The sequence below is a fragment of the Panicum virgatum genome, chromosome 9N, assembly GCF_016808335.1.
Source record: "Panicum virgatum strain AP13 chromosome 9N, P.virgatum_v5, whole genome shotgun sequence".
Taxonomy (NCBI): Eukaryota; Viridiplantae; Streptophyta; class Magnoliopsida; order Poales; family Poaceae; genus Panicum; species Panicum virgatum.
This window is the reverse complement of record NC_053153.1, coordinates 71,785,228-71,854,336: the sequence shown is the minus strand read 5'-3', so window position 1 is coordinate 71,854,336 and position 69,109 is coordinate 71,785,228. Positions and strand designations below refer to the sequence as shown.

The 69,109-nt window shown below is 51.7% G+C and overlaps 7 protein-coding genes and 1 long non-coding RNA gene across 8 annotated transcripts; 4 read left to right on the top strand and 4 right to left on the bottom strand.

The window, feature by feature from the left end:
* The first annotated feature begins 17,871 nt into the window (after window positions 1–17,871).
* Window positions 17,872–20,436, top strand: LOC120689329. The gene is made up of 4 exons (XM_039971623.1): window positions 17,872–18,177; window positions 18,338–19,650; window positions 19,740–20,055; window positions 20,140–20,436. Exons 1-4 carry the CDS (start codon window positions 17,872–17,874, stop codon window positions 20,434–20,436), a joined length of 2,232 nt encoding a protein of 743 aa, XP_039827557.1.
* Window positions 20,437–24,139: 3,703 nt separating this feature from the next.
* Window positions 24,140–24,904, top strand: LOC120687189. The gene has a single exon (XM_039969178.1). It carries the CDS (start codon window positions 24,170–24,172, stop codon window positions 24,578–24,580), a length of 411 nt encoding a protein of 136 aa, XP_039825112.1. The 5' UTR covers window positions 24,140–24,169; the 3' UTR covers window positions 24,581–24,904.
* Window positions 24,905–26,711: 1,807 nt separating this feature from the next.
* Window positions 26,712–28,168, top strand: LOC120687496. The gene is made up of 3 exons (XR_005680764.1): window positions 26,712–26,835; window positions 26,945–27,722; window positions 28,052–28,168. It is a non-coding gene; the product is annotated as an uncharacterized LOC120687496 (long non-coding RNA).
* On the bottom strand, window positions 28,017–29,578 carry LOC120687495 (proline-rich protein 4-like). Its single transcript, XM_039969511.1, has 2 exons — window positions 29,353–29,578; window positions 28,017–28,789 (listed from the first exon to the last, which is right to left on the bottom strand). The coding sequence occupies exons 1-2, from the start codon at window positions 29,522–29,524 to the stop codon at window positions 28,191–28,193; spliced, it is 771 nt and encodes a 256-aa protein (XP_039825445.1). The 5' UTR covers window positions 29,525–29,578; the 3' UTR covers window positions 28,017–28,190.
* Window positions 29,579–30,838: 1,260 nt separating this feature from the next.
* LOC120692364 lies at window positions 30,839–32,072 on the bottom strand. Its single transcript, XM_039975638.1, has one exon. It carries the CDS (start codon window positions 31,974–31,976, stop codon window positions 31,029–31,031), a length of 948 nt encoding a protein of 315 aa, XP_039831572.1. The 5' UTR covers window positions 31,977–32,072; the 3' UTR covers window positions 30,839–31,028.
* Window positions 32,073–35,037: 2,965 nt separating this feature from the next.
* Window positions 35,038–37,383, bottom strand: LOC120691235 (3-ketoacyl-CoA synthase 1-like). The gene has a single exon (XM_039974259.1). It carries the CDS (start codon window positions 37,130–37,132, stop codon window positions 35,519–35,521), a length of 1,614 nt encoding a protein of 537 aa, XP_039830193.1. The 5' UTR covers window positions 37,133–37,383; the 3' UTR covers window positions 35,038–35,518.
* Window positions 37,384–60,153: 22,770 nt separating this feature from the next.
* On the top strand, window positions 60,154–61,423 carry LOC120693544 (26.7 kDa heat shock protein, chloroplastic-like). The gene is made up of 2 exons (XM_039976996.1): window positions 60,154–60,677; window positions 60,794–61,423. Exons 1-2 carry the CDS (start codon window positions 60,413–60,415, stop codon window positions 61,243–61,245), a joined length of 717 nt encoding a protein of 238 aa, XP_039832930.1. The 5' UTR covers window positions 60,154–60,412; the 3' UTR covers window positions 61,246–61,423.
* A 4,406-nt stretch (window positions 61,424–65,829) lies between these two features.
* Window positions 65,830–68,590, bottom strand: LOC120693227 (glucan endo-1,3-beta-glucosidase 11-like). Its single transcript, XM_039976637.1, has 2 exons — window positions 67,119–68,590; window positions 65,830–66,180 (listed from the first exon to the last, which is right to left on the bottom strand). The coding sequence occupies exons 1-2, from the start codon at window positions 68,385–68,387 to the stop codon at window positions 66,109–66,111; spliced, it is 1,341 nt and encodes a 446-aa protein (XP_039832571.1). The 5' UTR covers window positions 68,388–68,590; the 3' UTR covers window positions 65,830–66,108.
* Between the last annotated feature and the right edge of the window lie 519 nt (window positions 68,591–69,109).

The window sequence follows — 69,109 nt, the reverse complement described above, 5'->3', positions numbered from 1 at the left end:
CAAGCACTGCAGCGGAGCCCCCCGACGGAGCCGCGCGCGACTTGGTCGCCCGTGGTGCCGGCGGGAGGGCCCGTGCAGCGCACAGACCGGCGGCGGACAATGACCGCACGGCACCTGCGCACGCAGTTGGTGTCCGGGGCGGGCGCTTAGCGCACACGGCTGCAACCGGGCCTGCGGAACGCTCCGACGCGTGGCACACCAGGGAGGGGCACTCTGATGCACGGCGAGCCACCCATGCGCATACGTCAGGAAATGCGCGGCGGTGCTTAGGACTCGGCGGCTGGCGCTGGCCGGCCGGCAAGCGGCCAAGAGCAGCGGCGCGAGCCTCATAACTGCGGCTGGCACCCACGAGCGGCACTCCGGACGCCATGAGGTGGCAGCGGCGCTTCACAGTGGTGCACGGCACGGCGGCGGGGCACGTGATGAGGCTGTGAAGGCTGGCTGCGGCTGCTCGGGTGGTATGAGAGAAGAGAAGGAGTGAGGCCCGAAGTTAGGGTTCCGACCAGCCTCATATACTTTATACGGCTTCGGATCGATTCGTTTCCATCAGATGGAAATGAACGATCGAGATCAATCCCGTGTTAGGGTTTAGGGGTGGCTGGGCCGATCTGGGCCGGTGGCGCCCTAACGGGCCACGTTGATGGGCTGCCGTGCGCGAGCCGAGTCCAGTGGTCGCGGCCAAGCGTGAGCTGCGCTGAGCGGACCAAACACGCAAGTTGGGCCTAGGTGAGCATGTATGAGTTTTTTGGGCCTGCTTATGAGTTTTAGCCTAGTTTTATGATTTAAAGCCTTTTCTTTTACTGATTTGATGAGTTAAGCTTTAATTAAATTACTGTTCACATTTAAAGGCTTTATTTAATTACTGCTGCACTTATTTTACCAGCCTTATGTTTATTTAATGCCCATGAGTATTTATTTCATTTTGAGATACCTATTGTTTATAATTTGGCAAATATGTTTATTGCTTAATTTATTTATGGTAGATATTTCTCAATTATGAATAGTGATATTTTTCATAATTCTGATGTTATAAGGATAATTTAAGAATAATTATAGAAAATCATCATTGATAATGAGTTTACTTTGGGCTATTAATGAGTCTTATTATTTCAAGCACAATTAATTTTATAAAGTTTGATGTACTTGTTAAATGAGAAAAGAATATAAAGATTAATGAGCCTTATCTTTCTTAGTGCAATAAAGTTTAAATTTCATTGCAATTAAGTTTAATATTATTTTATGCACTGATTATATATGGTAAAGTTTAAGATTTTATGAGGCTTTCATTTATAGTGAAATTTGATCTCTTCATGATTTATGTGTTATTTCACTATTTAAGTTTGAGTTTAAAATTCCAGAATAAATATATTTGCCTTAATGTTTCCATTATGCTTTATTGATGAACATTGCATTAGTTCGCATTGTTTAAGCTGAAAAATTATATGTTTTCCACCATGTAAAATTAAGATGCTCTCTAATCAAATGGAACCGTCGAGAAGTTTGATTAGAGTACACTTGTAATTAATTCTGACCATCGTTATTTTAATTATGAGTTAATGATAAGTTTCGTTTGTTTTCCCCATCGGTGATGCAAATTGAAACTTATGGCATGATTTTAATCAGACCATCGTAGGGTTAATCTTGTGCCTTTATGTGCATCTTATTATATAAGATTATTGAGACTTCAATTTTATGATTTTTAGTGAATTATAAGGATTTACTAAGTACCATTGAGCCCTTTAATGGCACCAACTTTCCTAAGTGGAATAAAGAGGTGCGTGCCGTTCTCAGAGTTCTGGACTTTGATTACGCACTTTATGAGGATAAATCTGTTAATCCTTCTATAAGTACTGAGGATCAAAATGAGCAATTAAGGGAGTACAACTCCAAGTTGGAGAACTGACAAAAATCCAACGAATTTGCAAAATTAGTTATAAAACATTCGATCTCAGATGCCATAAGGGGAGCATTTCCTTATATGAAGGATGATAGGAAACTAAGTGTGAAGGAGTTTATGAACTCCATTGAGGAAAGTTCTAAAGTTAATTATTCCAACTTCCTCATAAATAAGTTGTCTACCTCACGTTATGATGGGCACAATGGACTAATTATACCCATTAAAGAGCATGTACAATATGGCTACTGAGTTACGCACTTGGCAGGTTCATTTCTGATGATCTGCCAGTGCAATATCTTATGGCTACTCTACCAGAGAATTAATAAGCATGCTCAAAATGTGGATACTCCAGTAAGATATAAGTTCTGTGAGTCACTTCATCAAGTGCAAAAGAAGGGTAATAAAGTTGTCTCATAAACTCTTTTAAGTTAAAGTTTCCCCTAAATTTTGGTGGATTGATTGAGATTTCCCAGCAGATCATTAAGTCTGACCCATAAGATAAGGTGAGTTCAAGGGGAGCAAAGTCTATTGATGACAGGGGAGTAAACCCGGGATCCCTGACAGGCCCGACTCGTGTGAAGGGAGGCCCGGTAAACCTACTGGGCCGGGAACGGGACAGCCCGCTAACTGTCGCGGGGAGCAGCCTTCGCTGCTAAGCCAACGAGTCCGAGAGACCGACCTCCCGGGACACATGGCGCCCCCCCCCCCCCGACCTAGCGCCCCGGTTCAGAGCCATGCCGATGACCCGGGATGTGCGCTCCAAGAACGCCGCGCCTCCTGACAGACGTGCCGACCAAGATAGGCCTCGTGAAGGCTCCGGGACGCCAGCTCCCCTTATCTTGCGGCAAGGGCTTAGGCAGCTGGACTCCCTGACAAGGGGACAGCGCCGCTCGTGCGGGCCACGCGACACAACGGGAGAGGGAGTCCGCAGACGCTCCCTCCCCCCCCCCCCGCTGTAATGATGGTTGCCTCTGCGCACTGTCTCATTACGCTAGCGAGCGTGACCGGACGCCCCCGGCCAGACCTCGGCAAAACACCCCTCACCGGGGCGCACCGTCCGGTGACAGGAGCCACGTAAGACGGCCCCTCGGACAAGGGACGTAGGCTCCAGTGGACAAGACCGTAGGCGACCCCCGAACGACCACCCGAGTGATCGCGCCGCCCCGACCGAGCCCGGATGGGACAACACCAGGGGGGCGCGTTGCCCAAGAAGATCGCCAGGATCATCCCTTGCCCAGAATATCGCCAGCATCAAGCCTGCCCACTCCCGACCGACCGAGTGGGCCCCGACGACTGACAAGGACGAATCGCACCTCGACGGTGCCAAGACATAGCGCTAGATATCTATAATGGGGGCCCCACCTTGAACTATAAAAGGGAAAGCCCCCCACGTAGGAAAGGGTTGGACTCCCAGAGATCCAGCACTGCTTGACCAGCTTGTAAGGTCCCCTCTAAACTTTGAGCACCCGGGCTCAAGAGCAATAGAGCAAGAACACCACCCCCCCCCCCATACTGGACGTAGGGCATTTCAGGCCCGAACCAGTCTAAATCCTCGAGTCTTTGCATGCTAGACCATATCCGATTAAGCGCACAACAAACAAGCAACCGAGTAGTTTTGTAGTCGCCCATTTCCCGCATCGACAATTGATGATGATGAAGACGAAGATGTTAAATTCTTCACATTAGTTATATCTATTCAGCCATATTTGTTTCAGTGATAAATGATTCTCAACATTGTTGTTAAATGTTGAGATAATATATCATCATTGTTGATTTTGCTATCTTGTCAAGAAATTTTTTATATATTTCTTGCATATTGTGTAATGCTTCAATTAGTTGTTGATGAGACATTGTCGAAATTGTGATATTATTAGTTTAAGATAACATTTCGAATGGGAGAATTGGAATGTCTCATCAAGTATAAGAAATGCCCCAGTTGTAATGTCTCATAAGAATGAGAGATACTCCAGTCATTAGATATAAGACAATAATGAGCTATAACTTATCACCATGTTTTATTTGCCCATTAATAAAGGAAAGTCTGAATTAGTAAATCGGCGTATATATAAAGGGTGAATATGACAAACCATGCTCAATAACACCATTGTGATAGGAGAGATACTCCATAATTGCCAATCATCTCAAATAAAGTTAAGTGTGACTTTATTCGTTATTCTGGCCATCGCTGATTAATGGATACATATTCACAAAGTTTTGTTGCTCTAGTTCATTTTAGCCATCGCTATTTGACTAGATCAATGAAGCTCGAGACTTTTGAAGTATGGTTTATATTTATCATTTCTGGCCATCGTTGTTTGGTAAATATTTGACCATAAGCTTTGCTGCTCTTGTTCATTTCTAGCCATCGCTGGTATGGGCTTGATCAGTAAAGGAAGTTGATCAATGGTATAATAAAGATAAAGAACTTATGTTATGATGAGCCACCATTTATGGATATCCTAGTAAGTCTGAGGGGTACCATTCCTACCGCTATAGTTGTCTCAACTGTTGTGTTCTTAAAAGAATGCAGAGATTAGTGGGAGTCAGTGGGAGCTCACAAAGGAGGAAGAGATGACTTGAAGAGCTGCATGCATTAGTTTCCTGCGCCGATGATTCAAGTAAGAGATTCTCATAATGTTTAATTCATGCCATCAGTTAATTAAACCTCCATCTCAAACTACCATATATTTTGTTGAGGATTCTCATAAGTTGATTAACCACAACATCAGTAATTGTTGATGTTGGCACAAAAGAAAGAACCTCATTTGTTTTGAAGATCACTATAAGAGAGGTCATAAATTAAGTCTATGAGCTTAAGTCTATAAGTATGGATTTTAGTATAAATTTCTAATGGAGTCAAATCAATAGACTATAAAAGAGTCTATGTTATGAGTATGATTCCGGAAGAAAATTAAAATACTAAGCTTATAGCTTACCATGGTTCAGGATGTTCATGGATAAAGGTATATATACTAAAGGTGGAAAAGTTATTATCCTAATACTTTAAGTTGGTGATGCTCTTCTAAGTGAAGTGGGGATTAGAATGTGCTACCAAAGTTGAGAGCTTTTTTTTTCTATCATTCAGTTAGATTTTGAAGTAATCTTGGTGAAAGCCTCTTATGTTCTGGGCATTAATGTACACTAAGATTGGACCATAGAAGTATTAGGATGACCACTAGAGATGTAAATTGTCTAAAGTGGTAAATATGAATCATGTTTTAACTTATCAAGCTTAAGAATTATATTCGAGTATTTGTACTGCTATGATTGCGGTATTTATTCGAGTAACAATATAATTATTGATGATATCTAGACTACTGATGATTAAGTATTATATTGTGAAAGAGAGGTCCCAGGATCAAGTTATTAAGGTTAAAGAAATAAATTTGAGTTAATGCTAGCAAATCTTATTAAAGACTTGTCACTCATCCCATTTAAATTTTCGCAAAATTAAGTATGGGATTTGTGAACAGTCTTGGACCTGATTCTGGATACATTATCATTCCCAAATAAGTAATAAGTGTTCTATCAAGGTATTGCAGTGAACTGTGGGTAATGGGATCCCGGTAGTGAATTAAATACTACTGATGACGCATTGGTCCGGTCTTACTGTTGTACTAAGTGTGAATATAAGTGTAAAGTGAATATTAGTTATTAACCGTTCGATCAAGTGGGAGAATGTTGGAAATATTTGGAATGTGATCTTCACAGTTAAGGAATTAGAATAATTAAGGCCACATTTTACCACCTAAAACGTGATTAAGGAAAATTATTGGGCTGTAATCGGTGGGCCCAGATTAGTTTCCAACTAAGGGCCAAGGCCCTGCACCCACAGCACTATAAATCTAAGGGGGTGGCTGACTCATTTTCACGTCCTTAGCCCTAAGCGTGATTAGCCACCCTAAATCCGATTGTTGAGAGTGCTGGAGGGGAACAGAAGCTCTTGGCATGCTATTCATCTACTCTGTGGCAGGCTAGAAGGAGTCGCTGTTCAAGATCTTTATCAACAAGAGATCTGATTCTCTAATTGGTGGAGATTCAAGTCTGCTTCATCTACATCAACACATCTACAAAAACATAGGCATCTATGGCATTGCAAGGTTCTGGTTAATCCTAAGTTTTATGATTTCCGCATTAAGTTTAATTAGTGATCATGATTAGATTAAGCTAAGATCATGTTCATGATTAATTAATCCTAACAATTTGTGCTTCGTGTCATAGAAATTCGCTACTATATATAACTAGCCCTGGGCTGGCTGTGGCAACTTTAAGAGTGCCGCCGATACAGGCATACAGTCGTACAAGAAGAGAGGTGGCACTCGACAATTCGTACAAGAAGTCGTTTGGCCTCTACGCGATCCGACGATCTGCATCCGGTGCATAGTGCTCAACTAATCGCGCGCCGTCGATTTCAAGGAGAAGATAATGTCTGAAGGGTAATTTCAGAGTTTTTCAGTAGCGGGTACAGTTGTACCAAGTTGGAGGGTGAACAGAGGAGAGCGAAGGTGGTGGACCTTGATGACTTTTTCATAAGGAGGACTTCACTAAAAAGTGAAAACCCATTAAAAATGTATTGAAACTCTTTTTTTTTTGCGGGTAAAAGAGAGTTTTATTGCTTAGCTGAAGGGATTACAATCGTTTGTAACGAGGTCATGCACGCACGCAGGCGCTCGACCTAACCAAACCGCTGAATGAGAATTCCTTCAGGCTAACGCAGCTAACTCATGGGCAACAACATTACACTCTCTTTTTACCTTGGCAACACACCATTCTACCAATAGCCTTGCATGATCTTTCGCCTCCGACAGGACAAAGCTGAGCATGGAACGATCTATCTTGGCCTCCATTGCATGCACAATTCTTGCACAGTCCGTTTTTACGATGACTGGTCCTTGCGCCCATTCGGCAGCGAGTCGCAAGCCCTCCAAGCATGCTTGCGCTTCCACCTCTTCCGCATTCTGGCACCTAAAAAGGGCACGCCATGCTGTAAAGATGACTTGTCCTCGGCTGTCCCTAGCAACCACACCCGCACCTGCTTTCCCGTCCTGGGCAACGAATGATCCATCAAAATTCACTTTGATCCAGCCTGAAGGAGGAGGTTCCCAGGCCGTCTTTCCTAGCGGCTTAGAGCCGGACGTGCTGGGTTTTGTCTTGCCTAGGCCTGCAATGGGGAACTTCCCTTTGACCGAGCACTTGCTATTAGATGCCGAAATCTCAGAGAGGGTAGATTGCATGGAGATCAAGGAGAACACGGCTTCTGAGATGCTCGTTGGTCCTGCCTGATGGGTAATGTTATTATGTACAGACCATGTCTTCCAAAGTAGCAGTTTGACAAGATCCCGTGTTTCTTCTAGGCAGCCGTCAAGTAGCAGCAGTAGCCAATCTGGTCCAGTGTACCGGAACTGTTCCTCGTCCAGCAATGGCCAGTGCTCACGCATAGCTTGCCGAAGACCTGGTGCTCGGGGGCAGGTGACTGTGGCATGGTAACTTGCCCCTGGTTCACGATTACAGAGAGGATAAATGTCATTTGCCGCTAAGGTTCTTTGCCCGTTGTGTTGGGAGAATGTCCCTAGCAAGCTTCCATATGAAAACATTGACTTTTGGTGGCACCTTGCCACTCCAAATACGCGACCACAGCTTCCTTGATCCGTCTGGGGCAGAGCTTGAAGAAGTGGCGAACTGCCCTTGCTTAAATCCTCAGGGCCAGATTGTACGCGCTCCTTACAGTGAACAGGCCAGTTTTCTCCCAATGCCAAGCAATGAAATCCTCCATCCGCCTGGCCGGGATTTTAATTTTAGCAATTTCCTCTACATCAGCAGGGTTAAAAACATCAACGAGCTTGTCAAAATCCCAGTCGTTCCCCTCTAAATCCAACAGCTCAGACACCCAACGAAGTCTGCATCTGCCTGGCTAGTTGGGATTTTCAGCGAGATTTCCCAAGGAATCCACGGGTCTCTTCAAATCTTAATCTGACTACCATCTCCTACTCTCCAAATGATTCCTTGCTTCAGTAGCTCAAGGCCATGCACGATGGCCTGCCATGTCGGAGATGTCTTAGATGAGAATGCCGTATCCACTATGTTGCCCCTTGGGAAGTATTTTGCCTTGAGTAATCATGCACATAAACTTTCAGGGAACTGAATAATGTGCCATGCCTGTCAAGCTAGCAGAGCTTGATTAAAAAGCCGCAAGTCCTTGAAACCTATCTCACCGCAACATTTCTTCAGGACCAATTCCTCCCAAGCTATCCATGCAGTTTTCCGTTTTCTATTCTCAGCACCCCACCAAAAGTCATGAATAGTGCTGGTAAGGTCGTCACATAAGCCCAATGGTAGCTTAAAAACACTCATGCTATAAGTTGGTAAAGCTTGGGCTACTGCCTTGATTAAGATCTCCTTAGCAGCAACAGACATGTTTTTCAGTGTAATCCCGTAGACACTTGCTTAGGCGTTCCTTCAGATGTTGGAATCGCTCGGCCTTCAAATGTCCAAATGGGCTGGGTAATCCCAAATATTTCGCATCAAACACCAATTTCTCAACTTGGAGGGTGTTTCTGACCTGCTCTTGCATCTCCGGTGAGATCTTTCCACTGAACATGATGGAGCATTTTGATGGGTTTATCAGCTGGCCTGCACATTTTCCATATGACTGCAAAATCCCTTTTATTTCTATTGCTTGCTCCGGCACCGATATGAAGAAAAGGAGTGTATCATCGGCAAAGAGAAGGTGTGATATGCCTGGGGCATTCCTGCAAACTTTCAGCTCCTGGAGGGCACCTGTACTAACCCTGTTTTTGATCAAAGTAGACAATCCGTCAACCACAAACAGAAATAAGTAGGGCGAAAGAGGATCACCTTGGCGTAGACCACGAGTTGGTGCGAAGGGCGCCGACATGGCACCATTGAAACGAACTGTGTAGTGAACCGACGTGACACACGTCATGACTCGGTCCACCCAATCACTTTGAAAGCCCAGTTTCAGTAAAGCATTGCGAAGAAAGCACCATTCTACTCGGTCGTAGGCCTTGGATAAATCCAACTTGTACGCACAAAACTCACTACGTTCTCCGGCATTTGAATTAATAGCATGTAAACACTCAAAGGCAATGAGGGCATTATTTGTTGTCATTCTCCCAGGCACAAAAGCGATCTGGCTTGGGGATATCAAATCTTGCAGGAGTGGTCTAAGCCGATTAACTATACACTTTGATACTACCTTGTAAATGATATTGCAAAGGCTTATTGGTCTGAAATCCTTAAGATGTTCTGGGTGATTTACCTTAGGTATAAGCACAATGCATGTATCATTGACTCCCGGGGGCATCACTCCAGTGTTGAAAAACTCTTTTACTGCTCCAATGATATCCTCCTTTAGCAGACCCCAATTTCGTTGAAAAAAGCATGCTGGTAGACCGTCCGGGCCTGGCGCCTTTAGGGGTCCTATCTGAAATAAAGCGTCCCCAATTTCCTCATCACTATAAACTCTGCAAAGATCCTCATTCATCTGGGGGGGGGGGGGGGGGGGGGACTGTCGCCTGGATCAGGTCCACTAATTCTTGCGGATCAACTTGGGTGTCACTTGTAAATAAGTTCGGAAAATACTCAACAGCCATACCTTCCATGGTTTCCTGCTCCGAGCACCAGTCACCATTGTCTGTTTTCAATCTTTTGATGTGGTTTTTTTCTTGCTCTCCATCTAGCTTTCCGATGAAAATATTTTGTATTACGATCACCTTCATTTAGCCAAGAGATTCTAGACCGTTGTAGCCACATCATTTCCTCCCTGTACAACAATTCATCCAAAGCTTGCTTTGTTTTTTGAATAGCATCTCGATTAGTTAGAGGATCGTTTCTCTCCAAAGATTCTAGTTTCTAAGTTGTGCCAGCTGCGTAGTGACGTGACCAAACTTCTCCTTGCTCCAGGTTTTCAGATCTTGGGTGACGTAGCGCTGAAGCAAGATTACCAAGATCACTACCCGGGTTATGCTTCTTCCAAGCATTCTCCACAATCGTGCCTAGTTCCTCCTCGCGTTCCCACATGATCTCATACCTGAAAACGTGACAACTTGGCGGCCGGTCGCCGGGCCGTGGTTCAAGTAGAAGCACTTTGTGATCTGAGCGAGAGGAGGTGAGGTGCCGCACATTGGTCCCTGGAAACAAAGTTGACCACTCAGTATTAGCCACGCCTCGATCAAGACGTACACGCACATTGCGGTTTCCTCCTTGGTTGTTGTTAAACGTCCATGGGAGGCCTGAAAAACCAAGATCATACAAATCACAATGACTAAGAACTTCTCTGAAATCCATCATTTGTTTTCCGCGCGGAGTCTCGAAGAAGTGCTCAAATTGCCACATCGCTTCATTAAAGTCCCCAATTACCATCCATGGCCCATTCCAAACTCCACATAAAGATCGTAACCGATCCAACATTAGTCGTCTAGTTTCCACCCTTGGTTCCCCGTAAACAAAAGTTGCCCTCCACGGCACCCCATTGGGATCATCAGAGACCAACACATCGATATAGCGAGAACCCTGTGATAGCAGGGTCACATTAATATGTTCATCCCAAAAGAGTACAATTCACCACTCAGACCGTCACTATCTGATGCTAAACAATGCTTTAGACCTAACTTCCAACGTAAAGCCTTACTTCTATTGGCGCACATTCTTGTTTCTGAGAGGAAAACAAGCTTGGGGTGATGCAACTTAACAAAGTTGCAAAGTTCCTAAACTGTCCGGGGGTTCCCCAACCCTCGGCAGTTCCAGGCGAGCGTACTCATTTCTCATGACGGGGCTCAGCGTGAGCTCCTGTCAGGGGTGTCGCGTGCGTTGGACTTCTCTTGCTGCGCTTCACCGGGGATTCTTCCTCCTTCATCACCTTCTTGTCACCCGATGTAGCTGGTGCATTAGAATCTTCCTTCATCTGCTGACCTTCCCGGTTTAAACCATTCTGTTCTAACTCATTAATGGAAGCCGCAATGTTTGCATGCAGGATCTTCTTATTACATTTGGTTTTCCCAATATCTTTTGCAGCACCATGAAGTCCTGCTCCGGTCCTCTTATCTGCCGGTTCTCTTGTCTTCAGGCTTTTTGCTAGGTGTAGCCTTTCGAGCATGTGAAACGAACATGGCACCTTTTATGCCATTTTGAGTGATTTTGGTGATCGAATGACAACACAACACTTGAACTAATATGATTGTTAAGATGACCATTCTCAGGCTTTTAGGTTCAAGTGATGACAAAGAGAAAGAGAAGATAGACGTAGTAAGGCCCGAAGGGCTGCCCCTACGGCAGTAGCACCGGAAGAACCGACGCTTGAGCATCGGTGCATCCGATGGTTGTCGGAAGAACCGACGCCATGGTATTTTGGTGCAGAAGGGAATCGAAGTCAAGTTAGCTTATAGGCACCGGTTGAACCGATGGGTCAAAAAGGGGCATCGGTGTATTGGGCGTACTGTGTTCCAGAGACAATGCAAGTCGCGCAAGAGCCAAGTCTTCAGCACCGGTTGAACCGGTGATGCATCGGTGCATACCATCGGTGTAATGACGTCAGCGCCCAGGAGAAGATCCTTAAGCACCGGATGAACCGGTGATGCATCGGTACAAAGCATCGGTTCAACCGGTGGTCACTGTGTCAGCTGTCAGGAGTTCAACGGCTACTTCATCTTATGAGTGACCGGATGAACCGACGCTACCTCAGCCAGAGGCATCAGTTCTTCCGGTGATACGCAGATTTTCAGCTGACCGTTAGAGCAACGGCTACAAGACTTGATGGCCTATATATACGCCTCACCTCGGCCATTTGAAGATTGCTGGAGTTGCTGGACATCACACACACCCAAGAACATCTCCAAGCCATACAAAAGCATCAAGATCATATCCTTAGCCCTTAGCACACTTTGAGAGTGTTGTGTAAAGGTTAGCTCATAGTGAGTGTGATTGTAAGGCCTTGAGCCTTTGTGTTGTGGTTCTCTAGTGAACCAAAACAAGAGTGTGGTGCACCGGCACCTTGGAGCTTTGAAGCTCGCTGGCAACGTCATCGACCCTCCGACTTGGTGTGGAGCGGCGACGACATCTTTGTGCGGGGGACGTGGAGACCACCATCCTTTGTGGAGAAGCTCCTTAGTGGAACCCGGGGCCAAGGTGACCGTGATTGTGTTCACGGAAGAGACTTAGTGGCCGAGTAGCAATACTCTTAGTGAGTGCTACAACAACGTGCATGTAGGTGTGCCTTTGTGGCTAACCGAACCACGGGATAAACACCTGCGTCAAGAGTTTGCTATCTCCTATCCCGCTCTTTAAGCTTCCGCATTTCATACTATCAATTTGTGTGCCTTTACTTTCATAGAATAGTTTCTTGATAGGAAAGGCTATAGGTTGCTAAACTCTTTTAGAATAGGGGTTTCACACTAGAACTACCTAGTTGCACATCTAGATAGCATGTTTTAGTTTAAGTTTTGTGCAAACTAGTAGGAGCCATAGGTCTAAGTTTTTAGTAGTGCCTAATTCACCCCCTCCCCCTCTTAGGCTAGAGCACCCGATCACTTTCAGCATGCTTAGGTGCTCTTTTTCCAGCAGATCTGGCTTCACGCTCTCTGATGTTCCACTTGAGTCCTGAGGAATCGAAACCGGCGACCAGAGGGGGGGTGAATGGGAGCCGATCAAAATTTCTTCCGAAATCGATCAAAGGCCGATGAAGCCGGTGGCTTCCTTGTCCCGCTTCTTCTTCTTCTTCTTGTCATCGTCGTCGGAGGTTGGTGAAGAAGAGCGGTCGGTGTCGGAGCTCTTGTCGAGGTCGCTGAGCTACGCCAGGAAGGCCTTCTCCCGCTTCTTGGCCTTGTACTAGAAGCGCTTCTTGAGCGACTCCTTGTCGAAGCGTCCTCCCCGGTCACGACTGCGGTGCTTGTGGCGCCGACGCTCCTTGTTGGAGCCTCCCTCGTCGCAGTCGCGGTGGCGGTAGTAGTCGAAGGAGTTGTTCTGGCCACCGCCAGACTTCTTGGGGCAATCGGCGATGAAGTGGTTCAGATCGCCGCAGTTGTAGCACCCGGGGTTCTTCTTCCTCTGCCTATTGTGGTAGACGCGCTGGAACTTGCTGATGAGGAGGCACAAGTCGTCGTCGCCCAGCGTCTCCAGCTGCTCATCTGAAACAGAAGGCAAAGAGGCAAGAGAAAAGCCAAGAGTAGAGTTAGCGTTAGAGCTCGATCCACCTGGGCCAGTCACAAGAGCGACACTCTTGGAAGGAGGGGCACCATTGAGCTTGGCTTGTGTCTGGTTATCCACGCGACACTCTTGGAAGGAGGGGCACCATTGAGCTTGGCTTGTGTCTGGTTATCCACCTCCGTGGAATTGAGCTTGCTGAAAAGCTCGTTCACGGTCAGAGTCTCATAGCCTGCAGACTCAATGATCGTGTTCACCTTGAGATCCCATACAGAGCGGTCAAGTGCGTAGAGCAACTTGAGAGCCTTCTCGTACTCTGTGTACTCAAGGGCACCAGCAGATCTGTTCGTATTGACATTGTTCACAATCGACTGAAAACGACTGAACATCAAGTCAATGCTCTCACCCGGCTCCTGTGTGAAGTTCTCGTACTCACGCCGGTGAGTCTCGAACAGTCTGGCCTTCACCTGAGGTGTACCCTCGTGGTAGTTCTCAAGGCACGTCCAAATTTTGTGGGCTTCCTGAAAACCCTGGACGCGTGAGAACTCAGCACGAGAAATGCCAGCGAACAAGGCATTGACGGCCTTGGCGTTAGCCTCGTGCTAGGTCACCTGAAGAGGTGTGGTCCGAACAGCCAGCACCTCGTAAAGCTGGTTCGTGGTAATTTCCCAGACCTCGGCTCCCATACTCTGCAAGAAGGCTCTCATGCGAACCTTCCAGTAGGCATAGTCCTTGCCAGAAAATACCGGGATCTTACCAAGACTCGCCATGGTCGCCAAATGGTTTTCGAACCGGTTAAGGTACTGAAAACCTCAACCGAGCTCTGATACCAATTGAGGGATCGAAACCGGCGACCAGAGGGGGGGGTGAATGGGAGCCGATCAAAATTTCTTCCGAAATCTATCCGTCGGCCTATATCCCAAAATCACCGCAAACCCTTAAACCTAAGATATGAGAGAGTAGCTATGGACTAGCTATCTCCTAGTGAAAAGCCCTGGGTAGCTGCGCGGAAGCAAAAAGCCAACACGATGCAAATCACAGAACTGGACTGCAGAGACTGGTCAGACCAGTTGCACAGACCAGTTAGACCGACCGGTCAGACCGGTCGGGCTGGGAATTCAAACTCCAGACCGGTCAGACCGGTTACTCAGACCGGTCAGACCGGTCGCTCCCAGACAGCCCGCCAACAAAGCTCCAAATGTCAAATCTTGAGTAAATAAAGTCCAAATCCAACCAAACTTGGAGGAAAGCTTCGTAACTACCCCGTGAACATATCCCCAAAAGATCTCATCCAAAAAATTCACGGATCGAGAGAAATCGAGGAAAGATCAAAGAGGATTGTGGTTTTCTCAAGAACACAAAATCACCAATTCGTGAGAACTCATGATTCCTGGGGGTTTGGCACTAGGCTATATCCATAGGAATCGTTCCAAAGAGTTCATCAAACCACAAAATCAAGGCTTGTTCTCCTCCAAACAAGGAACACACCAAAAGAGGAGAATTGAACCCAAAACGCAAGAGAGAAGGGGAGGACGAGATGCTCAGCACACACAAGTGAATTGCAAACAAATTTCATCCATTAATTCTCAGAGGAATTCACCTATACAACAGCTAGAGCCATCCGCCCATCATCCACCCACTAGATTGAAGAGAATAGCTATAATCTAATCTCTCATGTGTTGGAGTCCTTGGCCCTAACCTAGAGCAGGGGCAGGGAGAAGGAAAAACGAAGAGAAAACAAAAGACTCAAGAGGCTCAACCAGCCACGGGCTGGTGGGGGTATTTATACCCGGCTGCTGCGGCCAGACCGGTCAGACCGGTCCAGGGGACCGGTCAGACCGGTCGGGTCAGCAGCACCCTGCTGTACAGCCTCGATCGACGGCGGAGCTTCTTTCTTCGACTCGAAGACTTTGTTGCGATGCCGCCACGTCGACGAAGATCCGGTCCGCGGTTTTGGAGGGTCCGCGAAACCCGGGTAGGTGGCCGGTTTTGAGAAAGCCGCCAAAACCTCACGCGCGGGAAGATTCCCGCCTCCACGCCGTGGCCCTAGACGTCGTTCACGCCTCAGCCTTCTGACGGCCCTAGACGCCGCCCAACGCCCGTCACCTCCTCGCCCGCAGCGAGGCCCTAGATGCCGTCGACGCCCGTCGCCTCCGTCAGTCCCGAGACCGACGCCCGTCACCTCCACGACTTGGCGTCTTCAACCGCAGTCTGCCTCCTTGGTTTTGTGGCGCAAACCAAGAAACCCGCCTTCCGTCGCCGCTTGCGCCCTAGATCCAGGAGTGGACGCCACAACTGCCGCCCGGTCCGAGCTCCGGTCCCGGCTGCCCTTCACCGCCGTCCACCGCACGGTCCATCGGCCACAGCACCTCCACGGCAGCTCCCCATCGACACTCGACGCCCGTATACCTGCAATCCAAAGACCAAGCGCACGATCACACCGCACGATTGACAATTCATTCATCACAGGCAGGATAGAGTACTCACATTCCTCAAGTCCATAAAGGAATCCAGCCCAGAAACCTTGTCATCCATAGCTGTGTTAGGGTGTTCGTTCAAATCCGGCAGTTTTGATTCCACCGCCATGTTCTTCACCCCATCCACCAGCGCTTCGGGGACCTCACCATGATTATTAGCTCGCATACTCATTGGCGAGGTATGATCCACCACATTTTCTCTGGTGCTTCTATTTCCATTCATTGGCCCACACTCCTTCCCGTTGTTGGCTGAGTTAGCCACTGCCACCATTCTCTTTTGCTGATCACCACTAAAATTTAAGGCACGTTTGGCTCCCTGAGCCTCGGCGGGGATGGTCATGCTTCTCTCCGCGTTTTACTTCTGTGGAGAACAGCAAAGCTCTTTCCCATAGCGAACACCTCCTTCAGTCATCTCCTCATCAGGGCATTCGCGTTGTGAGTGTCCAATTCTGCCGCACCCGAAGCAAAAATGAGGAACATTCTCATATTTAACAAGAAACTGCATCAGCCCTTGACATTTCACTTTATGTTCGACGTAGTGCATGAGAGGCTTTGCGAGTGGAAAATCGACTTTAACTCTTTTATAGTCCTGCACCGCATTGCCCACTTGTAGGACTCTTCCAATCTTGACACCCAGCACCCTTGCAAACCCCTCTGTCATCATCTTCAGGGGAATATCATAGATCCAAATCCACAGTGCCATGGACTCGATCACTACCTTTGAAAGACGTTGTGTTCCATCATATGCGACAAGAAGGCCCACGACGATGACGATGACCACGACTCCATCCACGCCAGCGCCGATCTTCACCACGCCATTCTAGCTCATGAAGCCGCCACCCTGGTCAACCTGCATGCTCAAGCCATCAGCGTACAGAACATTCGGAGCCTCGTCCACGTCGTCTTCGATCTGAACACCGGCAACTACACCCGCTGGCGAGATCAGATCCTTCTCGTCATCGGCAAGTACTCGTTGGATTCCCACGTCCTCGACGATCTCCCGGCTCCCGAGTTCCCAGACTAGACGTGCATGGACTGCGTCGTCAAGTCCTGGACCTCGCCGAGACGGTGATCGACCGCACCGCCTCCGCTCGCAACGTCTTGTGCGCTCTCGAGGACCAGTTCCTCGGCAACCGGGAGAATCACGCCCTGCACCTCGACGTCCAGTTCCTCCTGCTTTTGGTACATATCCTTGCCTTGTTTCGCGAACAACCGAAGCTCCCGAAGGATCCCCGTTTCTTTGCTTTCAGGAAATCCGCCCTGGCTGATTCTGTCTAGTCAAGTTCAGATTTAACTTTTCCTTGTCTGAACAGTTTTTTCACACTATTTTCATCCTCTGATAAGACCTGAATAATAAGATTACGAAAAGGACAACCATCAAATTAGTAACTTCTCAGACAAAGCAGGGTAATTTTACATTAGGAACATAGGATTGTTCAATTGATCAATCATCATAAGTTCAGCTTCACGGAGGAGAGCAGTAGCCATGCTAGGGCTAGGCAGAGATGTTGTGCGTAAAGTAGCATAACCTTTTGATTTGCATGTCAACTGGCACACGCATTAAAAGGTCATGGTATCTGCTGAAGATGATGGAACTCTGCGCTAGGGGTGCAAATGGGTGACCCTTAGGTGCACCTCCAACCCTCTTTAGTTCAAAATTTTATGCTACTTTTTCAAATTGAGATATGGTTTTAGAGAATTAATACAAAATTTTGAACTAGAGAGGGTTGGAGGGGCACCTAATGATTACCAATTGGCACCCCTACTCTGCGCACTCGAGTTTTATGTGACCCCTGTTTTTTTTAACCCACCCAGTTGAAGTGTTGCCTTATGATAGAAAGCATGTGATTCCATGGTTCTGAATTGTTTTCACTATTATCTGCAGGCGAAATTAGGTGGATTGTACTGAGTCTGTCCCTATTGAAGTGGGTGAACCATTTAACCTGCTGAAGCAGTTGCAACCAGTCTCTCTCTCCCTGTCATGGTGGGACTCCAGTACAAGCGCCGCAATAAGATTAGTCAGGAGTCCTAGTTTGTTTTTAATTCTTTTTTGTGTGGCTTATCTAGTTTATTTCGGTTGGTTCGTTACCAGGCTCGGTGGACTTATAAACCGTGACCTGCAGTTAGTTGGGAGATTAGATTGTATTCTCAGATCGGTTTCTTGGTCCCTGCCTTCCTGGCGCGCAGAGAGCTTCAGCCATAGCTCCGGCGCGCCGGCGAGGTCCAGGGCCAAGGCCGGCCACTACCTTTGAATATAATCTACGTCGAGTTCCTTCCACCAATTCCAATCCCTCTCTAGCCCGTGACATCTTGGTATCGGATAGCTTTGGTTCCGTGTCCATGGCGGGCGACGGCGAGCAGTCTTCCCTCGAGACAACCGTCGACGAGATGCTCACAACTCTCACCGACCTCACCGCCAAGGTCTCTGACCTCGCCACGCAGACCGCCGCCCTCAAACCCTTGTTGCCGCTCGCCAAGCAACTGGATGGCTTGCCGGACAAGGTGACCACCCTTCAAGCCGCGGCGTTCGAAGGCTCCAACCAGATCGCCGCCTTGAGTCTCGTCGTCTTGCGCCTGGAGAAGGCGCAGCGCGGTGACAAGGAGCCCTCCGAGGTGGACGCCGCCGGGGGGGGCTGCCTCCGTACCGTTCTGCGAGACGCCACACCTTCCTCACCGGGACGCAGATGACGACGACGTCGGGGATCCTCGCTTCCACCCTCGCGCCCGCATCGAATTTTTGACGTTCGATGGCAAGGAGGATCCCCTTCCCTGGTTGAATTGCTATGAAACATTCTTCCGATGCCAGAACACGCCAGAACGTCGCCGCGTTCCATATGCGTCGCTGCACCTGACCGGGTCGGCCCAACTCTGGTTCTGCCGCCTGGAGTTGACGACGGGAACATCCTCATGGCACCGCTTCACACAACTTGTGCAGCAACGCTTCGGGCCGTCCATGACAGATGGCCTTGTCGGCGAGATGATGCTGCTCCGGCGGGACGGCATCGTGGACGACTACACCGACAAGTTTCTCGCCCTCGCATGTCGCGATGCCGAACTAACGGAGTCACAGTTGGTCCAGATGAACACCGCCAGCCTCGTCAACCCGCTCAAGACGGACATCGCGCTCCGCCGGCCAACATCCCTTGACGACGCCATCATGTTCGCCAGAGCCTACGAGCAACGCATGCTCTTGTCGGCGTCCAACCCCGGCCACACGTGGAGCATCCGCTCCGCGTCCCGCGCGGCGTCCACCCCGGCAACAGCATCGCACACGCCCTCTGCGTCGGCCCACGAATCTGCATCCTCGGCTGCGGCGGGCTCTGGCGGGACAATGTCACTCACGTCTACCCTTCCGCGCCGACGCCTTTCCCCGGCCGAGATGTCCCAGCGCCGCGCTGAAGGTCTGTGCTACAATTGTGACGAGAAGTTCGTCACGGGTCACCGCTGCAAGAAACTCTTCGTCATCGAGATCGTGGGGTTCGACGACGCGGACACAAACCCAACAGCGGCCACCATCTCCGCCACCGACGACACGCCGGGCATCTCTCTCCACGCGATCATCGGCGTCCGGGCTCGCGGCTGCCAGACCATCAAGGTGCTCGTGTCCATCGGCAACATGACGGGGATCGTTCTGCTCGACTCCGGCTCATCCCACAATTTCATCAATGTCGACATGGCGCGGCGCGCGGGCGTTCCCCTACAGCCGTGCCCGCACCTCGCGGTCACCGTCACGAACGGCGATCGCGTGGCGTCCCCAGTCAAAGCTCTGGCCCAGCACATCGGCATCAGCGGGGAGGCGTTCGACATCGACTTTTATGCCCTCCCCTTAGGCGACTACGACATGGTGCTTGGCATCCAATGGTTGGGCACCCTTGGGCCGGTCCTTTGGGTCGTCGCGCGACACAAGCTGCGCTTCACACGATCCGGGAAGCGCATCACGTGGACCGGCATCGACACCACCCCGGGACTGGCGTCCGTGTCCCTGATGAGCCACGACGGCGACCTCCTCGACGCCCTGCTGGAGGAGTTTGACTCCCTCTTCACCGAGCCCCAGGGCCTGCCCCGGAACGTCACCTCTGCCACCGCATCCGCTTCAAGCCAGGCGCTGGAGCCATCACCGTTCGCCCCTACCGCTACGCCCACGCCCAGATGGATGAGCTCGAGCGTCAGTGTGATGAGATGCTGCGCTTGGGCATCATCCGGCGCAGCACCTCGGCGTTCTCATCCCTGGCACTGCTGATCCGCAAGCGCGACGATGCCATGATCAAGGACAAGTTCCCGATCCCAGTGGTGGAAGAGCTCTTGGACGAACTACGCGGGGCGCGATTCTTCACTAAGTTGGACATGCGTTCGGGCTACCATCAAGTCCCCATGCACCCCGACAACGTCGACAAAACCGCGTTCTGCACGCACCAGGGCTTGTTCGAGTTCCTGGTGATGCCGTTCGGCCTCACCAATGCGTCGGTGACCTTCCAAGCCATGATGAACGACATTCTCCTGCCGTACCTGCGCCGGTTCGTCCTTGTATTCCTCGATGATATACTAATTTACAGCTCATCGTGATCGGATCATCTCCGCCACGTTCGCACGGTGTTCCGCACACTGCAGGACCATCAGCTCTTCCTCAAGAGGTCCAAGTGCGCGTTCGGCCTCCCATCCGTGGAGTACCTTGGCCACGTAATTTCGGAGCGCGGCGTGTCCGTCGACGAGCAGAAGGTGGAGGCCATCCTATCCTGGCCGATCCCGTCCTTAGCTCATGCCGTTCGGGGCTTCCTCGGCTTGGCGGGCTATTATCGGCGCTTCATCCGCGACTACGGCGACATAGCTGCTCCGCTCACAGCCCTACTCAAGAAGGAAGGGTTCCGCTGGAACCATGATGTGGAACGCGCTTTCCGGACCTTGTAACGCGCCCTGATGGAGGCGCCCGTCCTATAGCTGCCGGCCTTCGGCCACGACTTCATCGTCGAATGCGACACATTGGGCTCGGGCTTTGGTGCGGTGCTGCATCAAGGCGGCGGCCCAGTGGCTTTCTTTAGCAAGCCAATCGCCCCGCGCCACGCCATGCTTGCGGCTTACGAACACGAGCTGATCGGCCTCGTCCAAGCAGTTCGCCACTGGAGGCCGTATCTATGGGGCCGGCGCTTCATCGTGCGCACGGACCATCGGAGCTTGAGGTTCCTCCTGGATCAACGCTTGACAACAATTCCTCGGCACCAATGGGCAAGCAAACTTTTGGGCTTCGACTTCGTGGTGGAGTACAAGCTGGGCTCCTTGAATGTGGTAGCCGATGCTCTATCTCGGCGGGGTGAACACGTGGGCAAGCTGGCAGCGCTGTCCGGGCCGACGTTCGCCGTGTTCGACCAGGTCCGCCAAGAGATCAATGGGGATTCTGCACTCTCATCGCTGCGCGACGCCATCAGGGGAGGTGCCAAGCCGGTTCAGTGGTCAGTTGTTGACAGCCTGATCTTATTCAAGGGCCGGATCTATATCTCAGCATCATCCAGTCTACTGACATCCATTCTGGACGCTGTGCATGGTGTTGGACATGAGGGCATCCACAAGACTACACCGCCTCAGAGCTGACTTCCATGTTCCCAATGATCGCATGGTGGTGCAAAGACTTTGTTCGTGCCTGTTCCACCTGCCAACGTAACACAAGGGAACACCTGCAGCCTGGGGGCCTATTGCAGCCGTTGGAAGTGCCCTCCTCAGTTTGGTCCGATGTGGCCATGGATTTCATCAAAGCTTTGCCCAAGGTGAATGGGAAGTCGGTTATCCTGACAGTCATTGATCGCTTCTCCAAGGCAGCTCATTTTATTGCTCTCGCTCATCCATATACCGCAGTCTCCGTGGCTCGGGTCTTCTTTTTAGAGGTGGTTCATCTTCATGGCATCCCGACATCGATAGTGAGCGATCGCGATCCGCTGTTTACAAGCTCCTTTTGGTGCGAGCTGTTCCGACTATCTGGTGTCAAGTTGCAGTTCACATCAGCCTTTCATCCACAATTAGATGGGCAGTCCGAGGCGGCAAACAAGATCATCTCTATGTACTTGAGATGTCTTACCAGAGATCACCCGCGCAACTGGTTGGAGTGGCTTCCGTGGGCCGAATTTTGCTATAATTCATCATATCAATAGTCTCTAAAGACATCACCTTTCCATGTGGTCTATGGTCGCCATCCCCCAACAATTCGTTCGTATGAGCATGGCGACGCTCGCTTGCCGGCAGTGGATCGGGCGATGAGCGACAGGGATGAATTTCTAGCTGAGGTTCGGGATCGTTTGGAGCAGGCTCAGCAACATTACGAGGCAGTTTATGATCGGCGTCATCGTCCGATGGAGTTCTCTCCAGGTCAGTGGGTTTGGCTTCGTCTTTTGCATCGGCCTACTGCCTCGCTCAGTGTTCGTGGCCGTGGTAGTTTGGGTCCTCATTTCTTTGGGCCCTATCAAGTGCTGGAGCATGTGGGTGATGTCGCATACAAGTTGGCTCTCCCGGTCGGCTCTCGGATTCATGATGTCTTTCATGTTGGATTGCTCAAGCCGTTTCATGGGGAGCCTCCAGTAGTGATACCGGACTTGCCACCATTGCAGCATGGTCGGGCAGTGTCGCAGCCGGCAGCAGTGCTTAAGAGTCGGCTTGCTAGAGGACAGCATGAACTCTTGGTTCAGTGGAATGGAGCTCCTTCAGAGGAGGCATCGTGGGTTGCTCTTGAGGAATTTCAGCGCTTATTTCTGAAGTTTCAGCTCGAGGACGAGCTGCTTCTCCAGGGGGGGATGTCATGGTGGGACTCCAGTACAAGCGCCGCAACAAGATTAGTCAGGAGTCCTAGTTTGTTTTTAATTCCTTTTTGTGTAGCTTATCTAGTTTATTTCGGTTGGTTTGTTACCAGGCTCGGTGGACTTATAAACCGTGACCTGCAGTTAGTTGGGAGATTAGATTGTATTCTCAGATCGGTTTCTTGGTCCCTGCCTTCCTGGCGCGCAGAGAGCTTCAGCCATAGCTCCGGCACGCCGGCGAGGTCCAGGGCCAAGGCCGGCCACTACTTTTGAATATAATCTACGTCGAGTTCCTTCCACCAATTCCAATCCCTCTCTAGCCCGTGACACTCCCCTACACTAACATTGGTGTCTGGGCAAGTTGTAAATATTTCTGCAATACCCAACCAATGTGATCCCACGCCGCCGGCCATGGCAGGTTTGTTCATCAATACCGCAGCTTCATCTTGTCCTCGATCTAATGAAATAGGAAACAGCACATCCGTGAAGATCCTGATCCATGTCCACATAAATCTATATGATCTGTAATAAGAAAAATCTCTGGTCTCGCCATTTGTGCTACCTGTTTCTGATGGGTCTGCTTTGATCAAGTGCTGTCAACTGCTATGCTGCTGCAATTCATTTCTTCTAACATTGCCTCAAATTACACATGTTCACTCGTTTTTGTATCCTATTACCATGGGTAAGTATCGATTACGTTACCCCCCACAATCATAGTCTGATACAATTCAAATTCATATCTGGCAAATCTACATATTGTCCTGAGTTCTGATGTATCACAACAGGTTTTTGGTTTGCTGAATATAGTGAAATTCCGTGTTCGCTGCCTCCAAATTGCAACAATATACTAGTTGATATTTCTTTCGTTGCACATACTTAAGCTGTCCTGAATCCTGATTCCTGAAGCTGGCATACTTGTCCCAATTCTTCATTTTCAGACTAAATCCACAACTGAACATCTGAAATGATTCAGATCAGAGTGTTGCAGCGCCAACAGCTGTCCTACCCGTGCTACCTATTTGGGTTCAGAGACTTAACCAACCAATGTGCATATGTGCATTTTCAACACAATGCATTCTTTGTGATAATGTGTCGAATCACTATTAAGCTTTTCCTGTATTGTCAGAATCCTTTTCATGGGGAAGGTTTCCTGCTGGTCATGAATAGCTTCATGACCCTAACTCTATGCATGACTATGTTGTCCGTACCAACTTTGAGTCATCTGACATGTTCACTTGTGTCACGAATCAGATGTTCTTTCCTGAACAGTGAGATCAAATGTATGCTGCCATACAAGTAAAAAAATATATTTTGACCAACAAGGGTTGTGTTTAGTTCCAAAATTTCTCTCTCCAAACTTCACTATTCACCTATCACATCAAATCTTTTGCCTCATGCATGGAGCATTAAATGTAGGTAAATAAAAAAACTAATTGCATAGTTTTGATGTACACGACGAGACGAATCTTTTGAGCCTAGTTAGGTCATGGTAGGACAACAATTACCACAAACAAACGAAAAGTGCTACAGTGTGGTACAGTGTCTGATGTGACCCTTTTTACCACCATTTTACGGATCTAAACACAACTAAGCTGAAATTGGCCTGAATCTGACATAATTGTGTGGTGCTCCATTTCTCTTTCAGCCTGCATAGCTATCTCTAGAAAGCTTGTGCAAGAATGCATCAGAAAAAGATTCCAAGCCTTTACTCCAGTGGTACATATAAATGGACGTCATTATCTGAATGTCACCACACAAAATGCGCAACAGAAAGAACAATTCAAGTCCCAGTTTCTGAAGGAACAATCACTGGTAAGCATCCTAGTATCCTACTACTTCAACTTCCCTGCGTTTGATTTCATATGGGCTCGTTTCTGCAACACATAGATGCTGGTGCAAAACGAATGATCCTCTTGAACATTCTCTGGCTCTACTGCAGGGAGGAGGGACGGATGGAAGGGAAGGGAGTTGCTGCTGCTGCTGCTCTCTGCTGCATGCTCGTCATGCTGTCCGTGTCAGGCCAGCAGCAGGTGGCCGGATTCACAGGGTTCTCTGGTTGCTTCGGCAGCTGCTACCCTGCCTGCAGGGAGGGCAACCCAGCGTGGCTCTGCACAATCAAGTGCGTGGAGTCCTGCACCATCGACTTACACGAGGTGCCCGTTGCCGCGTTCGGTGCCGGCGACTGCTCCAAGATCTGCCTCTCCTCCATCTGCGGCGCGACCGACACCGGTGATGGCAAGAGGCGCTTGTTAACACAGCAATCTTGCTTTTGATCATTTTTGTGTTCGTCTATGAATTTTTTGTCTTTGCATTTGGATTTGCCAGGGACAACTGATGCAGGTGCTGCAGCAGCTTGCGTTGATGATTGCACCGTGAACTGGAAATCGTACAAGAACAAGCACACTTGACTATGACTGGTGATGGTTCATGAGTTGCCAGTGAATAATGAGGCATGAATTGACTGTTCACAATTATCGGCGATAATAATACAAGTAGATCATGCTAAATTTTTCAGACTTGTAATTTCAGTGAGAGCCGTTTTCAGTCCACAAACTTTCAGAATTACGGACCCTATGTTTGCTGGTGCATTTTGGAAATAGGGTCTTGATGTTAGCTCCAACGGCGGAACCAGGGGGGGCGAGCAGGGGCCACGGCCCCCCCTAAAATCAGTGAAAATTTTTAACCCCCACCTATATTCTAAAACCCAACACAAAGGTCAATCAATGCAACGATGCTTTGTACTTAAGTTTTTCGGCTATCGTCCTTAACAAACCCAACAACACATATTGAACGGTGCACGTATACACATCTACCTAGGCAGCTAGCTAAATACTAGTCAAATCCAACCCGAAGACTCCAATATTACTCCCTCCGTCACCAAATATAAGGCATTCTGGAGTTTTTAGAATAAATTATGGCTATATAAAAGACTCTCCTACCCCTAATTACCCTAATTATTAAGTATTGGGACTCTATTTGGTTAACTAAATATGTGCTAATAATTAAAGTAGCATTACATTTTTGTTCGCCGATGGCAAAGCGCCGACGGCAGCTACAGGGACGGCGAAGCCCTTGTTTGCCGTGTGTCAAAAGTCGCGCACACGGCGAACCTTTTCGCCGTGTGTATATATAGGCGCACGGCGAAAAAAAGCGAGAAGACGCCGTCCGGGCTAGCTGACGGCGTCGGCGTCTGTTCGCCGTGTGTCTGCACCGTGGACACACGGTGAACTTTCAGACTTCGCCGTGTGTCCTTGGTTCTGGCACACGGCGAAGAGCAAGGTTTGCCGTGTGATGGCCCTTGGCACACGGCGAAGAGTAAGGTTTCCTGTGTGTTTTTGCTTTGCCGTGTGTTCTTCTGGCGACACACGGTAAAAAAGGTCTTCGTCGTGTGCCCGAAATAATGCACACGGTGAAGATTCTAGCACACGGCAAAATACCGTTTTCCGGTAGTGAATACCCTACATTTCTAGAAAACCAAATAAATAATGCGGTTTTCAATCATAATTGGTAGAAATAATTAGGGGTAACAAAGTCATTTGTTTAGATAAGTAATGTGTCTGAAATTTCCTAAAACTACACTCTTTGTGGGACGGAGGGAGTATGTTATAATTTTTTTCAGAAAACATGGTCAAACTAAAAAAACGAAGACATTTGATATTATTTTATGAAAGAAAGAGAATACAAATTCGCAATACGTCTGCGAAGTTGTAAAGTGCAAACAGAACATATGTAAAGCATTTTTTCTATCTAAAATATTAGGAACACATATATATATTTTGATATATTTCTCACGTATAGTATAAAGTATCTGCTCGGCCCCCCTTATTCAAAATTTCTGGTTCCGCCGCTGGTTAGCTCTAGGTTCCTGGACATGCTCTTCTTGGCCATGGCTTACCAGACGTCCCGAGTTTATTACAAAAGAACCCCTGGTTATATTTTCATAATACCTCTTGGTATTATTTTGGATCGCGATCCGATTATTTACAAATACTCCCCTACATTTACATATAGCTCAAATATTTACAATTTGCCCCCTCGTTTGGATCTCGATTTCGGCTCCGTCTCTTCGGCAGCCCGTCCGCCGACGATGACCCGGCGCCACCGCTGCGCTCCCCACCTTCATTGCTAGCCGGGAGCGCCGATCCCTGCATCCATCCAAAGCGTGGCCTCAGGATCCCAGCCGGTCACGCACAGGGCGGTCGTCGGAGCCGAGCGAGCACGGCAAACAGTGGCGCGCGCGCTTGAGCTCGAGCAGCAGGCCATGGCATGTAGCTTGGTACTGCAGTTTTTCCGTGTCCTGTGACGTCATGCAACAGCACGTCCGTGAAGATGATCACATCCTTGTCCATGGAAATCTCTCTGCTCGCGCAGCTTGTGCAGTTTGTTTCTGACGAAGGGTATGGCACTTCTGAAAGATTTGGCTTTGATCTAGCCCTCTGAACTTCTATGTAGCTCCAGTTCATTTCTTCTTATGTTTTGCATCACACTATGCAGGCCCAGCTCTCTTCGTATCCTACCACCACCATGAGTAAGTTGCATTACATTACCTCCATCCATATCAACTTTGACAAATCTGCCTACTGTTCTGAATTCTGATGAATCACTGCCGGTTTTCATTTGCTGGACTTTCATGAAAGTCGACGTGCGGCTGCCTCACAATTGATACAGTACAGTTGGTAACATGCCACTCGTTTGACATGCTCAAGATGCCATGGATCGACAACTGAATATCTGACATTATTCAGTTCAGAGTGTTGCAGCCAACAGCTGCCCTACCATCCCAACCTGTTTTCGGGTCAAGAGACTTAATCAACCAATGTGCATTTCCAACAAAGGCATGGTTCTGATAATGTTTTGAAGCAGTGTCGTGCAAGCTTCTCCTGGATTGGCAATCAGGTCCCTGCTTGGCCCAAAAACTTCTAAAAGGTACAAGTAGTTGTTATTCCTTTTGTTCCACAAGCTAAAATTGGTCTGAATCTGGCGTACTTAATGTGGTATTCTTTCATGTCTGTAGAAATAGAGACAAACCACAATTCGTGTGTCAGTGACACTGTACATAGTATTTCTCTTTCAGGCTGCATAGCAGAGCGTTGGAAAACTTCTGCAACAAAGCATCAGAACTTCAGAAAAGAATTATCTCGTTTCTGCAACTGTCCATGAATTTGATTCCACCTTGCTTTGAAAATAGAATCATCTCGTTTCTGGCTTTCTGCGACTGTCCATGAATTTGATTCCTCCATTTGTCTTTCAGCCTGCATAGCTATCTCTAGAAAGCTTGTGCAAGAATGCATCAGAAGATTTCAAGCCTTTGCTCCAGTGGTATATATAAATGGACGTCATTATCTGAATCTCACCACACAAAATGCGCAACAGAAAGAACACCTCAAGTCCCAGTTTCTGAAGGAACAATCACTGGTAAGCATCCTACTGCTTCAACTTTCCCTGTGTTTGATTTCATCTGCACTCGTTTCTGCAACAGATTTATGCTGTTGCAAAATGAATGATCTGTTGGAAATTTATGATCTCAGGATGACAACCTATATCTACATGGCAAATAATTTTCACAAATTAGAGATAACATATCAAATAAGTCATATATCGTGATTGACAGGTACACCTAATGTTTACATCCATAAGTTGGCCACAGTCCTACAGTGCTGTTTATAAATATGAGACACAGGCCATTGGTCCCAAAAGGAGAAGCTTTGCTTTAGAAATCACTATCTTTATTTCTGAAATCACAGAGACAGGCAACGGCACTGAGACAACAATGGCGCCGCGACACACGGCGGGAACAGAACGAAAACAATCACTGACAACACAACATCACCGAAACAGAAGGAAGATCCCTGACAAGCCAACATCTCGCTACGCGCGCGCGCCCTAGTTCAGTTTCTTGGCGAGCTTTTCCTGCCGCCCGCCTGCCGCAGGCGGGGTCGAGTCGTCGTCGGCGAGCGGCGGGCACGGCTTCTTCTTGTGCATGAATTTCATCTTCGGCTTCTTCTTGAAGAACGGCTCGGGCTCCTCCGGCGCCGGGGGCCTGGGCTCCGGCACGGGCGTGGGCGTCGGTGTCGGGGGGCCGTACGTCGGCGTCGGCGTCGGCGTCGGGGTGTTCGGGGTTGGCCTGGGCGGCGGCGGCGGCGGCGGGCCGAACATGAAGCGCTTCTTCTTTTTGCCGCAGGCGCACGCGACGGGGGAGAACACCGTGTCGGCCGCGGCCTCGAGGTAGGTCGCGCTGGTGGTGTCGGCGGAGCCGTCTTGGCTCAGGCTGGGCGCGATCCTGGGCGGCGCCTGGCCGACGCACGGCGTGTCGGGCGCGCTGTGGAGCTGGGCGAAGCAGTCACCGTCCAGGCTCCCGTCGTCGCGCAGGAGATCGGCGGCGAGAGGGATTCGGAAGACGCCGTCGCCGTCGAGGGGGCCGACCGCCTTCGTCTCGTAGGACTCGTCGGCGGCGGATTTGCACTTGATCGCTACCTGCAGGCCTGCAAGGGAACAAAATTTTATTTTATTTTTCTTTTCTTTTCTTTTTGAGAAAACAAAATGTTAGTGTTCGCGGCCATGTCATGGGCCGCAAAAGTTGAGAGATGAGCGTGTAGTCAGGCCTAATTGGGCCTGATTCAGAAAGACATGTGGCTCAATTTACTACTATTATGGTGTAAGTTGGTTCAAGGGACAGGAATTCTCGCAAAACATTGCAAGATGTGAATGTAAAGCAAAATGTGTAATTCGCAACAAAAAGGGGTGTATTGAAAAAAATAGAGAAGTGTGTCTAATATTTGATATGATTAAACTATTATAGTTTTGTGAAGATCACAAGATATTAGTTTCTGCAGCACCTTTATATTCAGACGAGAATAGATCATTCGAGTTACTTAGGAAGTTTTTTCAGTTGAACTTCTTCTGGACATAGCGCTGTTGTAGATTTTTTTCTCTCAAAACCCTCCAGAGCTGTCAAAAGATAACAGCTACCTCAAAATTGCTTAGAAATTTGCACGTCTGGACTAACCGAGAAGGGCAAGTCTGCAAGCCGGCAATTTGCATGTACCTTTGAGGGCATCTTCGGCATTGGCACTGTTGGGGGAGCAGTCGAGGCACTTGATCGAGCCAACCACGACCGGTGGCGCCGCTGCCGCCTCGGCCTTCCAAGCCGCCGCGCCGAAGCTGACGGCCAAGAGCGCAGCGAAAAGAGCCGCGGCTTGGGGAGGACGAGTCCCCATGATGGAGTGCTTCTTCTTCTTCTTCTTCAGGAGGAGAGATGCCTGAGGAAGAAATGGCTGTGAGTTTGGATGGCGAGATGGTGCCTGGGTGCATGCGTATTTATAGGGGCCGGGAGGAGAGTGACCCTGCTGTGAGGCTATGATACTGTGGCCGGCCGGCCGGCTCCGCGATTGAAGTCTGGGAGGGACAGGTACTGGCCGGTGTCCATGAGACAAGCTCGTGGTGGGCCTGGTGGCTAAAAAGTTTCTGCAATTATTCAACGGATTTCTGCAGATTTCCGGTGGAGTCTCAGTACTGATTTGATCATTCCGTCCGTGATCTCTACCTTTTTTTTCCAACCACCAAAACCTGTATTGCCATCACGCCGAACTTTTGCGTTGATGTAGCTACAGCAAAAGAATTTGAGCCGCCGACACAAAGATTCAGGGTCATTTCGTTTGAGAAATTGCCGTAGATAGTAGATACTAGACGAAAACAAGAAACAAAACAAAAAAGCTGCTACGTTCTGCACAGAGATATCATCATCATGATGTTACAAAAAATGAATCAGTACTGCCGGCCTTATCTTCTGTCGTTCGAAATTTGAAAGCCCATCGCCAAGATGCCAACGGTACAGTTCCCTCACCAATGTGGTGTGCTTCATCTGTCACGGTGGCTCATAAACCTCGCACGGCGGGCGCATGGTTTGCGCGTGACGGGGAGAGGAACGGGGGAGGGTGGGTTGCAGCGACCATGTGCGTGCCGTCGCCGATCGAGCACGGAAACCATACCGGCCGGATTGTACCTTGCTCGGCGTCGGGCTAATTGGAAAGCGTCGGTAGGGAAGGAGATGAGCAGTGACAGCGTTCTGGCAGTGGGCAAGTAAGCGAACATGCGAGGCGCGTAATCGCCGCTTAAACATTTTGGTTCGTAGCTACATGCTGGCATGCCGCACGGCGAACTGATAGCCGAGCGAGTGCGCAGAGCCGCCATTGGAGAGTAAGGCTAACACTCTGTCGTCAAGGACTGCAGATATTGGTCGTAGACTCGTAGTGCCTAACTGCCTACCTTTACCTTACCTGGAGAAGGAATCTATCGAGCTAATAAAAACAGAAGAACTCCTTGGGTCTCACAACTTCCAATCGAGCGAGAAGAAGGTTATGAAGAAAAAAAACGAGTGGCCCAAAAGCACAATGGGCTGGGCTGGTGCAGGCCGAGGGGACAGCGGGCCATTTTGGTTTTGGCGCCCACGCCCCAACGCTGTATCAGTGTTTGAGATCACTGGTGCTGCATATGGCTAAACTCGTTTGCGTTCTAGCGCAAAATTTCGATAAGAAAACACATAGGCCAACTCAATTACAATTTGCAATTCCAGATGTACAACAACAGCCACCCCCACTGAAATCAGCAAGAAGCACCACCCAAACACACAACGAATCGAAAACATATCCCGGCTGCTTGTGCCGGAAACTAGAAGAATTTAGCAAGCCGCCACAACCACGTTCACGCGCGCTTGTCTCCAATTCAGAGACCCATACCCATGGCGACGGCGACACCGAAACCCAAAGCAACCGAGATCCCAACGAGGCTGCATCCGTGCTTCAGCGCCCCACTGTCGTACGGGCTGTTGTCCACCAGCGGCTGGTTGCCGAAACCGAACACCTGTCCCGCGCTCGCCCCGGCTTGCCCCGTGGCGGCGGCGCCACCTAACTCATCCTCTTCCTGCGGCAACGGCGCGAGCGGCAGCTCGGGCTGCGGCAAAGGCGGCAGCGGTGCCTCGGGCTGCGCCACACTGCCAGCTCCGACGCCGGCACCGTCGGCGCCGTTGCCATCGCCGAACGGCAGGTCGCTGCTCCCCCCGTGCCCGATCGGCTCGGCGAACGGGGGCAGCGCGGAGGTCAGGCCGGGCGATCCGGGCATCCCGCAGTGCTGCGCGGCCCGGGGCTCGTCGCTGGCCTTCCACGCCAGCTCCCCGCCCTTGTCGAGGATGCGCATGTCGCCCTGGTCCACCAGCTGCAGCGTCTCCAGGAAGTTGTGCTCGTCGGACTGCGCGTCGTGGGTGTGCCACACCGAGGTGCTCCCGTCGAACACCTCCAGCCCGTTCCACGAGAAGACGAGCGCGCACGTGTTCACCGTGCTCACGGCCAGGCACTCCGACTCCCACACGCTCCGGCCCTCCGCGCCGGGCGCCGTCGTGTCCAGCACCTCCAAGTAGCAGAAGTCGGCGCCGAGGCCGCCGGCGCCGGGGGCGGTCTGGCTGCGCATGAAGTAGGCCGCGTACTTGCCCGACGGCGAGGTCAGGAACAGCACGGGGTTCTCGTCCCAGTGCGGCGGGATGCTCGCCAGGATCTGCTGCTTGGTCACGCGCTGGATCGTGCCGGCCGGCGGCGCCGTCGCCGCGGCGTGGGACGGGAGCAGAAGGGCTAGCGCGAGGCAGCACATAGCGACATGGGGAAGAAAGCTAAGCTGCATGGCTGCTGGCCGTCTGGGATTTCAGGGTTTGGCAGGCCACTCGTGCGCCGGTCTCAGGTGTGGAATGGATGTGATGGATCCGTGTGTGTTCGTTCCTTGCGCTTTTGTGCTTGTGCATGGGCTAGCTGGCGTGCGTCTCTTCTATAGCGAGAGATGGAGATGGAGTGGTACAGTATGGTGACGGTGTAAAGGCAACGTTGAGTGGTTGACGTTACCGGCTCCAATGTTTCAGTGGGAAATTAGGAAAGAGGAGGAGCACACAAGACTTCGTTAGGAGATTTGTTAGGGTTGGGCGTTGACTGTGCCATACGTGCATCCGGTTGATGCTGGGGATACCTAGAAATATGATCTAATTTTAATTGAGCAACTGAGAATGGAGCATACGTAGGGTATGACTGAAAACTCTGAATCCCCATCTGACGAAGCTGTCCATTTCAACATTGGATCAGGTTTAAAGGAAACTTTATTGTATGATTCTAAAACACAATTTTTCTCCTGGATACAACGCGGAATAGATTAAACTGGTCAACTTCATTTTAAGTAGTTTATGCTATGTTTCCACCCACCCACTCCACCGATAGTCGGATTCGATCATTAGAATTGTATTTCTTGCCTAAACCATACGTCGATGGCCGTGATCAGTCCAACAATTGAACTATTTAGCAACGATGATATCAACCATGTGCATGCAAATTTCAAACTAAAAAAAGCTACAAGGATTAAACCAAGCATCCAAATTAAATTTGGATTGCATCACTGTCTTTCTTATGATAAGATCTTCAAAATAAAGCTACACTTGTCTATGTTTGCACAATATTTTAGAAATATTGTTTTTACACTAAATAATTAATTTTGAATCCCGGAAACAAATAATTTAACAAGACAAACAAATAATTATTTTGAGGAACAAAAAATTAAGCATAATGAATAATAATAATGTACACCGAACAAAATATTAAACATCACGAATAAATGACTCAACGTCAGGAAACATTTGGCTGTATATGAGCTTTAGAATGAAAAAGAGGGAAAGAGGAAAATAAATAAATAAATAAATAATAAATACAAAGTAGTGTAAGAAAAAAGAAATGAAAAATAAAATTAGAAAAACTAGAAAATTGTAATGTGGAATAGTGTGGATCAACGTTCACACATGCTGTAGAAGGATCGGTTACTAAAAAATGTAATCCAAAAATTTTAATACAAAAATCACAGTATGGAGCAACGAAAGTATTATTAAGTCGAAATTCGTCTCGCCGGGCCGGAAACTGCCTTCAGACTATGAATCTGCAAAACGCAGCACGCGCGATACCATTACGGGACTCAAGTCGTATTGGGCCGAACATGAGCTGTGCCGAGTTGGGCCGGTAGACAAACTATCCGCAAATTGGTTTCTACTAGGCCCGTGAACCACACTCGCATTTGTATTGGGCTTTGGTTTTGTAATTGCACTCGTCGTCATGGGCTCTAGAAAAACCTTTCTCGTCTTTTCCTTTTTGCTTGCCCCCCAGCCTACACACAATTCCTCTCTCAAAATAAAAGGGGTTATTTTTTATAGATTAATGGTAATTTCGGCTCAGCTTATGGACCAAGGCCAAGGGGATGCCGCAGCCGGCGGCGAGCCGTCTCCATCTCCGTCAGCTAACCCTAACCAGCAATCAGCTAAGTGTCACACGAAACTGCACGCCCAATCAATGCTTTGGTCAGATCCGGGCCATCTGGTGTCGCGGCGCCGTCAGGAATTAAATGGGAGCGACTCCGGCGGACTCCGAGTCCAACTTGACGGACGAAGGGAAGACGAGGTCGGCTGCTCGCTCTCGGACAGCCATGCAGCCGGCGCCCAGAGGCCAGGGCTAACCTCCCCTCGCCTTTTGATCCTGTCACACGGGATCGGATGGTTCGTGGTTGGGCGTTGAGAGCTGCTTGGCCACTTGACCTTCCCGATCAAGTTCAGGTTCAGCTCACTGTCTCTGATTCAAGTGGAGCTTTTTTTTTTTTTGGGAAAAAGATCAAGTGGAGCTGCGAAGGGGACTATTATATTCCTAGGGTTCCCATGTCGCTAACGCATCCTGTTCCAAGAGTAAACTAGCTTGCCTTGAATCGGACGTGGTGAAGTTTTATGGCAGATTTTGGTGTGCTTTTGCTGTCAAGGCAGAGCTTAATTTTCATGGAAGCATTCATTAGGCTGTAATTTTCAGAGTCCGAGTGTGTCACTCTGTTCCCGTCTTACCCGGCCATCGCACTTGGATTCCTACATCGTCAAGATACATTGCCACCATGTCGGGTGTCTTTGTCATGACAGAATATGCATCGAAGCGTAGATCCGTTCAGTAATATCACCCGGCCATCGCACATACAGCTTGTCAGATAAAAAGGTTCGGAAAGAACTTCCTAGTTCAATCATTATTACATCTAATAATTAATCCTTCTGATGCACAGTAAACGTAAAGCTGTGCAAGGTACACAGAACAGCAATAGTCCTCCTTTTTAAGGCCGAAAGCAACGGCCGATCACCAAAACACATCAACGGAAATTCTGCTAACCGGGTCGCATGGGTTGAGTCTTGAGAAGGTCAAAACTGTACCACGCATATTGGTCCCAAAGTACTGTTTGGTGCTCCTTTGGACAGGGTGACGATCATGCAGAAAGTCCGATGAGCGTTGGGCGATAGTCACGCGCTACAGTCATAGACAGGCGCCCCAATTAGCCCGGGACAACGACGCGGAACCACATGGATCTGCTAGGTCAAATCCAACACCGAGCTACCATACCTAAGCCCCGCGTAGGCTTTGTTTGTTTCTGGAGCTCGTTTTTACGAGAAGATTCGGTGATAAGTTAACTAGATTATCGGTTGTCTGGATAAACTACGTGTTTGACACTTCTTATTATTTTAAATCAATTCTCTGAATTGAGTGTAAAATATCTAAAGTGCCTCTAAAACCAACATATTAAAACATGGGAACACAGACTATGCACGTACTGAAAACACAGACACCCATGCACCAATCATTGGCTAACATTGTTATTCCTCGTTGGGGAAGCAACAAAAGAACAAAACCTATGAAACCTCACAAAACACATGTGATTTAAAACATGGGAACAGAACATGTACTATACAGTTGATGATTTAGTAATTCACACTTGATTGATGATGAACCTCTAGTCATGTGAAACTGCACAAACGGTGTCCGTCCGTCAACTCTTCCCCGGCGGCGCCTAGAAAGCCAGGTTAGACAGAGGACCAGACAACCAAAAGGCTGAGAAAAAATATCAGTGCTCGCTCTTGGAATTCATTTTACACCACATAAAATGAATCTCTGAATTCCAAAAGCCAGCACCGTCTGCGCTCGGCAACCTACTATACTGGAAGAAAGAACGAAAAAAAATACAGAAATTTTGAGAAAGAAAAACATATATGCTGTGTTCTTTTCCCCCGCGCGCCCTTCTTCTTCGTTCTGTCGTCGTGAGTGTGTGAGGAAAATTAAAATCGAATCGAATCATACAATTGTTGTGCGATGAAGCCACGTGACGTGGGCCATCAGCTAGACGTACGCCTTGGGAGGGTACTTGTCCACGTCCTCCGCCCAGGGGTTGCAGCAGTTCCTCCGGTCCTCGGCGGCGGCGGCGGCGGGGGACGGCAGCGCCGGCACGTCGCGGAGCGCGCGCCACACGGCGCTGTTGCACTTGAACCCGGACCCGAAGCCGATCTGCCACACGCGGTGGCCGCGGCGCACCCGGCCCTTGGCCTCCGCGTACGCCAGCTCGTACCACAGCGAGCTGCTGCTGGTGTTGCCGAACCGGTGAAGGGCGCACTTGCTGGGCTCCATGTCCGTGTCCCGCAGGCTCAGGCTGCGCTGCACCTCCTCCAGCACCGCGCGCCCGCCGGCGTGCACGCAGAAGTGCTCGAACGCGCGCCGGAAGTCGGGGATGTAGGGGCGCACGCCCTTGACGCGAAACACGCGGCGCATCATCAGGGACTTGAGGAACTTGAGCTGCTCCGACAGGGGCAGGACCAGGGGCCCCAGCGTGGTGATGTTGGTCTTGAGCGCGTCGCCGGCCACCGCCATGAGCTCCCGCGCCAGGGAGACGCCGACCTTGCCGGCCTCGTCCTCGCGCTGGTACACGCAGTTGAAGCACTCGTCGGTGGCGCCCTTGTGGGTGCGCACCGTGTGGAGCAGCCGGTACTTGGCGCGCCCGGCGTCCGCGCGCTTGTTGGACAGCAGCGCCGCCGCGCCGCCCATGCGGAAGATGCAGTTGGAGAGGAGCATCGAGCGGTCGTTGCCGAAGTACCAGTTGAGGGTGATGTTCTCGGTGCTGAGGACGACGGCGTACGAGTTGGGGTTCGCCTGGAGCATGTCCTTGGCGAGGTCGATGGCGATCAGGCCGGCGCTGCAGCCCATGCCGCCGAGGTTGAACGACTTGACATCCTCCCTCATCTTGTAGTGGTTGATGATCATGGACGCCAGCGACGGCGTCGGGTTGAAGAGGCTGCAGTTGACGATCAGGATGCGCACGTCGCGGCGCGGGTCGATCCCGGTGGACTTGAACAGCGCGTCCAGGCACCCGAACATGACGGCCTCGGCCTCCATCCGCGCCTCCGCCATGTTGAGCCTGGGCGGCCGCGCCTGGACGCCCGGGGGCAGGTACGTCTCGTCGCCGAGCGCGGAGCGGTTGGTGATCTTGGTCTGAAAGTCCAGGGCCGCCTCATTGAAGCAGCCGGTGCTCTCGGTCATCTCGAGGAATCCCGCCTTGGAGATCTTGTGCTGGTCCTCGGGCTTGTAGCACGCGAACTCGACGAGGTACACCGGGCGGGGCCGCTTGAAGTAGTACACGGTGAGGAGCAGCGCCGCGGTGCCGAGCCAGGCGACGCAGGTGAGCAGGTCAATGGAGTAGTAGATGACGTCGAGGCGGACGAAGGAGTAGGCGGCGGCGGCGAGCGCGGGCACGCAGAGCATCGGCAGCACCGACGTGGGGCTGCCGCCGTGGCGGATCCCGAGCTTGACGTACTTGAGCTTGATGTTCCGCGCGAAGTCCGGGAGCCGGCGGCGGATCTTGATGACGATGCTGGGCGCCGGTTCGCCCCCGTCGGGGTCGCGGAAGGCCATCTCGGCCGTGAGGCGCTCCCGCTCCATGACCGCCGCCGGCGCAGCCTCCATGGCGACCGAAAGCGATCGACCGCGCGAGCTGGCTACCTAGCCGATCGGAACTCGAAGCGTGTCGGGCGGCGCGGGACGGAACACGACGTCGTCGGCTCGTCGCCTTTGGCGTGAGCAGCAGGGAGCGGGCGGCGGAGCCGGATGCGTGTGGTTTGGTCACGCGGGGCAGCTCCCGAATATATAGAGCGCGCGTCGCGCACGGCGGGAGAGCGGTCGAGTCGACACACCTGCCGCGGAAGTTGTGGCGTACTACTATCCAGGCTGCCGCCCAGAGCAGTCAAATTTATGGGCGCGTCGAGGCAACTGCTCCTCTCCGACCCGTATGCCATGCCCGAGTACGAACACGAGCGCGCGGGGGAGCCTGTACGCTAGCTCCCCAGACCGAAACGGTGGCGTATTCCGGTGGCGCAACAACTACTATCCGTATACGGCTACACCTGTTACTGTTGCCGAGCCGGAACACGACATGACTTGACTCGGAGCTCCGTCGTCATGCAGGGGAGGAAGAGGGAGGATGAGGTGTCAGGAGTGGGCCCGGCCGGGGGAGGAATTAAGGTAAGCAACGGGGAAGGGCGAGAGGGATGGGTGGGGAGGGTGGCCTATTAATGATGGTGGTTACCGGGGGACGCTCAACCACTTGGAATTAAGGAGGCACAGGTGGACGCGTACAGGATCCGCCTGGCGCGGCCGCCGGGCGCTGGCCTGCCCCTGCCTGCCTGCCGCCGGTGTGGTGTGGCCGGGAAGCAAGCCAGCAAGCAAGACAAGACACAGGCAGGGCCCGGGGGTCAGCGCCAGCCGCCAGGCAGGCAACGGCTCGCGTCGCCGACGCTCAGCACGCTGCGACTTCGCTTCCTCGTTTGCTTGTCCAATCGTCAGCAAGCCTATTGATTGACCGGCCTTCGTTTTTTTTTCTTCTTCTTCTTGCAAACGTACAGGAGTAACAACCGTGCAGCTAGCCGCGCGCCACGAGTTGGTTGGGGGCGGCGTTGACAGGTTTCTTCCCGCGCTTCTGCTGACCCTATTTCGCCACGAGCGCATACTCTCATCCATCCTCCACGTACAAAAAAAATCTTTTTTTTTCGCGTCACTTCCGATGAATTGCGGCGTCCCGACGTTTTCATGGCAGTTGGATATTTGGATCAGGCATTCAGGCGGACAGGGACTAGTGAGAGATGAACTCGCCTGCCGCTGCTTCATGCAAGGCCGCGCTGAATCTTCCATGTCCCGTAGAGCAGAGCTTCTTCTCTCGCAGTTCTCCATGGACTGCTCTCTCTTTCGGTCTTTCCGCAAGCGAAGCCGAGACCAGAGAGCAATCTTAAGTCGGCAGCGATGCTTTTCGTATCATTACGCGGCGGTGCTTCGTGCCGCCAGGTCTTCCCGTGCGTAATTCTGTTGGTTGGCCGGTGTGACAGGTTCCTTCCCGGCGCTTGCAGGCCACATGAATGCGTTCTGACAGAAAAAATCGTATCCAGACACACTGGTATAGACACATACAAATACCCTTTCTCGAAATGATGCGTACATATATATTAACAAAAGAAGAATCAAATAAATCGATCTGGTTGCTTGGAAGAAGTCTTTTTAGCGGTTAGGCAGCTGGATCACCTGGACTGAAAAAAAAAAGAGAGCAGCAGATGGAACGCGGCACGCAAATCACGTGACGACGCCCGGCCTAGTTATATAAGGCAGCTTAGGGCCACCGATCCTATCGATTTGGCTTGGCAGTAGAGATATGTATCAGCATTCAGCAAGCTAGATGCCACTGCCCGAAACGAAAGTTCCGGTACGAGACATCATCAATACCACGAGTACAGCACGGCAGGTTGCAAGCGAGCTGCAACTGGGGATCTCGCTAGCTTTTTCGTTGACAAAAGACTTGGCGAGTTGTTACGGGTCCGTTTGGCAGCGATGATCGACCAGAAGGATCGCCAAAAACGGCGTGGGCCGTGCACCACTGCACACCAACGATCGCTGCCATGTTCTTCTCAGAAGCTACGAGCCATTTATTAGGAGTGCTGCCGCGACCTGCAGAGCTAGCGAGCCGCAGGAACTTGACTAGAATGGTTCAAAGCTTCTGATAATAATGCCGGATCACTTTAGGCCCTGTTTAGTTTCCAAACACAGGGCTGCGCTTCTTCTTCGCTGGCAGAGTCGCTGCCCGACTACGAGCTCCTCCTCTCTCCATCCACCTGCACGTAGCCATGGCATGAGTAAACGAGCAATGGGCAATCAGGCAATGCATTGCCTCGGCGACGCTGTCGACAGGGTGAGGCACGGGCCGCACGGCCAGCGGAAGTTCGCGGAAGCCCGACGGCGCACGAGGGCGGCTGCCGGGATGCCCAATAATTTGGGCCGGTGAGTGGTGAGGAGAGAGCAGCGAATTAAAGGGCGTACAGCTGCAGGCCCATGCTCCGCGTTGTCACCGCCGGTGGCTGCAGCCGCGCGGACTCGGTCAGCCAGGCGTAGCCTCAGGCGTCAGCCCTCAGACAGAGTAGTCACTAGTCAGTAATGGCCACTCTCGCCGGAAAACTTGATGCAAGTGTCTTCCCAACATGTACGGTCCATACGGTCGGGTACCACCCGTACTCCTTCCGTTCTTACCGCGACACGGTATATCTCCAAACGAGGTCAGTTAACAGCTTAAACGAGGAAACTAATGCTGTGTTTGCAGACTCTCCTTTGCAGTTGTAGGCTCGCAACTTGGCTTGAACAATGCTGTGTTTGCAGCAACGACATCAAAAACTTGCTGATGTCTTTCTTCAAAAAGGAAAAAGTTTGCTAATGCCGGAGGTGAGAGGGCTGTTCGTGTTGTCGTACCCTGACAGAGTGACGGAGACTCCATCCAGCAATTAACAGTGCCACAGCGACATGAGCAGATCCTCGGGTCTGACTGAAGCGAGCCGCTAGTGTGGATTCAGGCGGCGGCTCCGCAATTAACACCGTACCAGTGGCCGTTGGCAGTTTCCAGTTTTTTACACGCCTATCAGCTCTTTAATGTGCCTTGACAAACGTCAAGTCTGTTGACTCTGGTAATGGAACGTGCCTATTACTATTAGACCGGTGATTTTGTCTACTCCTCGGAATTAATTGAGAGTGAGGCAGACAGTAGGAGCACCGCTCATATGACATAGGGATGCAATTTCAGCTGTCGCAGCCTCGCAGGAATGTCCCCATATAAGAGGAGTATATGTAAGAAAATCAATTGTGTAAATACGACTACTAAATCAAGTACTCCTTCCATTATTACTCATTCTGACTTTTTATATGCATAGTTTTATTATGCATATTAATATTTATACTCCCAGGCTCTGTCCCGAGAATTTGAGGGGCTCGGCAAGAGAGATTAGAGTTGGGCTCTGTAAAGAATAGAGATAATAATAATAACGATAATAATTATACAAAATTTTGCCAATAAACCAGATGCATCCAAAATATATTCATGTAAAAGATCATACATATTAATATTACTAGCATAGTGCCCGTGCGTTGCTACGGGTAATACAATAAATCTACATAATATCATCAACAAAATAATACCAACTTTGTACTTGTTCTCTATGTACATGCCAAGTTGTGATTATGCGAGATATTGAGTGTTCGGGATCCGATTGGAATTCCGATTGATTTATCCGGGGTCCGATTATGATTGATTTGTCCAGGTTCCAATTAGGATTTCAATTGACCAAAGGCTAGTCCGACTTGCATATGAGATGGACTAAAGTCCATATGTCAACGACACATGGACCAAACCAAAAATTTAGGTGGAATTCTTACTCGCTTTAGTAATAAATATAGATATGATATTATCGTAAACATATATTCTAGCAATTATATATATGCAAAGTCATTTAAAAATATATAAATCAATATTATCCGTATATATCTTGAAGCTTGAAAATTAAAAAAAAACAAATAGTAATTGAACTTGAAACCTAGTGTAGGCGAGAGTATTCGAAAATTGCCAGACTTCCCGTGTTCGAAAGTCACGCACAGACCAGGCACATCACAGTTGTGAAGTCGTCGTGGTTGCGGCGGCATCGTTCTTGCACGAAACATTAGAGGTGTGGAGCCTCTAGTGTGGTCACGTGGATGTGGATTGTGTAATCTCTAATACGGTTGCTAATCAATATCAAGTAGTTACATCGCAAGGAATAATGAGAAGGCGTAGCGCAACACACAGAGTCGAAGGGAGTCACCAGTCGCGATAAATCTCGCGTGACGGGTTGTTTCATTTAGAGCAAGTATTATAGCATGATGTAGGCGGGCTAAATAGAATACCACATCGGTGGGGCCGAGGGGATGAGCGCTCCTTGCGCTCTCGGCGGCGACGCCCCCGGCGCTCCTCCGGCGCCCGGCGTTCCTCCCCCCCTGCCTTACCCCCGTCTCTCCTCCACCTCCCCTCCCCTGCTTCCACTCCCTCCCTCCCTCATCCCCGTCTTTGCTCCGCTCGGAGCAACGGTCCCCCTCCCCTGCCGCCCCCGGAGCACCCCTCTTCGGCGTCATGCTCGGAGGCCTTCCCTCCCCAAGAGGACTCCTCCCAGTCCCCCTCGGGGGGTCACCACTCACCAGCTGGTGGGCAGCTCGCCCGTCGTCCACCCCCCTCGTCGTGCTCCAAGGCCACCGTCTGACTCTCGCTTCTTGCCCCCAGGTGTGTCGTTCTGTGACTTTGTTCTTCTGCATTTTTACCAGCTCTCTGTCCCTGCGCCTCGGGAGTCCCCTGCTTCCCCTAGATCCACCTTCTGGATCAGGTCCGAGCTGGGCTCTGTTGTTCCCTCGGCGGTCCAAGTTGGCAATGCTCTGAACTTTCGTTTCTCCAGACCGCACCAGCGCTTTGCCGCTCGGTGTTGTGGCCCTAACCTCTTCTCGGCCAGAGCTGTTAATCAGAACATTGCTTCCTTCATCGTCTCCCGTGGGAGATGCCGCGTCGGCGATGTCTCCTTGCTCCTCTTCCCTTCTCTGGAGTCAGCCATGGCGGCTGCCTCCTTGCCCACCGGCGAGCGGGATAGTGACGTCACTCCCAATTTTCAAAATCCTGCTTTCGCGGGGCAAGCCGACCTCCCCTCCCCTGCTGTTGGGCTGCATCAGAGCCCAGGCGGTGCTCCTGGCCCAAGTGATCATATTTACTGCTCCCCCAACCTCCAGCCGCCTGCGCAGGCGAACACCATTACTGCTGCTTCTGCCGGTCCCCACGAAATCTTGGATGTGCGATCTGCTCCTGACTCTTCCCTCCCCCGGACTTTCAGCAGCCCCTTGCCGCATTCACTTCACAGGTGTGTGCAGTCCCCCCGCACGCAGCGTGACAGCCCTTCCCTGCGCGCGCCGAACGGATGTCACCTCGCTCAGACCATCGTCGCCGCGCCGCTCGTCGATAGCTCACTTCAGATATCTAATCCTGAAGCGGCGCAACCATACCTCCGTGCTGTGCTCTCACCCCCTGCTCCGCCTATAAGTACGGGAAATAGCAAGGTGCTTCGTCGTGCTGTCTCCTTGCCTTCCCTCCACAACCGGTGTTTTCGGTGTCTCGCAGTCGATCACCACGTCGAGGCGTGCAGGGACCCGGTCCGCTGCCGGCGGTGCCTCGGGTACGGCCACCGCAGCCGATCGTGCAAGATGGCCGGTCTGTCCTCGTTCTGGGCCCGGGTACGACCAGTCGCTGGGCGTTCGTCGCGCTCACCCAGCGGGGGCTCCCGCTCCCGCTCCCGCTCCCGCTCCCCTAGTGCTGCCAGGGAGCCACGTCGCTTTCCCTCTGTCAGGTTTGCCGATGCCACCCCCCCTCCACCTCCCTCCACCATTCCCCGGCGCGCCTCTGCTTGGCGTGCCGCCACTCCCTTCGCCCCCGCTCATGCTACTCACCCCCCTAGCGACAACTTTGCTTCTGGAGATGACTTTGTCGAGGTCCACATGCCCCCCGTGGACATGGGGCCTAGCCGGCGCCTCGCCTATGCCTTCATCGAGCCTGTGTGTGCTGACCCGGGGCTCTTCATCCGCTCTGCCCTGAAGCAGTGTGGCGGGGACCCTCCCGTCAGGCTGGCTCCCTCCTCCCACGGGGCTATGATGGTGGTGTTCCGGCACCCACGCTTCCGTGACGAGACTCTGCTCCGGGGGCCTCTCCGGCTGGGTGGTCGGCTTCTGCGCCTCATCCGCCATGAGGAGGCTGACTTCCGGTTCGTGTGCCGGTATCGCCGCCTGGTTGTGCTGGCCGCGACAAACTTCCCCCCGGAGCACTGGACTAGGGAGCGCATCCCTCGTGCTTTCGAGGTCTACGGGCATGTCTGCTGCGTCGACCCCGCCTGCATCAAGGAGATTGATGAGGGCGGCCGCAGCGACGGCATCACTGATTACTCGGCGGTGCGCGTTCTTGTGTTCCTGGACGATGAGCGCATCATCAAGCCGCTCCTGGTGGTCCGGAACCTTGGCGGGGGACTGGTAGGCATTGCCAAGGTCCGCGTCGTTCGCGTCTGGTCTCATCCCGACGGCGCGCCCCTCCCCAACGACCGCGACTTCTCCGACTGGGGCGACGACGACGACACCCCTACCCCTGCCCGCGGGCCTTCCTGGCGCTTCGACCCGCTGGGACGCGCGTCCTCTGGGCTTGGTGGGCGCTCCGGCCCTTGCCCATGTGGAGGTGCACCCCGGAACGTTGCCTCGTCCTGGGCTGTTGGTCCACTGCTGTATCCTTCTGTTCCCCTTGGGTCCTTTGTTGCTGGTGCTCTGTCGGCGCTTGGGCGCGCTCTGTCCCTTGCTGGTGTTCCGCAGTTCGTGGTCCGCGACCTCCCGACGCCCAGGTGCTCCACGACTCCACCTCCTCCGGCTCAGATCAGTGAGCTGGGAGAAGTGGTGTCACCCGGAGCCCGTCGCTCCCTCTCCAGCATCCCCTCCCTGGGGGATCTGCTGGTCGAGGAGGAGCATGAAGTCAGCCTGCGTCGCCGTCATGCTCGGCGCAAGCGCGCCTGTGATAGTGCCTCCAAGTTGCGACGTCGCAGTCTCCGTCTCGCCGCCAAAGAAGATCCGTTCTACATCGATGCTACCTCCAAGGCGACGAGGGTCAAGACGACTCAGCTTGATCTTGCGCGCGCCTCGACGCGCATGAGGGAGGCGCTTGCTCACTCTGGGGTTCTCGAGCGCCCGCCGCCTCCCAAGATCGCGCTGGGCAAGCTGCGCTTTCTTGGTCGCGTCTGCGGCCTCCCTGACCTCTCCGACACTGGGGAGGCTGTGGCCGACGCTGCCTGATGCTGTACTCGTCTTCGTCTCTGTGTGGGAGTCCCGTGCTTAATGTTAAGTTCGTTCTGTCATACGGTGCCCACCTGTGTTGATCATGAATAAAAACATTTCCTTTCTTTCCTGGAACGTGCGCGGCCTGGGTCAGACTTGCCGCTGCGACGATGTTCTTGCCGAACTGCTCTCCTCACGCCCAACTATCGCTGCTCTTCAGGAAACCAAGCTCCCTTCCCTAGACTTACAAAAACAGCGCTCTTTTCTACCCGCTCGCCTCTCTTGCTGCGTCGCCCGCGATTCGGCAGGCGCCTCCGGCGGCATTCTTACTGCTTGGGACTCCTCCGTCTGTGATCTCACTGCGTCTTCAGCTCTACCTTATTCCATCACCACCAAATTCTCCCTACGCGCTGACAACATGCCTTTCACCCTCACCAATGTTTATGCGCCCACTCTGCGTGAGGACAAACCGGCCTTTCTAAGTGAGCTTGCCTCTATCGCTGAGATGGTCGATGGTGCCTGGATGATCCTTGGCGACTTCAATCTCACGAGGTTCGCTGAGGACAAGAACAATGATTGCTTTAACGCCTCGGAAGCTAACCATTTCAACAATCTCATAAACTCGCTTGGGCTTATAGAAATCCCTCTTGTCGATCGTGCCTTTACTTGGAGCAACCGGCGTGATATCCCGACCCTTGTCCGCCTTGATAGATGCTTTGTCAATTTGGATTGGGACGGCTCCTTCCCAAACACCATCCTATCATCCCTCACCCGTTTTGCTTCTGACCACGTCCCCCTTTGGGCTTCTGCTAGCACTCGTGTTCCTAGGAGCTGCTGCTTCCGTTTTGAAAATGTGTGGCTGTTGAATCGCCAGTTCCCTCCGGTGATCGATGCTGCCCTTGCACGTCCCACCTTTGGTTCTGGGGCAAAATCTTTTGTTCGTCGCTTGAAACACTGCAGAACTGCCTGCAAAAACTGGTCTCGTCGTCAGCTTCCTGTTGACCAGCGACACCAGGACCTTAAGATCTTGATCAATGCACTAGACCTGCTTGAGGAGGTCCGTCCCCTGCATGCAAGTGAAGCAGCTCTCCGGCTGCATGCTGTGCAAGGGCTGCAAACTATCCACTCTGAGAAGCTTGAATTTTGGCGACAACGCTTTAACCTTCGAGTTGCCTTGGAATGGGATGAAAACTCGCGTTTTTTCCATGCTGCAGCCTCTGGCAGACGCCGCAAGAACTCCATTGCGTGCCTGGAAGTAGACGGCTTAGCCACCACTGCTCACGCTGCTAAAAGCACCATTCTTTACAACTTTTATTCAGAATTGCTTGGCCGGCCGTGCAGTGTTGAATGGCGTTTCAGTCTGCGCGATCTTTACCCTCATGTGGATGTTTCCTCTCCGGCTCTCACTGCCGCTTTCTCCCACTCTGAAATTACAGAAGCACTTTTCTCCATGGACACCCGTGCGAGTCCGGGGCCGGATGGTTTTGGTCCCTCCTTCTACAGAAAATTCTGGCCTTCCCTTTGCCTGAATATCCAGCAGCTCTTTACTGACTTCTTCGATGGCACCCTGGACTTGGATGGTCTGAACCGCGCTCTGTTGGTGCTCATTCCTAAGAAAGATGGCGTCCGAACACCTGATGGATTCCGCCCTATCTCACTTCAGAATTGCCCCATGAAGCTATTTTCAAAAGTGATGGTGAATAGAGTTAAACCGCTCATCCCTACGATTGTTGATGCTGACCAGACAGGCTTCATCCACGGGAGAAGCATTGCTGAGAACTTCGTTTATGCAGCGGACCTCTTGAGTGTTTGCTACAAACGGAATGTGCCCACGGCAGTCCTTAAACTGGATTTCAGGAAGGCTTTCGACTCGGTGGAGTGGTCAAGTCTCGACGCCATTCTTCATGCCAGGGGATTTGATGATCGCTGGAGGCGATGGGTTTCCAGTATCCTCTCTAGCGGCAAAACTGCAATTCTTCTGAATGGAGTGCCCGGCCGTTGGCTCACCTGTCGCCGCGGACTTCGGCAAGGGGACCCTCTCTCCCCGTATCTTTTCATTATCGTTGCGGATGTCCTCCAAAAACTCATTCGGCGTGCCTCTGTGTCTGGCGATCTCTCTCATCCTGTGGATGCTTCTCTCCCTTGCCCTGTACTTCAATATGCCGACGACACGCTGATTCTCACTAGAGGCGATGTTGCCTCTATGCAGGTGCTACGGGGCATTCTGGATGACTTCTCTCTTGCAACGGGTCTTACCATTAATTACCACAAATCCACCTTCGTCCCCATGAATGTTGATGCTCCTACTGCCTCTGAAATGGCAAATATCTTGGGCTGCACTTGCTCTGCTTTCCCACAAACTTACCTTGGCCTCCCTCTATCCCCTTACAAGCTTCGACCATCTGACTTCCAACCTCTCATCTCCTCCTTCGACAAATATCTGTCGGGATGGAAGGCGCGCCTGCTGAGCTCTGGAGGGCGCCTTACCTTGGTTAATGCGGTCTTAGGAAGTTTGCCCATCTACTACATGTCTTCTATTCTGCTGCCTAAAAGTGTGCGTGATCTGATTGACTCCAAACGCCGTGCTTTTCTTTGGACCGGGGAGGACAAATGCCATGGCTCTCGCTGCCTTGTTGCTTGGGACCGAGCGTGCCAGAGGCGGGAAGACGGTGGGCTTGGTGTTAAGAACCTGGAAGACATGAATCACTGCCTCCTCATGAAACTTGTTCACAAGCTTCATGTTCCTGGGCTGCTTCCATGGAAGACTTGGTTTCTGTCTCATGCTGGACTGCATCTCACTGGGTCTCCCAGCTCTTATCTCTCTGCGCTTGTGAGGGAGGAACTCCCGAGATACCGCTCTTTGACGACGGTCTTACTCGGCGACGGAAACCACACTTCTTTCTGGCATGATCGATGGATTCTCAACACTTCTTTGGCTGAAACATTCCCTGCCCTCTTCTCACACTGTGTTAGTGACATCGGCAGTGTCTCCTCTGTGTTGGCTTCGGGTTTACGGCCCCTCTTCCAGGCCCGGCTTACGCATGCAGCTACTGAGGAACTTTCGATTCTCTCTGACTGTCTCACTCAAGTTGCTCCTCGTGGGCATTCGGATGTTCGCCTCCTTGCTAACAGTCAGCGAGAGCCCTTCTCTTCTAGTGGAGCTTACCATTCTCTCTGTGGTTCGACTCCTGCTGCAGATGTGATCCAAATTTGGGCGATAAAACTCCCCTCAAAAATAAAATTTTTTGCTTGGCTCCTCTTTCATGGACGCCTGAACACCCGCGCCTACCTTTTCCATCGGAATATTAGAACTTTGGATGAATCTTGGTGCGAGAGTTGCCATGGGGTGCTTGAAACTGATGAACACATATTCGTCGGTTGCAGCACTGCTGCCGATGTCTGGGGGAGGATCCACGTTCCCATTCTTGGTGATGCGTTTAGACGCCCCTGGGAAATTGAATTAGTTGCTCCTCTCCCAATTGCTGTCAAGGTCGACATGCTGCTGCTTCTCCTCTGGCACATCTGGAAAGCCCGGAATGGCCTGATTTTTGAACGCCAAGTCTCCACCTCTCAAGATATCCTGCGACGAACCCTCAAAGACATTGACGCTTGGAGCTGCCGATACAAGAAACTCCGTCTAGAAGTGCAAGCTTGGCGTGAATGGATTGCGTCTTGTATTCTCTAATGGATCGCGACTTGTATCCTCTAATCCCTCTCTTTTCTTGTCTACGTCCCATGTATTCTCCTTGCCTTGGAATGCCGAGGTTTCATGCTTGTAACTGAACTCACAAGTTTTCAATGAATAGTAGGTGGGGATCCCCCCGATACAGTTCAAAAAAAAAAATAGAATACCACATCATATTTGTGCTGAGTTGCAGAGGAGAGAAGGGGAGAGAGAGAAAAGAAGTGGGCTGAAAGTTTACAGCCTGCTCTCAGCCGGCTGTAACACTAAGCATAATAAACTTGGTGAGAGAGTAAGAAAAAAAATGAATCAAGTATTAATGGTGCAGTCCACCTATACAGCCAACTATTATATGAACTGGCTATTAGATTGATATGAAATAATATGGCAACAACATATAGCGACAGCTGCCTAAATTATTCACATTCTCTTACTTTTCTACGTAGTGTTGTAGTTATATCTAAGTGGCAATATCTTGATGATATGACAATATAGATATTATCCATAGACACTATGCTTGAGATTGCCCTTAGAATCTAGACGTTACTCTCACAGCGAAATATATGTACCCTGAGTAGTACTTGTTTTGCTCGGTTAATGGCGCGTAACGGAGAACGCCTAGCGCCGAGTTATTACGAGTAGGAACTGAACGGTTTTTCTTGAACGAGCGGTGATTAATGTCTTCCTTGGTCTTTGCATTTTTTTGAGTTGTGTTTAAGTATGCCAACGGAGGAAGTATGTGTAATGTCTAGATGCATAGTAAAATTTGAGCAACTGGAAGATTCAAAACGACTAAAATTTGGAATGGGAAGTACTAGTAAGTACAAGCTTCCTCGCAAAAAGTAAGTACAAGCAAGTTAGCAAAAAAAGAAAATCAAGTTTACTCGTCAATTTGCACTGTACATGCTTGTAGTAGTACGGTGGAATTAGAGTTCTCTCCAACTTGACAGGTGGAAATTCCGACAGATGAGTGTCACACGCCGTTTTTTCAGGTAATGCCAGTGCGCCCCGGCCGGGCGAGCCCAGCCAGGACTGGTGCGACAAGAACAAGATCTCCATTATTTTCACAGGACCAGTGGCTTCAGCAAGCGTGGAATCGATTGCATCGCAAAGCTAGCTTTACTATTAATAATCGTCTGAAAGCCGTACATTTTGAACTATTTTGCAGGGGGGCGGAAATGTGGTCTCAGATCGTCTTAGTACAGTACTGCAGCGGAGAAACAACAGGTTAAGGCGAGCTCATGGCTCACCAAATCCCTGACTTGCAATTCAATGGCTTGTTGGAACGAGGGCAGTGTAGGCTAGCCTTCCAGAAGGGTTCAATTTCCTCGGCGATCTGATCGACTGTTGATTCTGTGTTGCATTTCCTTGTTAGTTTTTGCTGATAAAGGTGATACGGAGCTACTGGTCAGATGTTAGTATTGCAAATTTACATGACTGACAGAGTTGCGTCATGCAGTCACATTGCTAGAATACTGTAAAAAAACAATAGATACCCTTAGCTGTAGAGTGGAGACAGTCAGGTGTCAGGATGCAGATTTTCCTGGGCTCACCCAGTGACCCAATGCCCAAAATAAAAATTTTAGTGTAAATACCCATTAAGCTGTCCCAAAAATATTTGGTGTCAATTAGTACCAAACCACTTGGTTCATTTGGGTAACCTGAATTGCAACAGACGATATCCTATCCTGATCTCCCGGCTCGCCGCGGCGGTGCATGCAGCCGCCTTCACCATCGGACTTGCGCAACTCTACTCCCGCTTTGTCCGCTCAGCAGCAGACCTGTAGTCGACTTCGCTCCTCCGACCTCCGCAGACCGCAGGATGGACTTGCTGGAGCCGTATCGCCGGCATCGCCTGGTCTCCCAGCGCAACCGCACCCCGCGGACCCATCCATCGAGGCCCAGACCTGTTCGTCACTGTATCCAGGCCCGATGCTCTCTCTCTCGCGCGCGCGCGGTAAGTACTGCTGATGATCACCTGGAAGCGGCGTTCATCTAACAGCAGTACGAAGTAGTCAGACCGGAGACCGGAAAAGGACAATCCAGTCTGAAACGGGCTCGCGTCCGCTCGCGTCGCCCCCGCGCGGGCGACTGAGCGGACCTCCAAACCCTAGTCGCAGCCTCTCATCTCGCCTCCTCCCGCCGCGCCGCCGCTTGAGCGGGCTGCCGGCATCCCGCGCGGCCCGCGGGGAAGGCGGCGGCGAGGCCTCTTCCTTCTTCTTCGGTGGTTCCGGGCGGGCGCGGCTGTCCGTGCCGCCTCAAGGTTGCTCGCCGGTGACACGGCGGCGGCTGGCCACGAATGCGGCGTTGCCCTGGCCAGATCCGGTGGCGGTGCGACGGGAGGCGCGTGGGGGGCGGCGGCCGGCGCTGGGATGCGGCGACTGTAACAACTCTGTGTTAATCGTCTCGTTAATCTTGAGTTAACTCGCTAATCGTGGACTCAAATTCGTCGTTAACGCTAATCGCGTTCGCTTAGTAAACATCTAGTTAGCTGTGTTCGATCTCGTTTTTGTCCTTGATCTGAGCTCCAAATCAACTTCCGCCCAAAACGAAAGTTGTAGATCTTCTTATCCTCTACAACTTTTATTTTGGCCAAATTTCAAGTTGTTATATGAAATTTGGAGTTTTAGCGGGTCAAATTGGAGTCAAAATCATTCAAACGAGTCAACAGTGAGAGCTCCAGCGTTTTCACTGTGTTACCCATACTGATACCGGCGACCGTCGACGCCGGCGAGCTCCTCCACGCGTCGCTCATCCCGGCGTTCCTCGGCGTCTGGGCGCCGCCCTTATCCTCTCGCGAGCACGGGAACTTTCTCCTCCCTTCCAGCCTTCTCCTTCCTCGGAGCTAGGTCGAGCTCGAGCGAGCAGAGACGAGTTCGAGTCGCCGCCGTTCGACACGCCGGCCACGGCTCGCCGCCCCGCCATGATTCATCGCGCCCCGAGCTGCGCAACCTCGCCCTGACCCCACTCCGCCCCATCCGGTGCCTGCTCGAGTCGTTCCCCGGCCGATTCAGGCGTTTCCGTCGCGGCCACCATTGCTGTCCTCGTCGAGCTCCGCCCCCTCTCCGTCGAGCCGCTCCTCCGACCATCCTCCGCCTCAAATCGACCCACGGTGAGCTCAATCGCAGCCTCCTCTCCCTCTCCGACGCTTTTCCCACCCGAATCCGCTCTGCGCCGCCGCCGTTTGGCCGCCGCGCCGCCGCGGACGCGCTGGGCGCCGCCCGCGCACGCCACCGGACCTCCCTGCGCCCGCTCGCGTGCCGCCGCCGCGCGCTCCGCAGCCGCTCAACCTCCCCGAACCTCGCGCCGCCCACTCCCGCCGCCGCTTGGCTCCGCTGCGGCCGGAACGCCGCCGCCGCAAGCCGCCGCCGCGCGCCGTCGCCGGCGCACGCCGCGGGGCCGCTCCTGCGCGTGCCCGCCCGCGCCGCCGTGAGCCCTAGGGTCGCCTGGGGCCACTGATTCTCCCCCGCACCGCCGCGCCACCGATTCTGCCCCGCCGGCGAAGGACGCCGCGCGCCGCCGCCCTTGCCCCGGCGCCGCCACGGACCCCCCTGGCGCGCGCGCCCCTGGGCCGTGCCGCGCACGCCCCGCACGGCTGCCGCTCGCCCACACCCCGGCCGCAGCTCGGCCAGCCGCTTCGCCGGCCGGCCGCCGCCGGCGGGGGGCCGAAGCCGCGCCCCCGCTGGCCGCCTGGGCTGCTCGCCGCCCGTGCGGGCGAAGCAGGGGAGCGGAGGGGGGGAGCAGCTGGGCCGGGTCGCTGACGGGTGGACCCCGGCTGTCAGCCCCCCCTTTATGTTTTTCTTGTTATTCTTTTTAGCTGAAAGTTCATAATTGCGTAGAAAATTACAGAAAAATATGAAAAATGCCAAACAAATTTTGTTAGGTTTTTAAAATCACAAGCTTCTGAGGAAAAATACTTGTGCCTGTGTTTTGTCACTTTTGCTGTGGTGAAAATTCAGTTTGCATTAAACCTAGTTTAATTATTGTAGGTAGTTCCATGGCTCTAAAAAGTATGAAAAATTTGCAGTAGCTTACTCTTGGTATGTGTGGTTCACTGAAAAAGTTTCAGGTGCATAACCTTTGAGCACGTTTGTGGAGCTATTATTGCTTGTTTTCCTTTTCTAGGGCTAAAAGAAATGCTTTTCTTCGTCTGCAAGTGTTAATATTTAGTTACGCACCTCGTTTCAGCAGTTTTTCTTGTTATCAAAGTTTAGCTAATAGATCTCTATGGCGTGTTAAGTTTTGATCTTTAATTAGTTCCTAGCTTCATTTTATTTCCTTTATCCTTTTGGTAATTGATTAATTCCATGCATGTGTACCTTAACAAAATAAACTCCGGTTTTAATCCTTGCTGCTCTAAGCAAAGTCAGTAGTTGTTTTTGAAAGAAAACAGTTCAGGCTAAATGTTTGAGTTTTGGTTTTCGTATCGTAAGCACGTATGCATTGCTCTGTGTCCTAATGGTTGCATGACATATTTTATTTGTGTAGACGCCACGACCGACGCTGTCCACGAGCTAGTTGCTGAGCCAGTCCAGGAGCCACGAGCAGGAGCGCAGCAGGAGGACGCCGTTGAGCACGCCCCCGGAGACCTAGTTAACCCCGCTGACCTGCAAGGCAAGCCCCGGAGCATAACCATATTTTAAATTATTCAATGTTTATTTAAGTATTGTGCATTTATGTTCTAGGAGTTGAATGGAACCATAGTATGCATGTTTTCCCTAGGTACCGTGGGCCTATACTAGTATGCAGGTGTCGATAGAAATGCTTTGCTAAATAGGATTTCGGTAGAAGTCGAGTGATTGCTGTCACTCGCGAATTTAGGATCTTGATCCCTTAGCTTTGGCTTGGGAATATGTTGATGAGTAAAAAGAATTGGAGACCGGGCAGGAATGAGTTGGATTAGGTGAGAAAATGAACTCCTGCCTGTGTCGATTGAGGACCGTACCGTTGTTGGCCCTGATGACCGAGTTTGAACAGTACTAACCACATACCGGAAGTAGGAGGTAGTCGAAACCGGTAAGCTGTGTACCACATTACAGCGGTGATTTGAATTCTGCCATGCTACGCTGGGCGTGGGAGTTGGTGGGTGTTGGATAGGATGCCGCCTCCGGGTTCTCCGGGAGTTCACCGCGAGGGGCCCAACACCTGGGTTTTAGCAGGCGTAGTTCAGATGCCGTGGTAATGTGGAAACAGTTGACGCGCATGGCCCGGCGGGGCTTACATGTGTCGTGTGAGTTAGGTCCACCTTGCAAGGTTAAATCGGATCGATTCGCCGTCTCTCTCGGTTAAGAGAACCTTGGTCACTGCGTCACATCGTAGTAAGAAGTGGAATAAGTATTGAAAGGTAGCGATGGAATGCTTTACCTGTTGTTCTGAAGAATTAATCTAATCTACCATGTGTGCTCTAGATGATTAGGCAAACTTAGTTAATACTTGAGATACTAAACGGAGCTAAAATATTGAAAGTAAGGATTCACTTCTAGCAGCTTTTCAGCAAAAGAACTTCAAAGCCAAAAAGCTTTGCATGTCCAGGTAATGGGCTAAGTATACCCAGAGTCGGGTAAGTCTTGCTGAGTATTAGTATACTCAGGGTTGTTGTTGTAACCCTTCTGAGCAGGTTGTGTCCCTGCGGACTTCGAGGAGATCTGTGCGTCCTGGATTGGACAGCCGCTTCCTCCAGGTTGGACCGTCGAGTGGGCCCCGTCTTCCCCGTGAAGATTGGGCAGGTTGGCGTCACATCGGTGGGCAGGATGTGGAGCTCACCTTTTATCATCGTCGTAGCTATCGTATTGTATTTCGAACTCCGTTTTAAACTTCCGCTGTGCGTTTGAACTATGTGGTTGTATTTAAGACTTTTATGTAAAACCGGTGTTGTAAGTTAATTTGAAGATTTTTGTATGCGGGTAACACCTGTGCTCGTCTTCGTACGGGTCTAAGTGCAATTGTGATCCTGGAGTACAGTAGTTTAATCGGGATTTTACCCGACAGCCTGTCAGGTTACACCGTTTTAAGTGCACAGTAACTGGATTAAGTATTAAGATGATGGTTAGTGCATTTAAGCCGGTTTAATTTGGACGGTGCTGCTACAGCGACGGCGGCGGCAACCGGCACAGACGGCACCGGCGGCGGCCGCGGCTGGGGCAGGCGCAAGGCGGCGGCAACGGCGGTGGCCGGTGCGGGGCGCGGCTTGCTCGGGGTGGGCAGCGGCCGGTCCTGGCGGGCTGCAGCCGGCCGGGGCTGACGGCGGCCGGCAGGGGTAGGCTGCGGCGCGGCCGGGGCTGGCGTATGGCTGCGGCTTCGGCGGAGCTCCTTTCCCTCTCTCTCCGCGATGGTACTGCTGGGTCGGCGTCATCTTGGTGGTGAAGCCGGGTGGCCTGTGCTGGGCGTCTCTAGCACGGAGGCATGCTTCTTGCGTCGTGGTGGCGCTTTGGGCTACGTCGGGCCTCCCTCCGGCAGTGACGTTGCGGAGGCGGCGGGGAAATGGGCTGTGCAGCAGGTTTGGGGTGAACCGGGCGAAAGCCTTCACCGACAGCTTCTGTTGGTGGCAATGGTGGCAGCGCCATGGTGCGTCGCTTTCCCACTGGGGGCATCATTGTGGTGAGCTCCTCTACTATGTTGATTGTGGGTCTCGGGTGAAAACTCTGTCCACTTCTGGACGAGCGACGGCGGCGCCACCGCGTCGCGCCCTTCGTGGAGGCGTCGCTTTTGAGACCCACAGCGATGGTGGAATTGCGCTTAGTCTGTGTTGGCAGGAAGGTGCAGAGGGACCATAGGTGCTGAGATCTTGAGCCGCTGCATGGTGCTGTGGTGACTCCGGTGTCGGCTGGACGGAGGTGTCGCTCTCATAGCGGTTTCAGATATCTGAGTCCTTGGCAGAGGAGTGCGAGGCGGTGGGAGAGGCGAGGCCCCACGCAGAGTGGTCAGGATCGGTGTTTTTCATCGTCGCTGCGACGGGAGTGTGTTGGCGCTCCTTAAGTACCCTTTTATCCCTTGTTTATCCTTGCTAATGGCATGAATTCAATATCAAAATCACTAACCGTCCTAACCCCGGCCTAATTATTAGTCATTTTCACATATGCACATATATTTTGGAGGAACTTCGTTTTTGCAGGTTTTTGGCCTATTTTGGAGCATGAAATGACGAGGTCCGTGATCGAGCGCTAACACGGAGAAGGACGAAGGCCAAAGCCCAAAGGAAGGACCAAAGCCCATGTTGATTTGAAGCCCATTCATGCACATCCATCCTCCAAGAGAGCCCAAAGGACCGAGCCTACGAAGATGAGATCAAGATACTTCGGGATTAAGCAAAGCAAATGAAGATTTAAGGAAGGATTCCATATCCTATCCTTTCCTCGAAGATATCTCAAAGATAACGACGTCAAAAGGGGTGCAATCATGAAGTACGTAAACTCTAGAAGATGCGAGGAGTCTGCACGCGAAAAATGAGACCGAGGCAAGCCTGAAACAGGGTAGGCCGGCCGGCCTAGGCCCATGGGGCCGTCCGGCCCAGCCCGTTTTCAAGGCGGTTTGGCCTCCCCTTCGACCGGTGGCTTCCTCGGCTTATAAATAGCTCGCACCTTATTCAACTCGAGGCATCAATCCAACCAGAACTCGACGAAAACCTAGGGCCAAGACCGGAGGGAGACGACGGTCGCCGCAAGTCTTCGAAGTTGTCTAGGAGATGGCTTAGGCCGCCCCTAGCCGCAATGGCCTCCCTGCAAGGTTGTGCCATGGTGGAGTTCATGAGCTAGTTGGAGTCGTCAATGGTATGTACTCGGTGGTGGCGATCCAAACGAATCTATTATGTGAGTAATGATAATCATGTCTTCTGAATCTATTAGCGATCATGTTCTCTCTTTCGATTTCGTTCTTTTCTTTGGGTTTGCTTCATCTTAGATCTATTATCGATATAGATCGCTTAGCATGATCTTGTAGTCATGGTGGCTAGAGGTTCATGGCGGAACTACCAAAGGGGTTCGACTTGCTTCAGGGTATTTCGTTCAAAAGGGGTGCGTCGTGACAGGCCGTCTCCACAGAGTAGGCGGAGTATCGAAGGATCGGATTGGAGATTTTGGATTTAAAAATGCTTTTGATTGAGATGCATGATTTATTTGCTCGTTAGCTTGAACTACAACTAGATGACGATAGGCCTAGTCATGTCTTTGGTTTTGCTATGATTAAGCCTATGTTCATGGATGAGATCAACCTTTACACATCACTCATATCTATCAAAGATTTACACTTTATATGCAATCAATGCTTCATGTTAGGATAGATCCGTTAGATTAGATGGAAAACCTTAGGTAGTTCTTTGTCGATCCACGGATTGATAAACCTTGGAGGAATACTCTAAGGGAAAAGCTACACGAACCGTGCGCTTGCGGTATACAAATCGGGGCGCTAAGGAGCGTCAACAGAGTGTTCTGCTGAAGATCGACTGGGACTGGGGGATCGACGATCGTGTGTGTGGCTTGAGGGCGATTTGCCCATGGTGGAGGAGTTTCGAGTTGCCGCTATGGTTTGTAGCGGGCCGCGTTGGTGCGGCACGACGTTGGCGACGACGGCTGTCGGTGTCCTGACCCGGCGGTCCGGACCCAACTAGTAATGTTGCTGCGTGTTTCCTCATCCCAGATGTTGATGCAAGAGGCAACACAGTAACGCACGGGTTTATCCTGGTTCCGGCCGCGGGGCCGTACATCCAGCAAGGGGGTGTGCGAGAGCACTGTATTATCTTGTACCGGAGGTGCCTGTAGTAGGGGGTACAGGCAAGGCGAGAGAGGGAGGGAAGCTCCCAAGTCTCTGCTAGAGAAGGAGTTGATTGAGGCGTGTGCCAATATCGGAGGCTCAGTGGTGCTGAGTGTTGTGTGCTATCGAATGGGTCCAACCGCGACCCCCTTAAAGGAAGCCTGCCTCCTCCTTTAATAGACACAAGGAGGGACAGTGTACATGCACAGGGGATCGTGGAAGTCATCGTCTTTTCCCCGAATCGCGGGGGTGCAGTGGTCGAGCACTGTGGGAAGTACACTGTGGGGTATGGCGTCGGGCGTGGCAGTCGTCCTAGGCATCGTCCTCGGCCTTGCGGAGATCGCGCCGGCGTCCTGACAACCCCAGCAGGCGGCGTGGTCATCGCTGTAGGGTCTACCGTCTTCCAGGTGTGGCGTGGCGGCGTTCCGTGGGCCCTGCAGGCCAGGGTCTTGCATATATATGTGCGCCAGCGGTAGTGGGGCACGTGACGGTCCCGGGCCCCCCTGGGTGGAGTGCTAGCGCGTGCGCTAAGGGGGTCCGGGAGTCACGTGGAGGTCCCGGACCCCTCGAGGGGGGAGGTCCGAGCCTCCGGCTGCTTTTGCTGAGCATTCCTCCTTGGGGGACATGTGGCGACGCCGGATCCCTTCCCGAGCAGGGGACGGGTCCGGGGCCGTAGGTGTGGTGAGGTGGAGTCCGGACAGCAGGAGTTGGCAGAATAGTAACGGAAGCTGTGCCGAGCACGTCTCGTACCGCGTCGCAGGTTCCCACAGTGTTGCCACAGCGTCCGGCATGGCGGAGAAGTGACTGGAGTTGGCGGATGGGACTCCGGTCACAGCCACTGTGGGGAGTGGCGGCCTGACGCCGTCTGACCTGGGCGCTGTGGAGGAGTGGTTGGCATTTAATGCCTCCGTACGACGGGCGGGTGAGCGGAAGGGCCGTTTGTCCTCTTCGTCGAGGGGTGGCCTCGAGCGAGACGCCCTCGAGCAAGGCGGAGACGATTCGCCTCCCCGAGGGTAGGCTCGCTACCCTCGAGCGAGGCGGAGACACGGGGTGCGGTCGAGGGTCTCGATGGGAGCCCTCGAGCGAGACGGAGATCATCCCGTGGGTCCGAGGGGGGTGCGGATGGGCCGCGTGCTGGGCGTCTTTGAGTCCTTTCCTTTCTTCCATGTTTGAAGGAGGTCGTAGGCCTTCGTGGGCTCAGTTGCCTAATTTGTGTTTGCGTTTTAGGGTGATTTTAGTACCGCGATTAGGGTGCCCCTAATCGTGGTCCCCGACAACGGCGCAGCTAGCAGTGGCTTCTTTTGGCTTTTCTCCCAGTTTGTGGTGGTGTAGCGTTTTGTTGTGTGTGTTGTTTGCGTGCGTTGTTTGGGTGGTGGCGGTGGTGGTGTTTCGCTTCGGCGCGTGATGTGAACTTGCTATCTTCTTAAATGACATGGCAGTGCTCCTGCCCTTTATTTCAAAAAAAAAATCTGACAGCAGTACGGCTGCAGTATGTATTACCTAGAAACAGCAGCAACTATGCTTTTTGGTGTAATTATCGAGTATACTGGTGCCACTGGTTTAAGAATTGTATTGGGTCAAGCCAACCCAAAATCCAAATATAATTAAGTGGGTAGTGTGGGTCAGGTTTTGGGTCAACCAATACCAACCCACTTCATCCTGAGTCAGGTGAGATAGAGGACTGTTTATGGGAAGTAAGGTGATTCTGACAATTTTGACAGCGATCCAATAGAAAATCCTTATTGTTGGCCGTCAATGAACCCAGGAGACATTCCTCTTAATGCTTAAGATCCTAAATCCCTAAGAGCATGGCTAATAGCTCTGCCGGCCGTTGGCTGATCGGATGACTTTGCCGGCTTGAGCGGACGGTTCGCGAGTCGCCTGACACCTTCTCTCTCTTCCTCAACGTAGATTCTCAGGTAGATTTCAGCTGGCCATTATACTTGCTCTAATCATCTGCTGGCCTAGGAGCCTAGAACTAGCCCGACCGCTGTTTTCAACCTTGGTTGTGTTTAGATCCGTAAAATAGTGGTAAAAAGGATCACATCGGACACTGTGACACACTGTAGTACTTTTCGTTTGTTTATGGTAATTGTTGTCCTACCATGACCTAACTAGGCTCAAAAGATTCATCTCGTCGTGTACATCAAAACTATGCAATTAGTTTTTTTATTTATCTACATTTAATGTTTCATGCATGAGTTAAAAAAATTGATGTGATAGATAAATAGTGAAGATTGGAGAAAGAAATTTTAGAAGTGAACACAGCCCTTGTTTATTTTCCCTTGGAGTCAGTAGATAGTTTGCGGCTCATGCCCCGTGCTCGACAAGTGGACCATCATCGGAGAAGCCTGCCACTGCCAGCCAGGGTAGTCCAAGAAGCATTTTTACTCGACCTGATGATGAATCTGTGCGGACCGTGGTGTGGACTGTGGACACGATGACCAACTCATGGGATAAGCCCACATACGCAGTGTTCTACTGGGCTAACAATTACGGCCCACACATACTTAGGCATCACGAGTGTATAGGAGCGACTCGACCTTATGGTGGGCTCCACCTACGGTTAAGACCGAGCTCCCTTGTGTACCAGGACCAGACACGGCACTAGAGGCGGGCCCCAATCTAGGAAAAAAAATTGTCACCAGAAGACTACGTGCGCCCGTGCGGCGCAGGAAGTGGGAGTTGATGGCTAGAGAGGGAGAACAACAGAAGAAAAATAATATTTTAAGGGCCTGTTTAGTTCCTAAAAATTTTCACCCAAAAATTTTCACCTCCTCTTTAAACACATGTATGAAGCACTAAAAATAATTAAATAACAAAACTAATTACACAGTTTGGATGTACACGACGAGACGAATCTTTTGAGCCTAATTAGGGCATGATTAGCCATAAGTGCTACAGTAACCCACATGTGCTAATGATGCGGTCAAAGGCCTCAAAAGATTCGTCTCGTGGTTTCCAAGTGAGTTCTGAAATTAATTTTTTAACTAGTGTCCGAAAATCCCTCCCGACATTTAGTCAAAGTATTGATGTGACATCCAAAATTTTTTGATTTTGGAACTAAACACCCCCTAAAGACTAAGGGTCGGTCTTAAGCTTGGGGGCGGTCTCAAGCTTTTTCTGGCTAAGGTCGACGTTAAGGCCGACGGTGTAACGTGTAAGGTCGACCTTAGCTGGCTTAAGGTCACCTTATTTCACACACTACTGATGCCGCCCAATAAGCGGGTAATAGCCCAGCCGTAAGAAAGCCCATTACAATCCTCATCCGTGGATCAGGGCCCACGAAACTCTACTACTACCCAGATCCACACATCCATGAGATCATCTCGAAGCGGCTCGGAGCGCACGAGAATGTTCAAGAGAAGCCGACAAGCCTGGAGAACCCCTCGCCGCCGTCGGGGAGCTCTCCCGTCCCACTCCCCAGCATACCATCAGCGGCGCTGTCCCGAAGCTTCAACGCTTATCCCCACCCTTCCACCGCACTCCTGGCACGACTATAAAATGCGCCGCGCACCCACGGTCTCCCCCCCAGGTAAGCAACGAGCATCAGCAACCAACAGCTCCGACGATCTCAAAGACTCGAACGTTCTCAGGCCTCAGCATTTCAGTTCCTAGACTAGACTAGACTAAGTAGCGCGATGGCAGCTGCTCCGTTTGCGATCGCCAGCCGCCTCACCCCGGCCGCGCGCCTCCTTGTACGCGCATGGAGGGCGGCGAGGCCGGCGCCCGGGCTGGCGTCGTCGGGGAAAGCCCGCTCCCTCTCCGTGGCGTCCGCGGCACAGGAGAACAGGGACAACACCGCCGTTGACGTCCAGGTCAACCAGAACGGCGGCAACCGGCAGCAGGGCAACGCCGTCCAGCGCCGCCCGCGCCGCGCGGCGCCACTCGACATCTCCCCGTTCGGTAAGTCCTCGATTGCACGATCGCTACTCTTACCAGAGCAGAGGATTCTGCGATCAGTCTTATCAGATTCAGAGAGCCGAGGGGGTCACATCAGATCACATGGTTTACGCGTGCAGGGTTGGTTGATCCGATGTCACCGATGCGGACGATGCGGCAGATGCTGGACACGATGGACCGGCTGTTCGACGACGCCGTGGGGTTCCCCATGGCGACGCGGAGGTCCCCGGCGGCGGCCGGCGAGGTGCGCCTGCCGTGGGACATCGTGGAGGACGAGAAGGAGGTGAAGATGCGGTTCGACATGCCGGGGCTGGCGCGTGACGAGGTGAAGGTGATGGTGGAGGACGACACCCTGGTGATCCGCGGCGAGCACAAGAAGGAGGAGGGCGCGGAGGGCGACGGCGACGGGTGGTGGAAGGAGCGCAGCGTGAGCTCGTACGACATGCGGCTGGCGCTGCCGGACGAGTGCGACAAGAGCAAGGTGCGCGCCGAGCTCAAGAACGGCGTGCTCCTCGTCACCGTGCCCAAGACCGAGGTGGAGCGCAAGGTCATCGACGTGCACGTCCAGTAGATGGATTGAGGTTCCAGATGCGGCGAACCGATATGGTTTCGTTGTCTTCGGCTGTGGCGTGCGTTTCACTCTTCCAGCTTCTCTGCGCGCGTGCGCAGATTGTGTGCGTGTAAATGTTGCTCGCGTAGCTGTTGCCAAGGGAGGACAATAATGTGAATAAACTCTGCTATTCGGCATACGTCTCGTGTTCTACACTGATCACTAGCATGTCGTTTCAACAGAAACCGAGAACAGAGCACCCAGCTGACGTCAGAGGAGCACGAAAATTTACTCTGGACGTTGAGCTGCGCTGACAGATTAGTTCTGCGGGGACGCAGTGACGCACAAATACAAATGGCGTTTTGGGTTTGCCGATCACGGGCCCAGCAGATAACCAACCCAGTCAGCGCTGTACGTTCGAGTCGCCGGCATGCCGCGCTCTTGGGCTACCCTTCTGTGACAAGGCCGACAACTCGAGGAACAAATTAATATTGGGCCGGGACAGTCACGGTGTAGCCCAGCTGGTGCGCGCGCTCGTTCAATCAATCGATGATCGCTGAATCGCTGATGTGACGCGAACCCCCGTGAACCAACAGGTTAATTGCGCTCTACCATGAGCATCGCGGCCGTCCGAAAGCATAGGAGTGAGCCCCGACCCGATCGAGTGATCGAAGATCGCCAGAAGGCTCGCCGCCCCGTCTAAAACAGTGAAGATGCGTACGATAGGCAAGCATCGCCCCATTTCCTTCCTTGTGGCCCTCTTGGTTTTTGGAGCGAATCAGAATGCAGCAATGGAACTGCCAAAGAAGGAACGACAGCACGATCATGCACATGTGCGTGCCACAGGTTTTCAGGACTCTAGGGACTCGGCCACTTGGCAGGCGATCGAATAGCTTGTTCAAGCAGTAATAAGGTGCATTTCTGCTGGGATTTGGCGCCTCCCCAAGAAAACAAAGCATGGCCGGTCGTTTTTCGCTCACATGTCGTTCACTCGGACACTCACCACGTCCCGTCTATTCTAGTCTTCTAGTCAGTCTCCTCTCCTAATCCGTTCTGTTGGTTAGACTCGCCAGTTTAGAAAGATTTTTTTTTAAAAGTAGTTTAGAAAGATTTAACTAGCTTTACCGAGCGCAGATGCAAAAGCAACCTCGACTGTCCAGAACGAGCATGTCAAGACCCGGGCGTTGAATACCCGAAATCCAGTTGTGCTCGCTGTACTTGTCCCATAATCAGTACGCAAGCACGCACAACAGCATGATATTACAAACCATAAACAACTTTATTACATCAGGATACAAGCCAGTGGAACTAAAACACACCCGTGGGTCTATTATTTAGGTAGAAGACTAGCAGACCCAACTATCCGCAGACAACTGACTGGACATACGCTCAGAAGGAATCGATGTCGGGGTCTCCAAACCCAGAAGCAAGAAACTGGATCTCAGGAGGCATTTCATCTTCATACTCTGGATAATATAATTTAGCAACAAGGGTGAGTACAAAATTTGTACTCGCAAGACATCAGGTGTATAGCAAATCCTATAATATATGCATGGCTAAACAAGGAAGGCTGACAAGTTCATTAGCACTAGGCTGTATTTTTTTTATTTAGTGAGACTGCATACGTATATTTTACAAAAATTTTTGTTTTAAATAAATTAGACCGACTTTACCAAACATGACTCCCCATTTCCTGTTTTGCGATCCTTCGACCAACTATATCGGTCCAACAACCTTCGAACCGGTGCGTGTGTTGTCAAACAATTCCCATACCATGTTTTTCAATCAAAATTCTAAAACTGGCGACTAGCTCAAGCGCACCTGACCGTGAGCACGGCTATTTGAATAGTCTTACACTCTGCAGAGGTCATACACTTTACCCACACGACATGTTTTGCTTTGATGCCAGCGCGGGGCCAACGCGCATATACACAATTCCTTTGATGTGTCAGCAAGCTAACATGACAAAGCCGTTACATCAGCCGAACCCAAGATATGCTACACCACAGTCTGCCGGAGTATCACAGCTCCGTACATCTGACCGGGTTAGCTACCCCAACACCAACGAACCCCTCGAGTTCTCGGGCGGCAGCATCCTCTCGGGCCAACAGACTTAATAAGCTAGGGCCATACCCACTTAGGCACGTATGGTTGCATTGTAATACTTGACTAGAATAATACCAATTACCGGTCTTTAATTTGACACGGGTGAGTAAGACCTTAAATGCGCCGGGAACGCATATGGAACCAAGTCATAACCATCATCTATTTTTTTTCCTTCATCCATATTCTTTTATTCATCCTCATACCTACCTGACCTCTAGACCATATTTTCACCTGCGTCTACCATAGAGTTTTTATCCTTTGAAAGTAAACGTATAGATGTATATTTTCTGTAAAAAAGACACCAGCCCATGTGATGCTAAATAACTACCGCGCGAAATACTAAGCCAACTAAGCATAGGACTCCAAGCTAATCGAACAACCCATAACCTTAAGGTGACAAGGAGTAAAAGGGTACAACAGATCAAGGATGATAAATGCATTAAAGTAGGACAGGTCTACCCGACATAAAATAACATTTGGACTCATAAAATCATCACCGCATGCATGTACTTTTAGGCTTAGGAATTTAAATAGGAGCAAGAATGATCAAGGAGGTGCTTGCCTTGCTGCTGCTCGGTCTCGTACTCGTGCGCTGGTTCTACGCCTGGTTCAGGCCCCGGCTCAACTACGGCGGACTCGTCGGCTACTCGGAACGGACGGCAAAAAACACATGCACGAACCCAGAAAAAACCATGAGTAAGAACCAAAACAAGTTCACAAAATGATAGAGCATGATTTTAGAAATTTTTAGGAAAAAGAATCACTAAATTTGGAGTTAAAACGAAGAAGTTATGCAAGTTTGAAGTTTAAAATCAGGATTAAAAGATTAAAAGTCACTATTCTGAGGAGCCCTAGATTTTCCTTGTTTTTCTTCATTTATTTTCTTACTGAAAATTCTTATGAGAAAAGTTGGTTTCACTGACATGTGGGCCCCATGGTACAGTGTATTTCAGTGTATAAAGGCATGTATACAAGATTAAAAAGGAGACTGCTGACGTCGGCGTGATGTCGGCGTGACGTCAGCGTGACGTCACCCTGCTCAAAACAGAGCAGGGCCGTCGATGGTGCCGGAGATTTGAGCGCTGCAGGCGCGATTGCGCCGCGGTAGCTGCGCGTGCGTGTGCGCGAACTCACGCGCTACCGGCTGAGCTGTGGCTTGGGACCCAAGGGTCACCGGAGCCTCGCCGGCGGCGAGCAGAGGAGCGGCCGGAGACAGGGCTACGCGGCCGGGCCGATTCGGCCTCGCCCGAGTCCGGGGAAGTTGTCGGGGAAGCCTACCACCGCGAGGGGAAGCCTGTGGAGCAGCTAATCTGGGTGGAGGGCGGCTAGGGTTAGGGGGACGCGGTGGCGCGTGACGGCGAGCGGTGGCGGGCGGTGGCAGGGGCTCGGAAGGGGAAGAAGCGGCGCGCACGGATGTCGGCGGGGTCCTACGGGTTGTGGGCAACAGCTCTTAAGCGGCGGAGGCCCCCTGAACTCTTGTCGCAACCAGCCGGGGCTCGCCGGCTCCGAGGAAGAAAGCGGCGGCAGCGGTGTGGCTAGTGGAAAGGGGATAGGAGGAAGTGGTTCGGGAGGAGGAGAATGGGGAGCGGCTCGGGCAATAGTGCAGGCCAGAGCAGCTCTTGGGCGCTGGAGGGGGAGGTGTGCGGGCGGCCGTGGTGGGGCCCGGCGGCGAGCGGCGGCCTGGACTAGAAACAGAGGAATGGAGAAGGGGGGAGGAATGAGCGCGGGTGGTGAGCTGGACGGGGAGGAATGGGTTGCGGGCAGCGCACGACGCTCGAGCTCATCCAGGCATTGAATGCCCTCGCCAGCTCGCGTCCTCGCGCCTGGGCAGCGCGGTTGGACGGCACGGCGCTGGCCGGCCTCCATCGCCGCACAGGGAAGGAGAGGGGTTCAAGGCGGCGCACAGGGGCGACGGGAGCACTGTGCGGTGCTGTGCGCGTGGTGACGAGGCGCGGCGGAGCAGTGCGGAGCTGTGTGGCGATGCAGCGGCGGCGCGGGCGCTGTGACGCGCGGCGGAGGGAGGAGGAAGACGACGGCCGACAGGTGGGCCCAACGCGGCAGCGACACGGGGAGGGAGAGGGCGCGCGCGGGTTGGGCCGCGCGGCCATCGGCCGGCCCAGGCGTGATAGGAAGAAAAGGAAGGGAGAGGGAGTGGGAGTGGGCTGGCTGTGCTGGGTTTCGGCCCATGCCAAGTGAAGTCCTTTTCTCTTTGTTTTTGAATTCAAATCAAGGTTCAAATTCAAACTAAATTTATTCAAAGACTTTTAGGTGAACAGCAGGATTAATCTAGTATTCTTCTTTGGGTAATTCATGGTGTTACTAACATTTTTTTGTAAAAGTGTTTTTATGCACAAAATCATGAGAAGATCCAAATAAAACCAAATGAAATTTGTTCAAACTATTTGAATACTTTTTATTTTATTTGAGTTCATTTATTATTTGGGATGTGACAGAGCAGCACTATTTTTTTTTGGATTTTTACCGGGGTTCCACTGCATGGTTTTCCAGAAGGCAGGCAAAACCAAACCGGCCGAGACTGATCCAATGCTGCTTAACTAGCTGCAACTGCAACCAAAAGCACCAGGTCACTCACAGTCATAGGTCCGTCTCAGAAACCACAGCAAACGAGCACCACGATATGTCGATATCGGGTCATCATAGTTTTCGAATGCCGCTGCTGCACCCCATCCCGATCCTCCATCTACCAACCCACCCCTGATGATCTGCCATTCCATCAAGGCAGTGCGGGCGGCACGCCGGCACCACGCCGTGATCTCGTCACACCGCCACCAGCACGGCTGCTGCGCCTGCCACCGCCGCCTGCGCCCACATCCGCCACCAGCGGCCGCCCTGTGGACCACAGCCAGAAGAGAAACAGACGAGGCGCGCCTCATTAGGAAAAGCATCATGAGCAAAATCCGTAGGGGGGACAGCAAACAGATCAATCCGGGAAAAGTAGTGGGCTGGCACTCGTCATCGCCCATTTCTAAAGAAATTTCATGGAGTGTTGGACCGCATGTGCGGTCCAGGTGCGAGCGTGGAGGTGCTGTGTTGTGTAGTGGCAGTAGCGCACTAGTGCTGGGGTGCCTCCAAACAAATGTGTGAAGATCTTCAGACATCCTTAAGAATTTTAAACAAAGACGCCGCGTACGAAGGACACTCGATTCAGCGAAACAGAGACAGCAGATTCGCAGGATCTGCGCGCTGTGGGTATCGGGGAATAAATAATTGGTGCTGATCGTGCGGCAAAGTTTGTAAGCCTGTGTTTAGTTCTCCCAACTCCTCCAAATTTTCCAAACTTTCTATCACATCGAAATCACATCAAAATCACATCGAAATATTAAATATAGTAAATAACACATACATAAAGTACTAAATATAGGTAAATAAAAAAACTAATTGCATAGTTTTGATGTACGTTGTGAGACGAATCTTTTGAGCCTAGTTAGCCTATGGTAGGACAATATTTACCACATACAAACGAAAAGTGTTACAGTACTTTTCGCAAACACTTTTCGCATTCTTTTTTCAAACACTTTTCGCATTCTTTTTGCAACTAAACACAGCCTAACTGCATCATCTAATTCCCCGGTCAGATCATGGTCAACGTCAACCTACGACATGTACTGCGATGATGGTAATCGCCCGACATTCTCGAGTGCTGAAGCAGCCACACCTGATGCAACCACCCAAAGTATCTTATCCTTTTTTCAGAGACACAGCAGCAGCTGAATCATGATCGCCATAATCAAGAACAGTTGGGGGAGCAGGGTAGAATCGGAGCTCACCGGAGGGTCACGCGCCGGCGCCGCAGCGGAGATGTCGTAGTAACCGCTGTTTCCGGCGCCGTTAAAGTATCCGCTGCTACCATTGGCGTTGCCGCTGCCGCCGAATCCGCCGCCACCGCCGCCGTGGCCGAAGGTGGAGTTGTCGCGCGGCAGCTTGAAGGAGAGCTCGTACGCCGGCGTGCCGTCGGGCTTGAACAGGCCATAGTAGCGCTCGGACGCCAGCCCGGGCTTGAGGTTCTCGTTGAAGAGCGCGAACACGTAGGCGCGCAGCGGCACCCCGGGCTTGAGCGGCGTGCCCCTACCCTCCGCCACCAACCGCATCGCGTTGCTGTTGTACCGCGCCGCGTTCTGCGGCGTCGCGCCCGTCTCGTTGGCGGCCCCCGCGGAGGGCCACCCGGTCTCGGAGACCCGCACCTCCACCACCCGCGACGCCGCGCTGTTGGCCGCCGCGATGGCGTGGTACACGGCGTCCACCTGCGCCACGAGGAGGTTCGGGTAGTGCAGCCGGGAGTTGGGGTCCTGGACGCCGGCGTTGCCCGGCTCGAGCAGCGCGTAGTCGGGCTGCACGCCCTTGGGGTCGTCGGAGTAGGCGAAGTAGGGGTACGCGTTCACGAGGAACGGCGAGCCGGTCCGGGCGTGGTAGTCCAGGATGGGGCAGAGGTACGGGAGCAGGTCCTTGCTGAAGGCCCCCGCCGAGGGCGGGTACGACGTGCCGAGCACGCCGAGGTTGTGCGCCGTGGTGACGGTGATCTGCTTGTCGAGGCCGAGCGCGGCCACCGCGCCGTGCAGGGACTGCATCGCCGGGAGCAGGAAGCGCGAGAGCGCGGAGCTGTTGCCGCCGGTGAGCACCTCGTTGCCGACGGTGAGCACGGCGATCTTGGTATCCTGCAGGAAGGGCACGATGCTCTCCTTCAACCACTGCGCGGCGCCGCCCGGGTCGGCGACGGCGGCCAGGCACTCGTCAGGCACGCCGACGACGAGCTCGACCCCGGTCCTGGCGAACGCCCGCAGCACGGCGGGGTCGGCGTCGTACACCCGCACGCGGCCAATGCCGAGGCCCTCGAGCAGCGGCAGCACGGACTGCGGCGGCGGGAGGTTGTTCCCGACGCGGCCGTAGTTGATGCCCACGAGCGATGCCGACGTGGCGTCCGAGGCAGGTGCCAGCGCCAGCGCCAGCGCGGCCACGGCCGCGCACAGCGCCGCGGCAAGGCGAGAGCCGCACGGGCGTTGAGGCCCCCAGCCGGCTCGGAGCAGGCGGCGCGGCGCCATTCCTGGAGCGCAGTCTGACCGTGATACAGACTACAAACAGGGCCTGGATTGGAGGCAGGATTGCCTGGAGTGGGGTGAGGTTGCGTGGAGTGCCTCTGCTTGGAGCAGTCAGAGTGGTGTACAGTGCCTCGAGAAGAAAAGGATGCTGCTGATGGCTGACGGAAACAGCCAAAAGCACGACACGTTGGTCGTGCTCAGCGGAGGGTCCCAAGATCAGCGAGACAGGGGCTGTGTTTAGTTGCGAAAAAGATGCGAAAAATATTTGCGAATAGCACTGTAGCACTTTTCATTTGTATGTGTTAAATATTGTCCTATCATAGGTTAACTAGGCTCAAAAGATTCGTCTCGCAATGTATATCAAAACTATGCAATTAGTTTTTTTATTTACCTACATTTAGTACTTCATGCATGGGTCATTTGCTATATTTAATATTTCGATGTGATGAAAAATTTGAAATGTTTGGAGGAGTTGGGGAGAACTAAACACAGCCAGGGACAAACACGGGTTTTGTTGTGGCATCAGTTACTAGTCTTGGGACGGGCGGAGTGGAATCGAATGGAGGCCACTCCGTCACTCGGCTGGGCTGCAGCCTGCAGCGGCTGTTGCAACGGAAAACGCCCCGCATGGAAATGAGTCAATTCCCTGTGTGTTATTGAGAAATATAGCCTATTTTTTATGGGTCATAAAAAATTATCATATCCCTTCTATGCTATCATTTATA

Excerpts from the sequence above, each read along its gene's own strand:
- LOC120687495 (XM_039969511.1), bottom strand. The coding sequence starts at position 29,524 with ATGGGGACTCGTCCTCCCCAAGCCGCGGCTCTTTTCGCTGCGCTCTTG. Across the intron at positions 28,790-29,352 it reads TGCCGAAGATGCCCTCAAAG|GCCTGCAGGTAGCGATCAAG; the intron begins GTACATGCAAAT and ends GTTCCCTTGCAG.
- LOC120691235 (XM_039974259.1), bottom strand. The coding sequence starts at position 37,132 with ATGGAGGCTGCGCCGGCGGCGGTCATGGAGCGGGAGCGCCTCACGGCC.
- LOC120692364 (XM_039975638.1), bottom strand. The coding sequence starts at position 31,976 with ATGCAGCTTAGCTTTCTTCCCCATGTCGCTATGTGCTGCCTCGCGCTA.
- LOC120693227 (XM_039976637.1), bottom strand. The coding sequence starts at position 68,387 with ATGGCGCCGCGCCGCCTGCTCCGAGCCGGCTGGGGGCCTCAACGCCCG. Across the intron at positions 66,181-67,118 it reads CGCCGGCGCGTGACCCTCCG|GGCGGCCGCTGGTGGCGGAT; the intron begins GTGAGCTCCGAT and ends TGTGGTCCACAG.
- LOC120693544 (XM_039976996.1), top strand. The coding sequence starts at position 60,413 with ATGGCAGCTGCTCCGTTTGCGATCGCCAGCCGCCTCACCCCGGCCGCG. Across the intron at positions 60,678-60,793 it reads ACTCGACATCTCCCCGTTCG|GGTTGGTTGATCCGATGTCA; the intron begins GTAAGTCCTCGA and ends TTACGCGTGCAG.
- LOC120687189 (XM_039969178.1), top strand. The coding sequence starts at position 24,170 with ATGGGCTCGTTTCTGCAACACATAGATGCTGGTGCAAAACGAATGATC.
- LOC120689329 (XM_039971623.1), top strand. The coding sequence starts at position 17,872 with ATGGCGGGCGACGGCGAGCAGTCTTCCCTCGAGACAACCGTCGACGAG. Across the intron at positions 19,651-19,739 it reads CAGGCGCTGGAGCCATCACC|CACCTCGGCGTTCTCATCCC; the intron begins GTTCGCCCCTAC and ends CATCCGGCGCAG. Across the intron at positions 20,056-20,139 it reads ACCTGCGCCGGTTCGTCCTT|GACCATCAGCTCTTCCTCAA; the intron begins GTATTCCTCGAT and ends CGCACACTGCAG.